This window comes from Populus nigra, chromosome 13, assembly GCF_951802175.1.
Source record: "Populus nigra chromosome 13, ddPopNigr1.1, whole genome shotgun sequence".
Lineage (NCBI taxonomy): Eukaryota > Viridiplantae > Streptophyta > Magnoliopsida > Malpighiales > Salicaceae > Populus > Populus nigra.
This window is the reverse complement of record NC_084864.1, coordinates 3,702,487-3,774,575: the sequence shown is the minus strand read 5'-3', so window position 1 is coordinate 3,774,575 and position 72,089 is coordinate 3,702,487. Positions and strand designations below refer to the sequence as shown.

Below are 72,089 nucleotides of genomic sequence, written 5' to 3'. Positions count from 1 at the left end.
AATTCAAATTCATTACCTAGTCATACTGCAAGTAATAGTGGATAAAGGGTTGAAAAACCTCGGTCAAGAATTGTCAATGATGAAGAAGGTGAGATCGAAGTAGATGACAAGAAAACACAGGTGGGGAAGGAAGATGAAGCACTGCCACAACTAACTGTCCAGATACTAGAAAAAGTCTCAGCCAAGACCTTTGGGCGCAAGTTGGGTCAGGGTGAGAAGTTTCAGAACGGGGTGACCCAAAAAGCTCCAGTAGTTTTTCAAAATGTAAACCAACTTTGTTTGCCTTGGCATGCTTTTGTCATTGCTTTTTGTTTGCCTTTATTTTCTCTAGTTGACAATCAAGGCTCACGATGTCAGCTAGATTTTGTGTTTGTCTTTAAGCCTATCTTTTCTTTAAATAAATGACAAGATCATGCACTTTTTAAACAAGGTAGAGTGATTACAAGGAATGTATCATAAAACGGTTAGATGAAATTTAAGAAAACAAACCAAAGTTAACCCTGAAGTACAACCCTGCCTTTGGATAGCATAATGAATTGATCAATCACCTGTAAGTTTCTTTCAAGATAAAAACAGAGTTTATCAATCCTAACAATGTGCATTTTGAAATGAGAAAAATTCATTATCCCTTCACTCTCTAAAGAGTATATCGTTGGTGGTCCCGTTTGAGCCGGAATGATTTTCTTCTTTATAAAAACCTGGAATAGGATCACACCCCACACTGGGGGCAATAAAAGATATTTCATGAAAAGTTTTCCGTGATTTTAAAACGGGATGAGAGCCCGTAGATTTGAAAAAGATAAGTTAAAGCATTTGACAAAAGCATGACAAAGAAGGCAATGACAAGTCATACATTTTGAAAAAGCTACTTGTAAAAAGTCAAAGACTTCTTCTCAAAGATATGATAGGTAAAAGGGGGCAGCACGAGAAATGAATCCAGCATACGACTTCAAAAGCAAGCTCATGTCAAGGGAGAGTGGTGGGACCTATGTTTCAAAACCAGGTAAGAATGCATGCATGACATCTAATCATAAATCATTGCATATATGTTTTTGAATTGTTACAGGAGGAATCTTTAATTTAACAAGATTGTGGGTGAAGAAAGGATCATTGAGTTGATGATAACAAAGAATCACGGTTTTGATTGTGGAACAACAATAAAGTGAGGAGAACCTATTAGGAAGTTTTTAAAAGAAAACCCTGCCATCAAGAATAACGACACCGATTTCAGCTTTGGTTAAAGGGAATCGCCAGATGGGATTCCAGGTTGACCGAGCTACAAATATAGTTTTTGGTTTTGCTTAAAAGAGGTCGCCAGAAGGGATCTCATATTTCAGTTTTGGGTTAAAGGAGGTCGCCAAAAGGGATCTCATATTTTGGATTTGATTAAAGGAGGTCGCCAGAAGGGATCTCATAATTCAGCTTTTATCAAACGAGGTCGCCAGAAGGGATCTCATATTTCAGCTTTGGTTAAAGGGAATTGCCAGATGGGATTCCAGGTTGACCAGGCTACAAGCATAGATTTTTTTTTTGTTCTGGTTAAAGAGGATCGTTAGATGGGATCTCAGGTTAGCCCAACCACACATAGGATTTTGGTCTGGTTAAAAGGATCGCCAGATGGGATCTCAGGTTAGCCCAACCACACACACAGGATATTGGTTCTGGTTAAAGGGGATCGCCAGATGGGATCTCAGGTTAGCCCAACCACATGCAGATTTTGGTTCTGGTTAAAAGGGATCGCCGGATGGGATCTCAGGTTAGCCCAACCACACACAGGATTTTGGTTCTAGTTAAAGGGGATCGCCAGATGGGATCTTAGGTTAGCCCAACCACACATACAGGATATTGGTTCTGGTTAAAGGGGATCGCCAGATGGGATCTTAGGTTAGCCCAACCACACACAGGATTTTGGTTCTAGTTAAAGGGGATCGCCAGATGGGATCTCAGGTTAGCCCAACCACACACAGAATAATGGTTCTGGTTAAAGGGGATCGTCAGATGGGATCTCAGGTTAGCCCAACCACACACAGGATTTTGGTTCTGGTTAAAGGGGATCGCTAGATGGGATCTCAGGTTAGCCCAACCACACACAAGATATTGGTTCTGGTTAAAGGGGATAGCCAGATGGGATCTCAGGTTAGCCCAACCACACACAGACTTTTTGGTTCTGGTTAAAGGGGATCGTCAGATGGGATCTCAGGTTAGCCCAACCACACACAAGATTTTGGTTCTGGTTAAAGGGAATCGCCAGATGGGATCTCAGGTTAGCCCAACCACACACAGAATAATGGTTCTGGTTAAAGGGGATCGCTAGATGGGATCTCAGGTTAGCCCAACCACACACAAGATATTGGTTCTAGTTAAAGGGGATCGCCAGATGGGATCTCAGGTTAGCCCAACCACACACAGACTTTTTGGTTCTGGTTAAAGGGGATCGCCAGATGGGATCTCAGGTTAGCCCAACCACACACAGGATAATGGTTCTGATTAAAGAGGATCGCTAGATGGGATCTCAGGTTAGCCCAACCACACACAGATTTTTTGGTTCTGGTTAAAGGGGATCGCCAGATGGGATCTCAGGTTAGCCCAACCACACACAGACTTTTTGGTTCTGGTTAAAGGGGATCGCCAGATGGGATCTCAGGTTAGCCCAACCACACACAAGATTTTGGTTCTGGTTAAAGGGGATCGCCAGATGGGATCTCAGGTTAGCCCAACCACACACAGAATAATGGTTCTGGTTAAAGGAGGTCGCCAGAAAGGATCTCAGGTTAGCCCAACCGCAACACAGATATCAGCTTTGACTAAAGAAAATCGTCAGATGGGATTTCAGGTTGGCCAAGCTACAAATATAAATTTTTTTTGTTAAAAGAGATTGCCAGAAGGGATCTCAAAATGAAATTCCAAGTTAATATAATCGAAGTTAGAAGTCAGAGGATCGCCAAATTGGGATCTCAAGATGACAAAGTTTTGATCGTTGTTTCGGGTCAAAGCGGAATTGCTGTAAATACAAAGTTTCAGGTCAATCAAGATCAGTAACGGTAATTCAGTTTTGTTTATCTTTATAAAACTTACTGTGCAAAATCCCTGCTCCGTAAGTATTATAAAGAGGGGGCATCTGTTGTAACCCATTTTTGGGTCCCCACAAATCAAATAAAAAGAAAATAAAATAAAATAAAAAAAAAGGAAACACTGTTCATCTCTCTCTCTCTCTCTCTCCACACACTGCCTAAAGCCCCACGCCCCTTAAAACATGGAACAGTGGCCGAACCTAAAGCCCCACGCCCCTTGTCTGGCCGACCAACTGCCGCGTGCCCTGCTCTCCATGCACAACAGCAGGCCGCTCCCCTGCTCCCCACGCCCAACAGCAGCCCGCGCCCCTCTAGCCTATAAATACTGCTCTCAACACCAGCAGCAAGAGGGGGGAGAGGTGTGATAGGAAGGACGAGAGGTAGAGTTTTGAACGAGAGAGAGGGATCTTTTGAAACTGAAAGGGGAGGGAAGTTTTGAAACAAAGAAAGCTACTGTGAGAGGGTAGGAAGAGAGGAAACGAGATAGGAAAAGAAGGGGAGAAAAACACAGAAGAAGGAACGAAAGCAAGGGAACCTTTGGAAAGTTGAACGAGAGAAGAGTGAACAGAGAGAAGAGAAGGAAAGGATTTCTGAGACAGAGGGAGGGAAATACAAACACACCAACACTGCCAGGGATTGTCGTTTTCTTGCTCACCTGCTTCTCTCTCCTGCCGCTGCACCATTGGAAGAAAAGGCGGCACCTGCTCCTCTGCACGGGGAAGAAGAAGGAGTAAACAGCTGTTGTCCTCAAGCTTCCCAGCCATTGTCATCTTCCTCCCACCCGTTGCTGCGCCATTTGAAGAAGGGCAACGACCTGCACCTCTACTCAGACGAAGATAGCAGCAACAAGACACTGCCAGACACCAAGGATAGCTCACCATCTTCATCCCAGCCATTCCCTACCACCTGCACCTCCATGAAGCTGCTGTAGAGAGGGAAGAATAGCGTTGACAGAGGGAACAAAGGAAACCAAGAGAAGGAGCAATGCCTCTGCAGAGGGGAAGAGAAAACAGCTGCTGTCCCCGACTTCCACAGCCACCGACCACCATCCAAGCCACCCCCGGTCGGCCACCACCAGCACCACCGCGAGCGTACGCCATTGCCATCGTCTTCAATCACCGTTTCTGCCACCAGGTTTGCTCCCCACGTCGCTGTGCATGCACCATTTCCTTTCATTTCACTGTTCAAGTGAAATATAATTCACTTGAACAGTGAAATGTTATTTCACTGTTCGTGAAATATAATTCACTAGTTACTATGCTGGTGCACAGTAACCAGTCCATGTTTGTTTTGGGCTGGAACCCCAGCCCAGCCCATGCTGCTGGGCTGAGTCCAGCCCTGTAAAAGTCAAGCCCCAATTTATTTGGGGCTGATTTCGGCCCAGTTTCCTTTTGGGCCGGGTCTGGCCCATTCGAACAAAAATTCTTCAAAAAAATTATTTCAAAAAATATGTGATTTTCTGTAATTTTATTACTGTATTTTGACCAATATCGGTTGTATTTTTATACTGTAAAGATACAAATCCGGTATTAAAATACCCGGTTTTTGTCAAGTTTTCGAAAAAAAATATTTTGTTTTCATGCATACGGCCTAGTCTCTCCAATATATATATATATATATATATAAATATTCTAACATCATATTTTCACACAACAAAGAAAATTTCAAAAACAATATATGTATTAGCATGCATTTTGGCTTTAATAACCAGTTTATTCAAGCCATGAGAACTAGGCCAATATTTTAAAAATTCCAAAAAAATTATTTTGTTTTCTTTTAATATCTGGGGTTACAATCTTATACGTAAGACGTATTCCGGATATTAAATTCTTTTGTTAACGTTTGAATTACCCGATAAGATAAGGATCTCCTTACCGAGAAGGACTTTTCTTGAACCATACCAACAACTAGGAAACACAACGAGACCTTGAATTTTATCAGACAAATAAACAATGCAGCTTACCTTAGGTAGGGCGTATTTGGGATGCTAATACCTTCCCTTTACGCAACCAGTCCCCTTACCCAATCTCTGAGACCAATTAGGGTTCCTAGTGACCAAAATACTAGGTGGCGACTCTCATTCCATTTTCCACCAACAAAAGACAATATTTTCTTGTCTCCCCATATTTGCCAGATAGATACCATACACACTTCCTAGATTTAAAGTGGAATATTCGCTGCGACGCCGCACCCATGCGACAATGCTCACTAAGAGTTTTTTTTATTGATTTAATTTTTATAATTTTTCTTAGAAGTTTTTTTATTTTGAAAATTTATCAACGTGCACAAAATAAGCAAAAAAGTCAAAAAAAAAAATGGCCAAATAGTGTCAAAATGCATTTATGAGAAATTCTTGTATTTTTAAAAAAGAAATTGATCGAAATGAAGGTTAAAATTAAGTTACAACACAAAGCTAAGATGGGAAGTGTGATTAACATAAAGTGTTCATTTGCAACCTTGCAGGTGAAAATAAAGACAATCTTTTGTTTACATGTCCTCTAACAAAAGGTTTTGTTCTTTTCTAGCCTTAACAGATAATTAGGTGCTTTGAATGATGGATTTTTCTAGGCTATAAAAATTCTAGGGAACTAGAAAATTGGCATCATTCTCTTAGAAATCAAAGAGTTTACAAGAACATTTCTAACCCTTTCTCTCTCTCCTCAATTTCTCACACCATCGCCGACGTTGAAATCGACTGGCCACCAACACTGTGGATGGTAGCATGACCACCACACCACAACCATTTCCAATCGATGTCAATCTCTTCATTTTCTAGTTATGGCAGCCCCTTATTCTTTTCTATTTTGGCCAAAACAACCCTAACCATCCACCACCATAACCTTTTGCTAATTAGCTCCACAAAAACACACCGAGCAATGGTTCTATCATTAATATAGATCTTCACAACAAAAGCAAGCAGTAACACTCATCGGTGAAGAGAGACAAAAGAGGAAAAAGATTGAAACTTGACATGACTTGATCTCTCGGCTTAAAGGGATGGTGAGCTTCACAACCAATATGGGAACAAATATGAGGTGAAGTCGCTTTTAATCCACCCCAAAACGTGCAGCCTCCATCACTTTAGCATGGATCCATACGCCTATAGGCTTATATCCGTAGTTATCAAACGCGATATGGGGATTGACTCAGTCAAGGGACCGGATCTCGAGTTTTATGGTCAATTCGAAAAAATTAAAAAAATTAAAAATTTCATATTTCATATAAAAATATTAAAAAAAAAATGAATGTGAATATATGTTATACATGTTGTAAATAATAAAATTTAAAAGAATATTTTAAAAAGTATTTTATCATATATTGAAAAGATATTATGTTATGCTTTTAAGTTGAAGTATTTAAATCAAAAAAGTTTTTTATCCCACATTGAAAAAACATAACTTTTTTGTTGTAAACATAGAGTATATTTATGTAAGGGTTTCAAATCACACATTGAAAAAAAATATTATATTATTTTTTTAAATTGAAGTATTTAAATTAAAACTTTTTTATTTTATATTTAAAAAACATAACTTTTTTACATTAAAAGTGAAAAAACTCTTCTGTTTACTTTATTTCTTATTATTATAAACTGTAAAATAAACTTTATGCATTTATAATTTTTTTGAATTAAAAAACTAAAATAATTATTTTAATGGATTGAAATAAAAACGTAGCCTAGCTTATTACTGTCTCTTCAGTCTTCACTCTCTGTCTCTTCAAGTCTCTTCAATCTTCACTCCCCCCCCCCCCCCCCGATCTCTCTCTCTATCTGGAAGGAAAAAAACTGGCTCTCTCCATCAGATCCCACCTTCACTGGCGATCATGTCCTCAGCTGCTCGATCACTTCCTCTCCTCACCTTCATTTCCCTCCTTCTCCTCTCTCCCGCTCTTCCCCTGAGTCAGTAGTAACTTGCAGAGCTCGTTATTTAAGTTTTATGTGTTTTGTTCCTGAGTTTAACTCATATCTGTTAGTTTTTACGGGATTTAAATGATAGGTTGATTGGTGTTCATGGATTGAGTTTTGATTTCACAAATGGCAGTTTATGCATTTCAAACGTCGGGTCTCGTCCGGGTTTGCCCGGGTCGCCCGGGTCATGGGTCGACCTGCCGGGTCGACCAAGACTTGCTGATTTTTTGCACTTACCGGTCTTTCTCCTAACCCGAACCAGTCCAGTCACTGGGTCGACAGGTTCCCGGATCTACCTACCGGGTCGGTTCGGGTTTAATAACTATGCTTATATCTCATATGCACATGCCAGCCACGCACCACCGTGAACGGAGACAGTTCAAATTAATCTCAACAACTTCTTTCTCCTATTCCCTCAATTTTCCAAGGATGACTTTGAACCCCAAATGATTATTTATTATTTTTGAATTATTTTTAATGAATCATTTATTTATTATGAATGATTGTGTTTTATCATTTAAAGTGTTGGATCATACAAGGAACCTTAAAGTTATAAAGTTATTAAAAAAAAAATTAACAATGCTTTTAATTTGTTATGTTATTGTGGTTTTTAATATGTTATGTTTGGAGTTTTAATATACAATTTTGTTGTATATTAAAGATTTTATTATCCATATATCAACCTATAATAAATTAATAATATCTAAATAGTGTGGGAGAATCACTGTTTCCCAACACCTAAATCATTGTAGATTACAACAGTAATCCACAATGTTTCTTTCCTTTTTTTTTCTAACTTTTTCCTCTTTTTTTTCTTTTTTTTCAAAATTATTTTTTTTTCAACTTTCCTATTTTTTCTTTTTTTTCATCCATTTTTTATTTTTTTTCCAAAATTATTTTTGTTGATTTTACTTTTTAAATAGACCTGGTTAAAATTTTCGCTTTGTAATTTTTTTCTTTAAAATACTGTGGATTGCTGCGATGTTTTTCCATATAGTTTTTCTATTTTATTTTTTTATTTTTCAAAATTATATTTATCGATTTTTTTTTAATATTGAGCTGATTGAGAATTTTGTTTTTGTAATTTTTTTCTTTAAAACATTGTTGATTGCTACAATATTTCTCCGCATGGTTTTTTTATGATTTTCTCCGAAATTATCTTTTTTTATTTTATTTTTTAATATTGAGCTGGTTACAAATTACAGTTACAATATGTGAGGAAAGCACTGTAACTTTCCTCAAAATTACAGTTGATTGCTACAGTATTTTTTCCCGCATAGTTTTTTTCTGTTTTCGTTATGTTTTTTTCTAAAATTATCTTTGTCAATTTTTAAAAAAAATATTAAGATGGTTAAGAATTGCAATTCACACAAAGCATTGTACAGTAATCCACAGTGCATTCCTCCTTCTTCTTTTTTTTGCTAACTTTTCCCTTTTGTTCATTTTTTTTTCAAAATTACTTTTTTTTCCAACTTTTCTATTTTTTCTTCTTTTTTGCATTTATTTTTTCTTTTTTTTCATTTATTTTTTCTTTTTTTTCCAAAATTATTTTTGTTAATTTTACTTTTTAAATATTGACCTGGTTAAAATTTTTGCTTTGTAATTTTTTTCTTTGAAATACTGTAGATTGTTGCGATGTTTTTCCACATAGTTTTTCTATTTTATTTCTTTATTTTTCAAAGTTATATTTGTCGATTTTTTTTTTTAATATTGAGCTGATTCAAAATTTAGTTTTGTAATTTTTTTTCTTTAAAACATTGTTAATTGCTACAGTGTTTCTCCGCATGGTTTTTTTTATGATTTTCTCCAAAATTATCTTTTTTATTTTATTTTTAAATATTGAGTTGATTAAAAATTACAGTTACAATATGTGAGGAAAGCACTGTAACTCTCCTCGAAAATTACTGTTGATTGCTACAGTGTTTTTTCCCACATTGTTTTTTCTGTTTTTGTTATGTTTTTCCCTAAAATTATCTTTGTCAATTTTATTTTTTAAATATTAAGCTGGTTAAGAATTGCAATTACAAGTAAATACAAGTTTTTCCTCATAAAACACTATGGATTGATATAGTTTTTCCTCACATGGTGTTTTTTCAATTTCTTTTGTGTTTTCTTTTTTTGTGATATTTTTTTTTTAAATTATCTTCGTCGATTTTATTTTTTTTAATATTGAGTTGGTTGGAATTTAACTTTGTAATAAAGGTTAATCATGTGGGGAAAGCATTGTAACTTTGCTCATAAAACATTGTGGATTGCTACAGTGTTTCTCCGCATAGTTTTTTTTGTTATAATTTTTTTCAAATTATGTTTTTTAATTTTATTTTTTTAATATTGATTTGTTTGTGAATTACAATTACAAGTCATTACAAATAAGGCTAAATCATGTGGGGAAGCACTATAGCTTTCATCACAAAACACTTTGAATTGCTACAGTGTTTCCAACATGATTTGTTTTTTCTTTTTTTGGTGTTTGTTTTGTAATTTATTTTTCTAAAATTGTCTCTGTCGATTTTTTTTTTAATATTGAACTGATTAAGAATTTAGCTTTGTAATTTTGTTCTTTAAAACACTGTGAATTGTTGCAGTGTTTTCCCATGTGATTTTTTTATGATTTTTTCCAAAATTATCTTTGTCGATTTGTTTTTGATTTATTTTATTTTATTGGGAAAAGCGTTATAGTTTTCCTCACAAAACATTGTTAATTGTTACAATATTTTTTCTCATTGATTTTTTTCCTTTCAAAATTATCTTTGTTGGTTTTTTTTTATATTAAGTTGGTAGAGTATTTAGCTTTGTGATTTTGTTTTTTTTTTATTAACTGAAAAGCTAAATCATGTGGCGAAAGCACTGTATCTTTCCTCACAAAACATTGTAGGTTGCTACAAATCATTTTGTTCAGTCTCTAAGTTTTTTATCACCAGCATAACTTTTTTTTTCGTCATGAAATATTTGCTCCATCATACCTTTAATTTATATTACTTATCTAGCGCTAATTTACAATTATAACATTATTAAGTGCATTTGTTTTAGAAGCCCGCGGCAGCGCGCGGGCATGTCATCTCGTCAATAACTAGATGTTGTTATGTTTGGATGTTGACCTAAAAGATAGTGAAATTTCTTGGTGCATAACTTTATTGCATGCAAATATTTTCAAATTGTTTTTTTTTTATCTTGAATGATGAACAACTTTATTTATGTTGATGTTGTTGTTTTCTTGAAAAATTTTTGTGTTTATTAAGAGTTTTATTAATCATGAATCAACTATAATAAATGATCTGTCATTGGGTATTATCATTGGATGTCAACCAAAAAGATAATAGAATTTCTTAATACGTGATTTTATTTTATTTTATTTTTGTGTGTATTTAAACCCTTATTTTATCATGTTTTTCCTTGTAATTTTGGTTGCATATTAATCGATTTTATTATCCAAATATAAATATATGATAAATGAACTATCATTATGCATTATCATTGCAATCTAGTTATGTATTAATTGAATTTATTCAAAAAAACAATCCAAGATAAATGAATTGTCACTCAATGTTACCTTAAGAAATAATCTAGCGGGTAATAAAAGTGATTATTACATTACTCTTTATTTTATAAAAAATGTGTGTTTTATGTGTGTAAAAGAATAATAATGGTTTTTCTTCTTTTAATTTGTGGGTACAAGCTTATAGGCTCGATGGTGTCCTATATAATATCCTTCTAAGATATTATTTTATTTATTTAATTAGTCATTTTTAAAAAGCAGAGTCATTTATGATAATAAAATTATTTTTAAATTTATAAGAATATAAACATTTGTAAAACCTTAGAATTATTTTACGTATTCATTTAGCAGTCAATATATCCAAAAATAAAAAATAATAAAAAAGCCAACAAACAATTAAATACCAATCAACAATTCTGTTTTTTTTTTTTTTTTTACTAGATAGCTTCCTGTGTGCTTTTAGCAGAAAATCGACCATTGGGATTGAGGTTCCAATAGACAGCATACTCTTGGAAAGAAACAGAATGGCTAACACCATAAATCATAATATGACCATATTTCACTATGATCCAAATAGTTTGTATGTTTTGGTAATTCGGTCCAGAGTTATTTTCAATTAAAAGTGTATTAAGATAATGATTTTTTTATTTTTGACACCAGCATATTAAAATCATTGAAAAACACCTAAAAACATCAATGCAATATTTTTTTATACAAAAAGCAATAAAAAAAATTCTTTGAAAAATAAAAACAATCATCTTATCAAACTCTATTCCCTAACTTAAGTATAGAAACACATTACACTATCAAGCCATTAACTTGAATCACCACAATAACAATTAAAAAAAAAAAAAAAAGAGCTCATTACTAAATAAAACGAATACCAATGAAGCACTTAGTCATTGTGACCTGTTTGTCAATAGGCCCAAATTCATAAACTTCAAAATTCGTCAGTCCAACTCCAGCTTATCGGGTCAGGCTTAGTTAAGAATTCTGGATCTTCAGGTGCTTGTGAAGCTCTCTCTACCTCTCCTGTTGTCAAGTAAGGTCTTCAAGAGGCCACAGAAAGGTTCTTGTCCAAAAGAAGTCTAAATTGACCCCTCACCTTTAAATGATTCTGTGTTTTTCACGTTCAAGACAAAGCCTTCACCATTTACAATGATTTTTTTTTTTGTTTGTTCATTAATATTTCGCTCACTCTGGTATATTCCACCAGCTAGGACTTCAAGCTAGTTCAGAAGTATATGAGATCTAATTGCTTTTTAGTTCCAATAAAATTTAGAGTTCATGATCGTTTTGAAACAATTTTTTGTAAGATAATTGATAGAAAAATGATAAATAAAAACAGACACACCAAATGAAATATTTTGTTGGTAAATTCCGGTGAATTTTCCCTGCTCTCAAAGTAGTCATCGGTAAACACTGATAAAAATATTCTTTCTGTAATTACAATGGAAAGGGAAAAAATAAAAAAAAAACCAAAAAATATGATGATATGTTATTTTTACAAACAGAATTATTAATAGATTTAAATTCACAAGTAAATCCATTTGTAATATTTAATTTATAGCCCAACGAGCGACCCTCTTCTCCCCCTCCCTCATTTCTTCTTCTTCCTATATTTTTCTCTAAGGGCTAAATTGAAGAAACCTACAACCAGAGGACCCAATTGGTTAAAATCCGGGATGAAACTGAAGAGATTTGAAAGTTCAATAGTTAATTATGGGCTAAATTGAAGAAATCAAAGATCAATGATCAAAATAAAAAAGACATTGAAATTATGGTTGAAATTGAAGTTCATCATGGGCAAAATTGCACAAAATTAAAAGTTTGAAGCCAATCAGAGGTGTAATTGAGAGAAATTACAAATCAAATAACTAAATTGAACTTTACGAAAACAACTTCACTTTAGTTACTATTCATCTTCTTCTTCATTTTTTTTCTAAAATACTACTCAGGAAACTACTTTTTAGGGATATTTAATGCTTCATCTCTCTACTAAATTTGATAAAACTTACACGAAATGATGGCTTGACATTTGAGTACACCATAGTATAGTCCTTTCTGACCGATTGACACTACAACGATCATGATATTGGCCTAAAAAAACCAACTTAGACAGCCTTTAATTATCAAAATTATATATATGGGTTGCGCGCGCGCACGCGCACAAGAAAAGGGACACTCATAACACAAAACTATGATGATTTTGACAAAATTTGCATGATTTCTGTGTGGGACATAAGGCCTCGACGAGAACTCGTAACACAAACAAAGGATTAAATAACTCGGTATTGTGTGATAATAATTTTTAAAAAATATATTTTTTATTTAAAAATATATTTAAATAATATTTTTTAAATAAAAATTATTTTTAATACTAAAACATTAAAATAATCTAAAAACACATAAAAAAATTAATTCAAAATAAAAAAAAAATTAATTTTTTTTAAAAATACTTTTAAAATGCAATGCTGTGGTTTTGTATTATGATCAGAGTCCTCAAAATTGGTCATCACAAAAATAAAACAAATACCTGGAAATAAAATTATGGTGATTTCACCAGCTTACTTCTTATGATTCAACTTGTGATACAACAGCATCATTGTAAACTTTTGGCACGTGAAAAAGGCATTTCACATTTGTCCGTGGGATGATGGCTCCTCAGTGGCAATAAAATTGATTGCAACTTTACGACGACGTTTTCCAAGTGATATGATCATATCTGTTCGAAAAAAACACGTTGGCGATTATCTTGTTCACATTTCAAAATAAAATATTGTCTGTTCATTCCCCTTTTTCGTGCTCTTTTTAAGTTAATTCTCAACAATTCGATAATGAAATAATTTTTAATGTATTTTAAATTTAATTTATTTTAACATATCAATTTAATGCTTTTTAGATTTAATGTGTTTTAAAAGAGAATTTCAAATACAGTTTACAAAACATAGTCTTAATTTATTTATTTATTTTTATTAATCTCAAAACTCACTTGATAGCAGCATATTATGATCTCCATCATGTGGGGTATTCTGCTAATTATTTTGTTCGAGATGTCCATTGCTTTGGACGGCATGGCCGACTCGCCCGAGCCTAAAAATTAAAATAATTAAATACATTGCCTTCGCGGAAAAGGAATTGCAAATTTATCTATTTATTAGTTGTAATAAATTGACTTTCATGTCACTTTTTTATTTTTGTATTTTAAAAATATTTAAAAAAAATAAATTTTTTTTACTTTAAATTAGTTTTTTTTTTTAATATTTTGATCTGATGATGTCAAAAATTATTTTTAAAAAATAAAAAAATATTATTTTAATATATTTTCAAATAAAATATACTTTTAAAAATAACTACAATCACACTTTCAAACACTCTCGATTAATCCTACAAGTAGCCGCTGCTTGCAATTATCACTGAGATTATAGAATTAAATCATGCATATATCTTCAGACAAGCTAATACCTATAGCAGAGAAAGAAAGAAAAAAGAAAAGAGGAAATTTATAATGTGAATTAATATCTTTGGAAGGAATTCTGCTTGTAGATTTTATGAAATCAATTTAATTGCTATTTTACTACTCCATATAAACTATGAGCATTCTATATATATATATATATATATGAAAAACAAATGTTGAGAGTGGGATTTGAACCCACGCCCTTTCGGACCAGAACCTTAATCTGGCGCCTTAGACCAACTCGGCCATCTCAACCATGGCTGTCTTGTCCGTAGAATTATGTATTATATAAACACTATAGTGTTTTGCTGAACGCTTGCAGACAAATCCTACTTATCATTGAAGTCTAAAGACGAGTTAAATCGCAGGTCCTAAATCTAATGGCAGGATTTAAAATGTCTTGCTTCTTTGCTTAAAGCCCAAAAACTACATACAAATCAAGCGTAGTATAATGTCTTGATTGAGTTTTAAGGATTAGGTATATTTCTCATATTCAATTTCCATCACTTTTAGACATAAACATAGATTTTAGTCCAAGATTTTCTCTACAATTATTATAGAAATTGCTTGGCGACTGACAATTATTATAGAAGGGGAATATCGGGTTTGCGTAAGTTAAATGCGTTCCATCTACGCAATTGGGACACAAGTTTTAAGATAGCACAAGCCGAAGAAAAAACATGAAATTATGCTAGTTGACTTCGAGCCCTTTTTTTATTTTTTAAAAATGTATTTTTTAAAAAAAGAAATTATAAATAATTATAAATGGTCCACGTCTCGTCAACTCAATTTAACAAGGACTGCGCCTGCTAGAACCACAGTATGCAGAGGATCTCCCTCTTCGACCATATTATTGCTAATTTTGAGTGTTCCGTCCGAACACCGAGTACAAGGAGTTGCTTGTACGATTCGCTCGCTAGTAGGAAAAGGTGTGAATCAACTAGCTGTACACCTTGCTGGAAGCTATGTGATGTGACTAAAGTATGTGTGGGGAATAAAGTGATCGTCGAAACAGGCCATGCAATATAGGCAGTGATCACAAAGTCGGCAACTTTATTTTGGGAGCCAAATGAATATGTTGAGATGGTAAAATCTACACTCTTAGCTAATGAGTAACTTTTGAGTTTTAAAGTGGTTGATTTTGTTAAAAAAGTAAACAAAAAGGAAAGGAAACCCGGTGTCTTTTGAAGTATGAACCATATCACGAGAAGAATAAGATTTAACTTATATAATTATTGGTGAAGTTTGTAACTTTTATGAACTAAAATTTCTTATTTCAGGTGAGGTATTCGATAAATCACATTATATCTCCATAATTTCTTATTATTTGACTTGATTTTGCGCTAATAAACCATGCATGCACCTGGTTATTCATGAATACTCTAAAGATTTGTGGGTATCTAATTAGAGAGCAGCCCCACTCCATACTCATATATGTTATTCCATCAAGTATTCATTGTAATTTGAAAATTATCTAGAAGGAATATGAAATTCATTAAGAATTTTTTAGTACACCCATTATTTAATTACAGTCTAGCATTATTCTCACATCATAGAAAAAAACTTGTCTTATAGGGCTACACAATCATATAGGTTATATTACCATCATTTTGATTTCTCAATTAGCATTAGTTTTATTCCCTTTAATTTCTCGAATATCATCTTTCTACCAAATGATTTAGTCAAAGGATCAACCAAATTCATTTTTAACTTCATATAATCATATGAAATAATTATATCTTTTAGCAACCACTTTATAACATCATATCTTAATTGAATATATTAATTTTTACCATTAAAAGATTTATTCTTAACAAAGGCTATTGCTGCTTATCAATCACAATGCATTGATATAGAAGGAGTTGGTTTTATTCCGAATTGAATTTTAGTTAGAAAAATCTTCAACCAATTTAAACTTTGCTTGGATGATTTTCAAGACAATGCATCACCACCAAGAATAAAGATATGTCACTGGTGAATTTAATCTCATCCAAATCTAAAATCTAGTTAGCATTGGTATAACCTTCTAATCCAGTGGGAAATTAACTATATAGAATACGTCCATGGTACCTCTCAAAATATTTCATTAGTCGAACCATTGTCACCCAATGCTTATGATTATGATTATATGTATATCCACTCAATCTATACGCAACGTATACTATGTCGGGTTGAGTGAAGTTTATTAAATACATCAGACTCCTAATAATTTGAGCATACTCAAGCTGAGCAACAACTTCACCTTTATTTTTCCTTAATTGAGTGTTATCATCATAAGAAGTACTTATAGGTTTCACATCAAAGTGACCAAATTTGTTGAGAATCTTCTCTATAAATTGTTATTGTGTTAACATTATACCATTGTTACTTCTTATAATTTTAATATCCAATATCATACCAACTTCACCCATGTCTTTCATATCAAATTTAGAGGTTAAGAAATGTTTAGTGTTATACACGACATTCATGCTAACACCCAAAACAAGCATATCATCTACATAGAAATTAATTATCATTTATTCATTATCAATAGATTTCGTATACACACATTAATCCACACTAACTGAAGAAAAACCATCATTTCTCATGCCATTGTTTAGGATCTCGATTTAAATCATATAAAGACTTTTTCAACTTGCAAGCTTTATTCTCTTGTTCATAAATTATACAACCTTCAAGTTGTAACATATATATATATATATATAAGCAATTTTAACATCCATTTTATGTATAAAAAGGTTATGAATATAAGCAAGTTAAAATAATAAAAACTTGAATTGATTAAATTCTATTTACAAGTGAAAATGTATCAAAATAATTCATTTTTTTACTGAAACCTTTGCAATCAATCTTGCTTTGTATTTTTCTATAGAACCATCAGGAAAATATTTTTTATTAAGTGCTAAAGAATTAACTAGCATAGCATTCATCATTTCTTTTAGAGTTCTACCATTTCTTTCAACTATCCCATTAGACTCGGATGAATAAGGTGGAGTGATTTCATGTATTATACCTTCTTTCTCACAATAGTCATTCATCATAACATACTCACAGTCTCTATCATATCTAACTCTTTTGATTTTTTTTTAGTTGATTTTCTACTTCTGTCTTATATAATAAGAACATGTTATAAGTTTCATCTTTACTTATAAGTAGATAAATTTTGGTATATCTTGAAAAATCATCTAAGAAAGTCATATAATATTTCATACTTCCTCTAATCATAATTTGTTTTAAATCTCCTAAGTCCTTACGTATTAAGCTAAGTAATTTAGCTTTTCTATTAATAGATGCATATATTTTTTTAGTAATTTTAGCTTCAACACATATTTTATATTTATTAATGGATGAAGAATTCAAGTAAAAAATTAAACCAAATGAATTCATTTCTTAAGATAAGATAAGCTAACATGTGCTTATCTAGTATGTCATAGATCAATAGAGTCAAGTAAGTAAGCAAAATAAGATACATTTTCATTCATTACATTAGCAATATTGAGTACAAAAAATCCATGATTACAATATCATTTCCCCACAAATACATAATTTCTAGTCATTATAATCTTATCAGATTCAAATGACACTTTGATCATAAATTTTCCCAACAAAGCCAGTATCTTACCCGAAGTCAATTACATAAGGATTTTGCCTTTATCAAAAACATTTATAGTTCTTGAGTCTCTATGGCAAAACAACCTCTTCTTCATTCTTAGAAGGTGTATGAGTGGAGAAGAATTTTTTATTTGCATATATGTGCCTAATAGCACCATATTCTACCATCTAGTTTTTATCATCAGTCATCATATTGACTTGAGAAATAACTATATCAATGTTGTTTTCTCTCTCAACCATATTGACCTTAGTTTTAGGAGGATTGTTGTCTCTTACTCTATTTCAGAATTGACATGAGAGGTAACCAAGTTTTCCACATTAAAAAACAATATCTTTTTTTATCTTAAAATTATTGGGTTTGTGTTTGAACATAATTATTACCACTAAACTTATAATTATTTTTAAATTTATTTTCATACCTTTTCTTATATGAACTCCCTTCTACTAAGTTTGCTTTAGTGGTTATCTCATTCTTTCTAGTAGCTTACAACTTCTTTCTATTTGTGTCTTCAATGATGATGTAGGTGATGAGATCGATCGAAGATATTTGTTGTTCAGTTGTTGTTTGTAGTTGCTTCATGAGTTGAGTAGTTTTTTATTAATATTTCAGTGGTGAGTCCTTCAAAAAGGTTGATATTCTAGCTTTCATGTCTTCTAGCATTCTATGATATTTGTTAATTTGAGTCTTGATGTATTTATTGTCCATAATTTCTTATTGGTAAAAATTTTCAACGACAAACTTCTGCTTTCTCACATCTTCAGCAGTATACTTTGTTATCATATTGCTTCATATCTCATTCGCTTCCTTATAGCTGTAAAACACATTAAATAACTCATTAGAAAGAGTGCTTAAAATGGAATGTCTACAAACTTTATTCTTATGTGTCCATGATTCAACATTGTCATTGGTTTTAGGATAGGTAAGAACCCAAGCAACTACATGCATGTTAAGGACATCAAAGATCCTCTCTTGCCACCTTATGAAGTTTTCTCCAGCAAAAACTTCAATCTTTAAAATATTAGGGAAAGGCTTAGCATATGACACAGGTGGAGCAATAAAAGAGGTCACGACATGAGCCATGAAAGTAGAGATTGTAGCATCATTATTCTCAACAACAGAAGCGTTATTGGCAACAGCATTACTAGCAATAGTGTTTTCGTCAATGATACTAAATATCATTAAGATTGTAAAAAAAAATCATGATAAATAGAAACAACAAATAAACCCGGGACATTTATAAACATTGTTCTTAAGGATATTTCCCTAGCAGAAGGTTATCCTCTAAGATTCAACAGGTTCCTCCTCTAAATGAGGGATGCAGAAACAATAAGCAAAAGAATGAAAGAAAGCGAAAAGCACAACAAGGTTTAAGAGGCTAAATATTTCTTTTCTTGATGTTGTTTGTTTCCAATAGTACAGGGTATATATAAGCAAGAAAAATAAATGAGAGAATTAAAAAGTTGTTAGAGAATTAATTCCAAGAGCTGTTAGAAAATTAATTTACTAGTTCAAAGATAGTGGTTTCAATTTAACGGCAAAAAAAAAACTATTATTGAAGATAAAAGGTCTAGAAAGTATAAGCATTGTCTTGCACACACGAATGGGAACCAGAGGTTTTCCGCTTGTTCAGCTCTACCTTATATGTATAAGCCTACCACCTATTTCTTGTTATTTTTAGTCTATATCAAAGTTCACTATATAAAAACTAGAAGAATGTTTTATTTTTCTAACATGGGATTGGAAGCCCACTTGTATATATATTATTTGTTCATAAAAAGAAAGTTATGTTTTTCCAATGTGGGATAAGAAATCTTTTTGGTTAAACACTTCAACTTAAAAAAATAAGATAGTATCATTCCAATGTGAGATAAAAAAAACCTTTTTTGAAATAATCTTTTAAGCTTCATTATTTATAATACAATTTAGAGGAATAATATAATTTCTTTAAGAATCTGAATACTAATCAATACAAAAATGTAAGTTATATAATGGTTATAAAAAATACTATATATTTAGTTTGAGTTAATAATTTTGACTACCACAAATAATGTTTATTTTAGATTTATGATAATCATTCCTTGAGGAATTCATTAGTGTTTATTTTTGTATTACAACTTGTTTTTTTAAAGTGTTTTTAAAATTATTTTTTCATCTAAAGAATACTAAATTGTTGTTTTTCATATGAGTTTTAATAGTGATGTCAAAAATTAAAAAAAATATTATTTTAATATTTCTTCTATTAAAAAAGCAATTTTAAAAATATCATCAATATAATTTCAAACAATAAAAGAAAATTAATATTGCAGTTGTATTTGGTGATGGGAATTGCTTATAGGCAACTGTAGCCTTTACAAGACCTTGCGGTCCTAATGGTACTGCCATTTAAATTTTTTAAAAGAAATATTAATTGTTTGTCTAAAACCACACATGTGTGTATTTATAAATTGAATTAAGTTATTATTTAACATTTGAAACAGTACAAATCAAAATCAATCCAGTAAAAAAATTTGTGACTATTTTTTTTTTAAAAAAAATATCGTAATAAAAAAAATATTTTAACCAAATATATTTATTAAAAAATACTGGAAGAAATTACAAAAATATATCATTAAGAAAAATATACTAGAACGTCTATGAAATTGCTAATAACTAGTTGAGGAAGATCAAAATATACAAGATTGAAAAATTTAACAGTGTAGTTTTTACTGATAAAGACCGTATTAGTAGAGAAAAATTCAATTGAGGAGAAAAATTTAAAATTGGATATTTAAGGACTCAATTGGAACTTTTCAAGGTTTAATTGAATTTATTGAGAGCTTAATTGCAAAAAAAAAAAATATTTTTGAAGTCAATTTAGGCTTTAATTAGAAGAAATTAAAGTATAAGGGTCGAATTGCAATTTTAAAGAGTTAATTTGATCAAATCAGGGCTTAATTGCATAAATATTGAAGTTTGATGGCCAATTAAGGACTTGGTTGAAGAAATTCAAAACCAAGGACCACGCTGAAAAAGACACCTAGATATAGGGGCTAAAATTGACCAAATCAGGGGCCAAATTGAAGAAATTAAAAATTTATTGGTCAATTAAGAGTCGGAATACATAAATTCAAAACCAATAACTAAAATGAAAATAGTGATCGACTTTGGGGCTGATAGTTGAGTTTAACAAGGGTGAAATTGCATGAAATTAAAAGTCTTAAGACAATTACGAGTACGATTAAAAGCAATTGGAATAACAAATATTCAATTGAATTTTGTCAAGTCCTAAATAAAGAACCAAAAGTAAGTCCTTTGTGGCCTACTTTTGTTGTTTTTTTTTATTTGTTTTGGTTTACATTTATAGTAACAATCATAGAAAAGATGTTTGAAATGTTTAACAAATGATGTTGCATTCACCTCTTTGTTGATGTTTTGTTTTATTGAATGATATTCTTTTGAAGTCTTTTTATGTTTTTGATATATAAAAATTTCTATTTAAGTTTTTTTGATATATAATGTTGTTTAAATTTTTATTTAGCATAAGATATGCATGTGAAAGCAAAGGTATTTATCCTAGGTTTGCTAGGCCTGTTCATGCACAAAATGGATTTAGAAAACTAATTTTGAATCCATTTGCATGAACACATAAGTTGTTTTAGGTTGTTAGTTTTTTGAATTTGGTACCTCATTCTTAATTTTTTATGTTTTTTGGATTTAAACATATTTATGTATGGTAATGTTCTTCGTGTTCTTGAAAAGAACATTGCCTTAGTTTCTTGATTTTGACCAATTTCGGTCAATATCTTTGCACAGAACCCTTTCTTGTGTATGATTAACCAATAATCTAGTATTTATTTGCATCAATAACATATTTGTAATGGTTTTTAATCTTAGGGTTTCAGTTTAGAACCAAAACTCATCTTAACAAAATCGTGATGTTTAAGAGATAATCGAAGTGAATGGATTCTAAATTATTGATCCTTTCATGTTTTCCAACATGTATATGCATTCATTTTGACCAAATCTGGTTTGTTGTTGTTGGGTTCGTTTTGGTTGTTCTTCGTGTTCTTCATTTTTTATGAGTTTAGTTTGTTTTGTTAAAGAATTTTTGAATTTTTTTTGTCTTTTGGGTATTTAATCTGTTTTCTTTTTTTGCTTTAGTTTTGTTTGTGGGTTATTTTTCAGGTCAAACCAGAATATTTTGTTCGGTTCGTGGTCAAACAAAAAATTTCAAGTTAACTCAGTAGGGTTAAAAGATTAAATAAATAAATAAGGTGGGTCAAATGGTTTAATACCCTGTTTGGCTTTCCATAATTTTTGTTAAAGGGTTTTTGGGTTTAAAGGTGTGTTTGGTAAACATTCTTTAAGCCTATTTTTTATAGTTTTATTACAAAGAAAATTAAGTTTTTGTCAATCAAACCTTATAAAGTTAATATATATATATATATATATATATATATATATTAACTTTATAAGGTTTGATTGACAAAAACTTAATTTTCTTTGTAATAAAACTATAAAAAATAGGCTTAAAGAATGTTTACCAAACACACCTTTAAATATATATTCTTGCATATGGATAAAAATCACAAAGTTATTTAAGCATTTAAAAAAAACAATCTAAAATAATTTGGCATGTCTTAAAAAAAATATGCATGGATTTTACAATAGGCTTGTAGAATTCCAAAGAATTTTGGCCTATATTTTAAAAATATTTTTTTTTCTTTTGTTTCTTTTAATATGCAGGATTATGAACGTATACGTAAAATATATTCTTGATATTAAATAAAAAATAATTTATTTTATTTTTTATATTGGCATTAGAATGATTAATTTTTTAATCTGATAAGATAAAGATCTCCTTATTTAGGAGAAGTTTTCTTAAACCTTAAACAAACTAATAGTTAGAAAATACAACATTTCCTTAGTTTATATCAGAAAAATAGACAATGTAATTGACCTCATGTAAGACGTATTAGGAGTGCTAATACTTTTTTTTTACGCAATTAGTGTCATTACCCAAACTCTGAGACCAGTTAAGTTTTCTAATGATCAAAATATTAAGTGGCGACTCCTTTTTTTTTCTACTGATAAAAGATAAGAATTTCTTATCTTTTCCACCTACGTCATTCCCTACGATTTTGATCTAGAAAGATCGATCTAGAAAGATGATTATCACGACACTACACATGTACGACAAGATACATAAAAATAAAACCAATAGGAAAGCAGAAAGTCAGAAACCATTTTCTCTTATGGAATTACAAGGAAACTATACACTAAAATGTTGTAGTTTAAGTTATTAAAAGAGATCTCAATATATAATTTATATAATTCTCTAACATATTCCTGCAAGTAAAAAAGATCTTTTGGACTTGGAACTTACATAAACTTACATTATCTTATGCTTAAGTTTTATCAAATAGAATAGGGGTAGTGAGATTAGAACTCGTAACTGTTTGATCAACAAAATTATGATATCATATTAAATAATCATATCAACTCAATAATTTAAAATATTAAATACTACTTCAAAATATAATTTTTTAATTAAATCTAAAGAAATAAAATTTTCATTAGGGATACCTGCACATCAAGGTTGCTATATAAATATTATTTTTCACGGTTTGCGATGAGAAAGCATGGTTCGGTTATTCTCTATAACCGCCATATTATTTCTATCCATTTCATGTTTCTTTTCTAGTTACAAATTAACCCTCGTCAAAGCTACCAAACAACATTTAGGTTCCCAACAATCTCATAGTGTCTGCCGATTCAAGGCAAGATGTGGCCAAAATTTAGAGTAATAAACTTATATCACAACTTGTGATGTTTGTCTGCTGCTTTTTGCTGCTTTACTTAGTTTCGAGTAATTTAAGGATTAATTAAATCTAAAGATAAACTGGCTGGAATCCTCTCTATGGCGCCATATTGAAGGATTTTGGAATAATCTTTTCAACAATTTGATTAAGTATTGGGATTTGCAAGAATATAAAAATCAATCAACTCAAGTTTGAATTACTAAAGTTCTTCGATAATGCAAATATTTTTTTTATTTTTTGCTTATTTTAACATGTAAAAATTGTTTATACGAGTCTCGTACAGCGATTATCATTAACATCATAAATTTCCTAGGGAACTTTCAGTACCAGATTTAGAGTTTCCATCATGACTTGCATGGTGTTCGTACGTAATTCAGAATCTTAATATCATTTATCTTCTCTTTTTTTTTTTCTTCTAAAACAAAAGGATAAGAAGGAAAAGCAACTAAATCTCTGAATGGATCTCAAAAGTTGACATCCTGCTCATATTATGATATCCCCTTTGGCGTAATTCACTATAGTTTGATAACAAAGACATACAAGTGTTAAAATCGCAAGCTAGCCAATGTAACAAATTAATATAGCCTAGTTTAATTTTGTCGAAACACAGAGACTTGGATTCATCCAAATATATACTACTTCATTTTTTTCTTCTTTTTTTTTTTATAATCTAATTATTCGAACCAGTTTACACACATCATAACTAATTTCTTGAATATACTGAACACCCTGCAACTTCATTCTTGAACACTCTTCGTGTATCACCTATTTCTATTCTATGATGGGTAATCATCAATACAAACAGGTGGGGCACGATTTGAAGAAATTAGAAGCTTATCAAATTCTACACTGCTTAAGGGGATATATTCCTTAATCATACCAAACCTTCACGAGAAAAAACAATGGTATTATATATGTGTCAAACAAGTTCTTTGATAAATTATTATATCTTCGTGATAATCTGTCGCTATCATAGCTGCATCCTTAGAGTTGTCATCTCACAGTTGGAAACCAAAACGTTTGGCACGAATCGAACTGGAAGCTAGCTAGCCATTAACAGTGACTAGTCGGCTGCATGCCGAACTAACTTTGATAAGCCATCACGTGGCTTGACTCTCCGAGTCTTTGACCAAAAAAGGAAAACACTGTTGTCTAATGTCACACAGGAACAAATTATTGGGCAAGTTTAGCCCGCAAGACATGCAGTATGTTCCATCTTCTAACAATTATTCATTAAGTCACATTAGATAGTTAAGTAAGCATGTATTTGATGATGAAGTGGAAATGTTTTTACAGAAGTGTATTTAATCTAAAAAAAATCAAATTTAATACCTATTTATTGTTAAACAAAACCCATGTAATTAAGTTTTGATACGAGAAGAACAACACAAGTGTTCTCCATGTTTTTTTAATATTCAAGATGGCTTTAAATGGCCTTACAAATCTAAGACTAATGTTGACAACTAGTTAATTATCTTCCGACTGTAATAAAACTCTAACATATGATTGATGATCTCGATATTGCAAAATTCTAACCATTTTATAACTCTTGCAAGCTCTAATTGTTATGAATCAAAAACTTATAACTAATGTTGAATTATGACACTCTCCCTCGATATCATTTGTCGCTTTTTTTTTTCTTCTCTTCACGATGTCCTATATCAATATTAATTTTCTCATCAAATGGCCCTTAAATCTTACAAAAAAAAAATATTTTGCAGGTGTTAGGTTTTCTACCACTAACCATCAACTTTGTAAACTCTAAAGAATTGAATATCAATTTAAACATGTGATTATCCATTATCCAAACACTTAAAAAACCTCAATCTTTAACCTTTTAAATTTTAAAACTTCATCATATTCCTTAATTTGTATAATTTTTAATTCTTCTGTATTACTAAAAGGGGCCTAGCTAGTAGGGCTATTTTCCAGTACATATCAAAAGAAATAGTGGAAAACTACTTGAAAACCATAAAGGATTAAATAGTCGTCAATATCCAAAGCAATAAGGAAGATGAGTAGGATTATTAATTTATTAAGAAAATAAAATGAGTCGGATTATTCCTTGATTTCTAGACTTTTTGGTGCGTGGTTATGATCATCATGATAATATGATTCCATAATAATCATCATACTTAGCTACCAATCCCTTTCTCCCTCGGGCCATGTAGCTTCTTATTTTCCAAGGCCAGATTCCTTCTTTAACGCATTCTGAATTTCTATGAATTGAGGCAAATCAATGACCAAGTTGGTGGCCTGTATTTTCTTCCATAGCTGGCTGAGCTCGACCTAACCTTAACCACACAATTTTGTTAGTGGCAATGCTCATTGTATGTTGTTAGTGGGACATAAATACATTTAAGATGTCATTCAATTTTTTATTTAATGTCTAGGAATAAGAGTAACTTGATTATATTAATTTCGGTATACTAAAGTTTCCCAAACATGTCCAAATTATCTATAAATAAAAAAACTTTTTCAAATTTTGAAAGTTAAATTCTTTTATCGAGGCTACCTTCTACATGCACATAATTTGTTGATTATATTACAAATCTTTTTGTTTTTGTTGAATAAAATCACAATTACTCATTTATTCTCTCTCGATAATTTTTTGATAATATTGTAATTTTTTCTTAACACAGATAAAAAAAAACTAATATAGTGTTTGATATTATAGTATAAAATATTTTTTATTTTGAAATATATTAAAATAATATTTTTATTTTATTTTTTTTTGTATTTTGACATCACAAGTTAAGCATATTTTTTAAAAAAAATATATCAAAACATAAACAACTATTTTGGCAAAACAATTTTCCACGGCATGACCCCAATTCGTTAAATGCACGTCACAGAAAAACATGTGCATGATCTTCAGTGCCTAAATTTCGTAGCCATGAAAGGCTTTGCAATAAATATCTTATGCCTTCGATACAATAACCACAAGAAATAGTTTGGTCACCAACTCTTCAACCATCTAGCAAAATTTTTCAGGTTATGATCAGAGGAGTCTAGCTGCTCATTGTTTTTTTTTTTTCGTGTAATAATTATTTTTTAAAGTGTTATTTTTATTTAAAAATATATCAATATAATAATTTTTATTTTTTAAATTTTATTTTTAATATTAATTTAAAAACAAAAAAAAAATTGAGTTTTTTTTAAAAGTAAAGCTACGCCGCTTAAACAAACATATCTTAAGTCCATGTTTGTATTTGGAGTTGGACCATTTAAAAAAAAAACAAATTGAAATTTTTTAGAGTTAAATTAATTTTTTATATTTTTAAATTATTTTGATGTGCTGATATGAAAAATAAATTTTAAAAAATAAAAATATATATATTATTTTAATATATTTCTAAATAAAAAATATTTTAACAAATAATTTCTATCACAATTCCAAACACACTCAAAGTCACATCAACAACCATTAACTTTGACTAATTTTGAAAGTAAAGTAGAAGTTATGTTTCAAAGTGTTTTTTCTCGGAAATGTATTAATGTTTTAAAAATTTAAATTAATTTTTTTAATTTTTTTTAATTTTTTTATGTGGTAATGTAAAAAATAAATTTTAAAAAATATATATTATTTTAATATATTTTTAAATAAAAATAATATTTATGATACTCTCACGCTCATTGAAAATCTGGCCACACATCCAAAGATTATAAACCCTCGTTCACTCATAAATAAAGAAGGCCCTACCACTCGAATTGATTTCTGCATTCCTGACGTGTTCTTAAATTTATCTTTAATTCCAATATACGGCTTGTTGATTGAGTGAACAGTAAAAGATTTAAATTGGAATTTTCTTCTACAATTTCATAATGATTTTAAGGAATTTTAATTTTAGTCCTAAGAGTTTTAATAATTTTATATTTAAAGTATATTGTCTTTTACCAATAAATAAATATTATATTTATCACAGCTATGATAAAGATAATATATATTTATTTTTAAAATTTAAAATAATTTTTAAGAAAAATTAATAAATTGTTCCTGCCACATCTTTTCAAAGAAGTCGTACGGCAAGACCCAAATCTATAAAGTCACAAATGAAATATGAAATTTTAAAGTTGTAGATAATAATTGTGATTTTTTAAATTGTGTTATTTTTTAAAATAATTTAGTTCAGATTATATTAATAATTTATTGACTAATTGTCAAATTATCTTGAAACTTTTATCGACAAAAAATTAGTTTCTGATTAGAATTTTTTTCTGCACTGTCACCCTTCCATCATATTCAATTTAATTAAGTTTTTAGTTTTTTCTTTTGAATTTTAATCCACATATTATGTTAAGGGTGTACGTACTGCCATATTTATTATTAATAAAAATTTAATTTATCTTTAATATTTATATAATATTATATTAATAAATCTAATATTTAATTTAGGAATTTAAAGTAAAGGCAAAGTTCATGGGATAAAAATATTTTGTAAAGAAAATGATAAAATTGTTATAATTATGATATTCGTATTGCATCAAAGCATTGTTTCTAAAATGTTCATGATTAATACTTTCTTAAATACTAGACATTCACTAGAGTCGTAGAGACTAATATATATTATGTTCTTTTCTTTATGAAATGAAGCAGTTGTTCTCATAAGCTGAGTTATAAAGAATGTCCAGAACTAATATGTAGGTGTTTGTCATAAGATATGTACACTAAATTGACCTGCATGAGAATGTCGTATAGAGATATCACATGTGTCTTTGGGAATGCTCACGTGATAGTTGTATAAGTAATCATTAGACTTGAGATTACTAAGTTATCTTATATAGGGAGTGTTATGTTTTGATCTTTTACATGTTATCCTGGTAAAGGTAACAAATGAATAGCCATTAGATATAATATAAATTATATGAAGGTTTTTGAGTGATCAAGAGAGCATTCATCACCCTAGTTGAATTAGAAAAAATATTCCACATGTTCTCAAATAATATTAATTGTTAAATCCTTACACAATGTGGAATGAGATTTGAAAAAAAAAATTAAATCTTATTTAAATGATCAATGACTATAATATTGCAAATAAATATGATTTAACATGACAAACACACTTCATATTAAAATATCTAAATCAAAACATTATTGATGAAGTGATAATAATTACACTAAGAAACCGATCACTGAAATGTTAAGTCAAACCACTTATGACTTTTCTAATATTTGGGGGATCATGGCATGTTATTAGACGGGTGCACTTGATATTTAAATATAAATTAATCAATTATTGAATTGATAATAAATTTATTTTTTTGATTTACTTAATTCTATTTATTTAGAATTATAATTTATATATGGACTAACATATTCGGAACATAATGAGTCGTATATATTAAAAACTATTAGTTAGAAATTAAACTGAGATAATTTATTAAGTATGATTTGATTGAAAATAATTTTAGAAATTAAATACTAGAATGTATTTAATTCAGAGATTATAATTCTAGTCCTACAATAATCAATCAGAGACTTTATTGATTAAATATTTAAAATCATTCTTAAATAATATATATATATATATATATAATATTTAAATGCAAATATATACTTTGACATTTAAAGGGTTTTTAGAATTTCTATAAATATAAAGTTATGTCCTTTATTTTTTTAATAGTTTATTTGTTAAAAAAAACTATGTAAGTCACAAAATAAAAAATTAGCATTCTCAATATAACAATCTCTTTTTTTTTTTTTTTTTTTACGTAAGAATCTAGGAGTTTCAAGAACTAACGGTAAATTGGAGAAGAATATGTGGAAGGACAATATTAAATAACTTGTTTCTACCTTTTCCAGTGATCACATTAAAAAATCATAAAGAATAAAGGATCATCTGCTTTATCTGCTTGCATTAGAAGCATGCAATGAATAATGGAGGCAGAGAGGTAGCCAAGCAGTCTGGGTCTGTCGGTCCTACGTATTCACAAATCAGCTGACCATTTTTAACTCTGAAATTGACACAACTTTTTCTACCTTTTCCAGTGATTCCATCTTCTTTTCATTTTCTACTATTTGTTCACACTTGGAATTTGGAACATTAAGAAATGATAGAGTTTGGATTTTTGTTCGATTTTTTTTTATTTCTTTTCTTAATTTTAAACTTGAGATAAATAAGAAGGGTTTTGAGGTTTTTTTTAAATTTTATTTTTTAAAAAATTTTATATTTAGATTATTTTAATAGTTAGTTAGATTGTATTTAAATCAAATAAGTTGATACGGTGATATCAAAATAATTTTTACATAATTTATTTTTAAATCCGAACTAAATAATAAGTTAGGTTACAAGTATTTTTATGTTAATTTCATTTGTTTTTTTTAATTTTATCCTTATATTTTTTTAATTGATAAGGTGGGATGCTTTTGGACTGACCATGTCGATTGAATCACACCAAGACAATTCTCACACAATTTAATTTTAAACTCGAGTTAGATAAAAAGTTGATTCGGGAGTTTTCAAGACTAACCCATAAATTAGATTTAATAAAAATCTCAAATAATTTTTTATGAGCCGAATAGTTTAATTTTTTTTCTAAATCAGTGATATTCTAACTATTAAAAAACGTTTGGCATGGCACATCTTAGAAATCTTCTAAAATGTGAATTTTCATCCTACATTACCTCCGTGGCAAACGCATTTTTCAAAATTAATTTGCAAGAGTTCAAGCAACATGATCATTTTTTATTTTTTTTATTTTATGATAGTAAAAAGAATGTCTTTTAGTGTTGAAATGCAAGGAAGCAATTGCCGAACAAGGCGTAAAGTAGAAGTCACGTGTGACTGTAGAAGGAGTCGGCACCGGCACTCAATTTTGGCATACTCGGGCGTTGCAATATTGCTTTTCCCGAAAAGCAGAAAGGCAGCCTTTGGAGTCTTCCAATAACTATTGGGACGGCCGTAACCTTTGCCTTCCATCTTACCTCCACACCACGAACCAATCCCCGCCCAAACCAAACTCCAAGCCTCCTGTTTCTTTTTTTTTTTTCTTTTTTTTAATATATATAAAAAAGAAGCTTTGCTACCTTTCCTTTCCACAAAATTATTGCATAGCCATGGAAGGTCGAGTGAGATGTCATAATACATTGAGAATCCCTCGTTGAAGTTCATGTATTGCATAATTGAGCCATAATCTGACGTGTAAAACTCTTTTTTATTTTTATTTTTTTACATAATTATTTTATCAGATTATTTTCTTAGTTGTTAAAACTTTCTAGATAGATTTTATTTGTCATTATACTTTCAATAAAAAATCATTTTTTAATAAGAATTCAGGTCTATAGCTAGTAAAAATAGAGTTTAATTTTTTTTCAAAACAAGTCAAAAAAGATTATTATTATTGAATTAATAATTTATTTAAAAACTTTTAAGCTATGTATGTTTTAATTTTTAAATTTTCCAAGTGTTTTTGTGTTTCTACAAAGTTAAAAATTATGCTAGTCAATACTTGTCTAATTTTGTTTTTTTATCAAAGCCACTTATTTTGATTTCAATTATATCATTTTAGTGTTTTTCTAGATATAAAAGGTTATTTCAGGTATATAATGATAATTCAAATCATAAATTGGGATTTTTTTGGGTAAAAATTAAATTGAAAAGTATTTGACTTAACCTTTTAACAACATATCAAGTTTTGTATTTTTTGGTGAGTGATGGATTTATTCCCTAACTCTATATTTTTAAAGTAGTGATTTAATCTATAAATTTAAGGTGATGAATTATTCATATTTGTATCTTTTCAGTTTTATATCTTACAATGATGAGTAATAATATTCATTTATACGAGTGACATGATACTTTGCAATATCCATACCTTTTTATTTATATAATACCTTTGTTAGAGTAATTTATTTGGATCTCAATTATATTATTTTAATGTATATTTGAAGGGTTTTTCAAATACACAAAGATGATTCAAATTATGTATTAGTAACTTGATAATTATGGTTATCATAATACCATTATTAATTATTGATTCAATGGATAGGTATAAATAAGCTCACTTCATAATTGGTTTGTTTTCCTAGCTAGCATTGGTTATCAAACTCTTGATAATGTGATTGCTACTTCAAACCTAACTAAATAATGCAGAAAAATTGGGGAAAAAAAACATTTAAATTTACTCAAAAACATTTTGATGCTTGTCTTCATATGATTCCCTCGAAAGCAAAAACGTTTGTCCTTTCCTTGTTCTTCTGGAGGAAAAATGAAGAACACAGCATAAACATGGCTTTATTATTAAAGGGGCAATTACCCTCTCCTCGTGGGGGTCCTCCACGGGCCATATAGCCTACCAAGACAAAGCGTCCTGGACTGAGCCCAGAGGGTCCCAGTGAATATAAATATCAGTATTTTAGCATAATTTTAAGATAAATAAAATCCTTAAAAAGCACCGAAACACAACCATCGAACGGCAATAAACAAGCCTGTAGCAGTGTCCTGATTCTTGATGTCATCAATCCTCAGAAACTGTGGGCCCTTTCTGCATTTATGAAGCGGTATCAGATCTTATAGGATAACCTTGCACTGTAGGGGTGCCCTGTAGGGTCATGGATGCAATGGATCAGGACTTTCAGAGGTTTCTGATGAGGGTGGTTACAAGCGATTGATTGTTTTGAAAAAAAATTAATTTTTTTCAATTAATATATATTTTTTAATACTTTTAAATTATTTTAATATACTAATATTTAAAAAATAATTATTTAGATATTTTCAATTACCCCTGAATCAATGGTGACCTATTCAAATATGTGCTTTGCTTTTGCTGAAAAAAATAATAAATTAATGTTCAAAAGAAAGAAATTCAAATGCATGGATTTCAAATATTTTTTATTCTAATAAATATATTAAAATTGACATGATAAAATTATAAAAACAATCAATTTAATAATATGAATTGATGATTTCTAGCTTCACAGCATGTTCATAGTCTTAGATTTGGAAATTCCGAGCTTAAATTTCTAGCATGACACACCTTGGAAAACTTAGAATATCATAGCAAATTCTCTCTCGTGAATGTATGAATAGATTGCATTGTTTGGCAACGAGAATTATTTTATTCTGTCACCAGGCTATCAACGTTGACATCAGTCTATTTTCCGAATAGGACTACAATTGACACGGCTAAGGGAATATTGTTCCGTGACCTACCATTATTCCCCCCCCCCTTTTTTTGTTATTAATATAAATATTTAGAGCAATTTGCGTGTATTTTTAATTAATTTTATAGACTCTAAAAACAATCAGCTTTTAGTAGTATGAGAAAACTCAAAATTATTAGAAAATATACTCGATAAGCTATATATTATAGTTTTATTTTTTCTTTTCTTGCATTGATTGTTTCAGAAGTAGGGTGATTTTTGTTTTTGAATATATTTTAGTTGAGAAATATCAAATTAATCCTTTTTAATGGCTCTGGTTTCTTGCTGGATTATCTGATTTAAATCATCCAGGGAGACTTATAAAACACACAAGTGTCTTGGGATTTGTACAAAAGAAAATCAATTTACGTGAGAAATCATCAGTACTCGTGAGTATCCAGCAAGAAAGAAAAAAACCCTTGACAAGTCCCAGCTTCATCTTCCTCCCTCTTTCCAAGTTCCAACCCACGAGATGAAAATCTCCGCAGACCCAAAAATCATCACTGTAGGCTGCAGCCCATTTACCACGTCACCGTAGAAGAACCTTACAGCCTAGCATACACTTAAACCTCAATCACGCCCTCCCACGTGTCCTTCTCACCAGCTGCCTCCCTTACTCTCCCCCCTCCCCTCGTATAAATGGCCCACTAGCCCTTCTCCCATTACAATCCATCCCTCTGAGAAAAAGGAAGCCTTCACTCTCTACTCTCTGGTATTTACCCTCACCGATGGCTTTTAATTACTACTTCACCACTCTGGCTTTTCTCCTCTGTTTTCTTGCCCCTTCATTCGCGGCTCTGGTTCAAGAACAGCCTTTGGTGCTGAAATACCATAACGGCATCCTCTTGAAAGGAAACATCACCGTTAATCTAATCTGGTATGGCCAGTTTACACCAATCCAGCGGTCCATAATCGTTGACTTCATCAACTCCTTGAACTCTAAAGGGGCCCCACTTCCTTCCACCTCGTCATGGTGGAAAACAACTGAGAAGTATCGTGGTGGCTCCTCCTCGCTCAGCGTAGGCCATCAAATCCTTCATGAAGAATACACGCTCGGCAAAATCTTGAAGTCCCAACATTTGATAGCTCTGGCTTCGAAAACCCATTTCACCGTTAGCTCTATCAACGTAGTTTTGACGGCAAAAGATGTTGTCGTTGATGGGTTTTGCATGAGCAAGTGTGGCACTCACGGGTCAACAAAGTCCGGCTCGGGTCGGGGCACGTACATTTGGGTCGGTAATTCTGACCTCCAATGTCCAGGTCAGTGTGCCTGGCCATTCCACCAGCCAATTTATGGCCCACAAACACCACCGCTGATAGCACCCAACGGAGACGTTGGTGTTGACGGTATGGTCATCAACTTGGCCACTTTGTTGGCTAACACCGTTACCAACCCCTTCAACAGTGGGTATTTTCAGGGCCCACCCACCGCTCCTTTGGAGGCTGTTTCGGCCTGTACCGGGCAGTTCGGGTCCGGGTCGTACCCGGGCTATCCTGGCCGGGTCCTGGTTGATAAGGTCACGGGTGCTAGCTTCAATGCTTATGGCGTGAACGGAAGGAAGTATATGTTGCCTGCTATGTGGGATCCACAATCAAGTGCATGCAAGACACTTGTGTGATGGGTCCCATCAAGGTAATCACACGTGGCGAAGGCAAGGCAAGGCAAAACCTATGTAGTTGTTGGAAAAATGTAAGAGATAGGGTTTTTTTTTTCTTTATTGTACACTTGATGGGGCCATGGGCTGTTTGTCGTTTCGGGTGACATGTAAATTCTCCTTATGAAAGAATATGGAAAATGCAGATGAGAAAATAATATAATAAAAAGAAGTTAAATAATGTATAAAGTGGGATTGGCTTTGGATTGAAGGATTCCCATGGAGGCTTTAATTTGTTTTTTCCAACTTTTAGGAAAGGATGAAAGGGGGGTTGCATGCCATGATGCTGGGGGCTCGGAGACCATCATGGCAGCTTTAGAGGAATGATGAGAGGTTCATCTCTTTGCCACCGCCATGAACATGTGGTGGTTTGATCACCGATGATCTCATGGGGGCCATCTGCACGGATTCCGACAAGAGGATAAGATCAAGCACTGTGTGTAAATATAATACAAAAGACGTAAAAGTGAAGTCAATGGCGTTCTCGGAATTTGAACACCTGTGCCAAGGAGAGAGGAGAGGTTGATGTTTAAGCCTTTTTGCTCTGGGATTATTCCTGTCTTTTAGTATGAAATGGTTCATTCGAGGACTGTCTGCCGTGTTTCTTTGTATGTCTCTGATTGTGGTCATCGGAGACTTGAAAGAACTTCCAAATGTCACGGCAATGACGTGAGCTCACGATGAAAGAATTTCCAAATCTCTACAATTAAGAGACCGGAAACCAAATTTTCAAGTTTTGTTTTCGTGTTATAATCTATTTTTTAAAGTGCTCTGTTTTTTTAAATTACTGTTTGCTTGAAAAGCTAAAAAATTAATTAATTTAGGTATTTTTAGATAATTTTAATTTATTAATTTTAATTATTATTTATTTTAGAAAAGTATCATTCTAATGCATGCATTTTTTAAAATATTTTTTCATTATAATACTAAACATAAGAGATCGAGGAGGGATTTGGTGGATTTTAATTTTGATAGCTTAATGTTCGGCCCCCTTAATTAGTATTTTTTTTTTTTTGGCAGAGATGGAGGTGTTGTTTGTTTTTAGGTAATTTTTTAAAATAAATTTTTCTTCAATTTTTTTAAAAAAGAATATTGTGAAAAACTGCAGTACAAACGTTGTGTTGATGTAACTTCGAAGCAGAACTTGTTAGCCTTTCGTCTGATAATTCAACCAACCAACCAAATTAATTAATCCATTTTATGCCTTCGTTAATTTTGGTATGTACGAGAGGCTTGTAAAAAGCATTTGTCTGTTTCTCAAGCATGCAAGAAAGATATTCTTTGCATGAACAACAAATCTTTGCCCTATCAGTAGAATGATAAGGTACTCTATACAGTGCATAGTTCTGGTACAAATGATAGTAGTACATCATTTGTCCTATTACTATTACTATTATTATTATAAAGTGTTTTTTATTTATAAATATATTAAATTATCATTATTATTATTATTATTTGTAGCGCAAAAACAAACTATATCTACGAAAATACAGTAATAAGTTTGCATGCAAGAACTCAGAAACATTTTCCACCAATAAATTAAAATCATACCTTGTCTTCTACTAACATCATTCACAGGGTTTAAACTGCGGTGCAAAAAACAGTAAACAAAATCATACCACCATCACTTGAGATCTCGAACAGAAAAATCTCACAGAAAAATGGAGGCTTCATTTAAAGAAAAGACAGAAGCAGCGAACGGACCTAACAAAACCTACAATATTGCAACCAGAGGAAGCTTTCAAGATAGAATATTTATAGGCAGTACACCCAAAACGCAAGCAAGAATAATGTAATTGTCTACCATGATCAAAACAAAGCTCCATTTTCACATTACACCATTTCAACCCATGCAGGGAAACGTCTTCTGTTCATCCCACCCAAACATTAAAATATGTGAGAAGAAAAGAGCACAAATTTTGTCGGATGTATCTATCTGCTGGCAATGCTGTCTCAAGCAAGATCATACTTTAGCCATAGGGGCTGTAACGCATTGGCATTCTATATCTCATTACCTTCCTGCAGTGCAAAGGAAATATGCTAAATGAACAACATTGATCCTCAAATATCAAATGAGAAAAAAGCATGCGAGGATGGTAGTAAGAGCCTAATCACTAAAAACTTTGAATGCAATTTTTTGATAGCATACCCATATCCATAAGGAGAGAAGAGATAAGGAGGCATAATTGCAGCCCTGGGTGGAAACCCCATGTACGGGCTGGGTCGACGAGCGCGAAACTGCTTCATCCCAGGTACATTGGTCCGCTTAGCAGTTACCTGCAAAAGCAAAGCCAAAACAATAAGAAGGAAGAAATCAATTTGAGGTTGAGAAATACTTTAAAAAGAAAACAAAATAGAACCTACATCAAGGTTAAGCAACTGAAGCTATCAATTGTATAGGGAGAAAAACACAGAATTTCTTTACCTTCAACTGGCGGCCATGTAATTCAGATTCATTTAAAAGGAGAGCATCCTGCACAGCCTCTGGCTCAACAAATTCGACATATGCATAACCCTTTGGTTGGCCATACTTGTCAGAACGGATAGTGACCCTATTTACTGTCCCACATGCCTGAAAATGCTGCTGCACTTCTTCAGGGGTGCACGCATAGTCCACCTGCAACCGTGTTCAGTTAGCAAGACAGAGGAAGCTGTGTTGCTTCTTGGAGTTAATCATAATGATCTTCAAGACAACTCTAAGTTTGCACCAACACCTAACAAATCCCTTACCCATTATTGTATGCCAATAGTACAAATTGAATCCCAAAAGGCACCTATCCCATCAATATGTAGGTGCGGCTTTAACAATTTCATTTGCTTTATTTTTACAGCAAACCAAACAACAAAAGTAAGGCAGGTAGAAGATTGATTCTGTCCCCAGGTCGAGAAATCATTTATGCAACAAATGCAACACAAGCCACCAGCCAAATAATCCACACTACATGCATTTGACACTAAAAACAATTCTTTGAAGGTAAATCAGATAATAAGGAAAAGAGGCCTCACATTACCAACAAACACTGATCGAGAATCTACTTCCTCTTTATTTCCTTGAGATGCAGTAGCAGAAGCACTAGGATCTAATTGCACATAGAAACAGTAAGAGGAAGAAGGAGAAAGACATGCAGAAACAATTATCAATTATTGCAGTTATTATTCCCACTCACCTTCCTTCAACCAATAAAAGGAGGCGTAATAAAATATCTTAAGCAATGGAATTTGGAACGGTATCAGACAGTTCACCTCTCTTATGAACTTAAGAGACAGGTCTTTGGAATATTATCAATAGAGAAAATAGACAATGGTAAATAAATAGAGCCATTCAATAAAAAGAAAGTGTTCGATCCAGATCACCAATGTGGAATACCCTTGTTAAGTTTTAAGTGGAGCAGCTAAAGAATCACTGCAAAAAAACGTGACATAATACTCTGAAAATATTTCTAGCCCTTATAAAAGTCTATAAAACATTCTCATATCAAGAAGGGAAGTTTTCCAAAATCATAAATTTGTTGCATTTCTAACTTTCAAGTTTCAACCACCTAACATCTTAACTAGCATATATGTATTCTCCAGATATCTACGTACATGCAGCCAAACTTATCGACATAGGCAATACATTTCTAACCCTTCTCATTACAACATTAAGTAACCAACATATCTTACAAAACATCCACCAATCAAAGGCCATCTACCGAGCATAAACGACCTCACCCTAAAACCACAAAGACACAAATGTGTGACTTCTAAGCTCACACTAACAAGTCTATCCAAACCACAATACCTCATTATTCTCCAATCTCCAAAAAAACCCCATCTATCACAACACTAATTAAAAGAAAAAAATCCCAACAGAAAAATTGCAGGGAAAAAAAATCATAAACCCTTTTTGATAATGAAAGACAAAAATAGAAGAATAAATCATAAACCCATTAAAAAATAACAAAAACCCATTTGACTATAATTGCAAACACCCAAAATACACAAAAATATATGCATAAATATATATAGTTACAACCTTGAACAGAACCCATTTCCTTCTCAACCTTAGCCTGCATCTCACGAAGAGCAGCAGCTTCATCTTCCATCTCCTTTAATCTCTTCTTCATATCATCAAGTTCCTACGGATTTCAATCATAACCCAACATTAGATATTTCATTTTCTTCTAAATCAGAAACCAATTAAGAGTTTTTGTGCTTAGTATCAGTAAAAATTAAAAACCGATCCAAAAAATAAAAAAGCAAGAAAAATAAGGTAAGAAAAATACTGGTACTGCTTCAGCGGTCTCCACAGCGGCCATGTCCACATCGTCACCGTCCATTCTGTCCCTCTCTCTCTCTCTGTCTGTGAGAAATGAGAGCGACACTCAATTCTTGATGCCGAAATTTTATTACTATAAATCTCTCCACTGTTGCTTCGTTCACCGCTGAAAAGGAAATTTAACAACATGACATGCTAGGTTAAGTTAATTATATTTTAGTCCCTCTAGTTTGTCAAAACTAATAAATCAGTTTATTTAGTTACAAAATAATTAAATAACCCGTTGACAATTGTTAGCAATTCGCATTCAAGGGTTTTTTTTTCCTTTTCTTTTCAAAATGCATGTGCATATGAAGGGTGTGATGTGTTCTTAGATATGTGATCATTTGTACATTCAATTTACAATGCTCTATTTATATATAAATTTTGAATAATAGAAAAGGAGATTTATCATATGAAATTTGTTATTTATGTAAAAAAAATTATAATTTTATGGAGAAATATGGTATAAAACTCATCTTTGAAGAATTGGAATAAAAACTCTAAAACATAGCTTCTTGAAAAAAAATTGCTAACATGTGCACTTCCATGAGGCCTTGTTTTCAACTTTGTAAAACCAGGCATTCTTCGTGCTTGTTTGGTGTTGATTATTAGCTTCGTTTCTTAATGTTTGATAAGTAATGTATCAATATTTTTTTTGTTTGTTTATATTTGAAACCTGATTTTAAAAAAAATAAATAAAGATATGATAAAAACATAGTATTTTTGGACTCAACTAAATGTTGAGCCTATAAATATATGGATCTGGTGAGCTATCAGACCCATCATCTCTGAACTCTATCAAGTGCTGAGCCCAGACATGTATGAATTTGGCAAGTTTTTAGACATATCATTTCTAGATTCAGCCAAACAATGAGCCTATACATGTATAGGTCTGATGAGTTGTTAGACCTATCATTTCTGAGCTTAGCTAAGCGTTGAGTCCATACTCTTTTTAGCTTCGAAGAATCTTAAGTTTTATGATTACTATGATAAGTTAGAGATATTTTATTTATATTTTAGCTCATCCTCTCCATAAAAAAGACAGATGAACTATAAATACACGAGAAATTCTTTAAACGAGAGATTCAGAATCTGGATTCTCCACTGCATATTTATTTTTAATCTCTCTAAAACATCATTGTATTTTTCTCTAGAAAAGATACTTACTGAAACATTAAGGATTCTTCAAATTCACCAACAAGGACTTTTTGCAGGTATTAGACATCAATCACTAGTCATCTTAGTTATGAAAAATAGAATAGATTGTCAGAACTAAAAAATTTACCGATTATTCAATACATAAACCTTACCTGCTAATTGTACTTGTTGGGACAATATCAATAACTACAACGTTAATGTATGAGGTTTTTTTCATAGATTTTATATCAAAAAAAGCTCAAAATCTTAATAGCTACGCCACAATTCAACTTTAAAGGTTTGAGAAAGAGCTCACATATGATCTTCACATAAGCTAAGCCAAACTAATTCTTAAACTACCAGTCTAAGAGAAAACTCCCCAAACCTGGACAAAAATGCTAGCAGGTAGATTGAAGAAGGTAGATTTTCGTTTCAAATTTGATAATATATTGGTTTCTTAATTTATTTTAAAAAGTTTATATCATAACTTATAACGTGGCTTGATGGTTTGTGTTGTATCTCTTAATTTATAATATTTAAGTGAAATTATAAATGACTAGAGAATTGCAAGAGCTCATGTATTATAATAGCTCAATTTTTCTTCAAGAACATATCGAGAAATTAAAAATCATAAGGGGAAACCAAGCCCGTACATCGTTGTTGATGGTAAACCCTTTGTAGATTTTGTTACAAAAACATTCTTCGCTTGAGAGTCACAACTGCTGTCAAAGAAGATGCACCGGAAATGATTGATATGATGACAATATTAAAAAAACTATTTTACATGTCTTTATTTCTTAAAAGATGAGAAGTCAAAATAAAATGATTCAACATCCTTCTTTTTTTTTTTTTTTAGAAACATGATTTCAATCACTTAGCCGTATAATGACAAAGAAATTTTTTATTAAAAAGTAAAATTGAAATTATATTTTTTTAAATTATATTTTTTAAAAAAATTATTTTTTTATGTTTTCAAATTATCTTAATGTGCTGATATCAAAAATAATTTTTTAAAAATAAAAAAATTTATTTTAATACATTTCTAAGCGAAAAATACTTTAAATTACAACTTTTACCACAATACCAAACATGCTCAAGTCTATAGAACTTCTTGACATTTTTTTCTTAAAAAATAAAAATTCTAAAAATATATTTCCCATATAATTTCATAATTTTTATTTATTTAATTATTTGTAAAGTTTATATTAAAAAATGAAAAAGGGAAAGAAAGATGATAAAAATAAAAATACCAAAGAGTGAAATAAGAAGTAGAAAGAAAAAGAAATAGGACCATAATAAGCGAAGACTAGAGAATATAATGCAAAATTATGCAAATAAGGAAAAGAAAAATAAATATAGATTCAAGCAAAATTGAAAAATTATAGAAAGAGATCCTTTTTTAAGAAGAAAATAATTCTCATTTATATTTTATTTAGTTTTTTAAAATTTATTTTTTTCACATTTAGAAAGAGATAAATTCATTGAATCATGAAATTTAAAGTGAAAATTTAACATCAAACATTAGCTTTAATTGGATTGAGGCTCATGATATTGAGGAAGCACATTTAAAAGTCAATTAAATGAGAAAACTTACTTAAGGAGGTCTAATTAATTTGTGTATGCATTTTAGGAAAAAGAAAGTGAGGTTTTCTATTGTAAAAATAAGGAAATTTCCTTACCAGAGTCTTAATAAATTAGACATAATTTTCTCTATATATATACAAATTAAGCAATCTTAATGTCTAAAGAAAGCTAAGAGGGAAGTCTAAAGCTTTAAGTTAATGAATTTTTAAAATAAGTTAATATGATCAAGAAAATAGGGTTAGAAGTTGGAGGTCAGAATCCATCAATTTTGATAATAAAATCATGAAATAAATAAAAGCAAATTTTGTAAAATAAAAGAGAGGAGATTAAGAAAGAGACCATGACTAGAACCGATAAAAAGGGGTTAGTTTACAATTGAAAAGGAAAAGAACTAAGAAGGAGAGAATCAAAAGAAACAAGATGTTGTAGTGGAGTGCTTTTTCAAGTGATTCTAAGCTAAATAGTTTTACTCTTATCCTTAATTTTACTTTGATGTTTTCTAATAAGAACATGATTTATTTCATATTCATAATGAACTAAGTTTTATTTTCCTAAGGCTTTGATGTGGTGTAGTTTTGATTATAGAATTTAAATTCCAAGCTATTTTATTTTTATTTTTTTTCTTCGTGTTGAATGTTTATCCTTGATCTTATTGCTTACAAATTTTAGCCTATTATTATTAAATTTATTGAATCATAATGATACCAAGAGATAATTTATGATTAGAAGTTTTTAGAATTAAAAATAATCAATTGAGTGAAAGATAAAGATATTTTATCATGATTAGTGTGATTTTATATTAAGAAAAATCTAAAGAAATTAATGAGTCTTCAAGTAATTAATTTATATAAATATATGTTAAATTATAAGTGGAGATATTTTTAATTTTATTCGAGAGAAAATATTGAATAATTAAGGGATATTTTCTTTTCATCAACATGAAAATTTGAAATTTTATATCAAGGAATAATAAATTATGTGGAATTAGCTACGTGAAATTAAAATCTCTAGATTTATTTTTATTATCTATACAACTTTAAGCTCTATTCTCTACTTTTTTAATTTAGTTTCGTCAAATACTTTATTTAATTTAAGTAGTAAATTCTATAGAAATCTTTGTTTTACATCTAAATAGTAAATAATTGAATAAATTTTAATATTCAATAACATAATTAGTCCTTGTGAGTTTGACACCTTTTTCTTCAAAAACTTTATTATTTGTTGTGATTTTGTTCTTTTACAAATAATTATCACACCACACGACAATCTCTCCCTCTACCACAATCTCTTTTCTCTCTGTCTATCTAGATCAATCTCCCTCCATGAAAAGATGTGAAGTATGCTAAAAGAAAGTAACTAAGAAACTTCTTGATGAAGTCATTAGAACTTCATGTTATAACTCATTTTCACCTTGATATATTTTCAAAAATATAAAAATTCTAAAAAAATGTCTTTTCCATGCAATTTCATAAATTTTAGAAGTTTTGTTTATTTCATTGTGCGTAAAGTTTTATAAAAAAAAATAAAAAAGGGAAGAAAGATGATAAAAAGCAAAGATAAGAGAGTGAAATAAGGAGAAAAAAAAAGGGGGACCAAAATGATGATAAATCAAATGTTATAATGAAAAACCATTCAAATGAGAAAAATAAAAATAAATAGAGATTCAAGCAAAATTATAAAAATTATGGAAAAAAGTGAAAGTCGTAAAAACACTTAAGAAGGGGTTGAATTAGGTGCTTAATTGAAATTTTAATTACTTAAAAATTTAATCATTTAACACTTCAAAAAGCCAAAACAAAAATTTAATATAAAAAAGCACAAAGTAAATGAGATTGAGATTAAGAAAGACACACTAAATTTATAACGGATCATATAACTGTATACTCCAATCCTTAAATCATCATTCAAGTATTTACTAACAACACACGATTTTCTTTACGAGTGAAATCTTATCAAAACATTAATTTTTTTATGGGTTCAAAATGAGAAAACATTTCATTTTAATTTTTTTTTGAAGGATCAAGATTGAAACCTTTCAATAGGTCACAATCAAATTCTTTTCAAGTGATTCAAGTGCCCCTTATACTTTCATAATGTATTATATCTCATAAAGATTTATCACACTTGACAATAAAAAAAAAATTACAATGAATTGAACTCAAGTCTTTATGAAAATGTAATTTAGCTTGAAGTGAACAAGTAGAATTTATAGGTAAAATTCAAGCACTTAGTCGTTACTCTTAAAAAATAAATAGGAGTTCAACATTCTAAATTTCTAAGGTGGGTTATTTATAAGGGTGATCATTTTTTGTTTGGTTTTTATCCAAAAAAAAGTAACCAAACCAAATTTAAAAAAAAAAACCGAAACCAAACCGAAACCGGTTCAAACCGACCGGTTTCAGTTCGGTTTGGTTCGGTTTTTTAGAACAAAAACTGGTTTGGCTCGGTTTTTTCCTGTTTGGCTCGGTGTTTTTGGTTTTTTTTCCGATTTGGCTTGGTTTTTTCTGGTTTTTTTTTTGTTTAGGTTTGGTTCGGTTTTTTCAGTTTCAGGCTTATAAAACCGAAACCGAACCGAACCAATCAGTTTTTTCAAAATTTTAATTGGTTTAATCGGTTTTTTTTCACATTTCGGTTTTTTCGGTTATTTTTTTCTTGGTTTTCTCGGTTTTTCAGTTTTTTTACTCACCCCTAGTTATTTATTAAAAAAACAGCCAGGAGACAATTTTTAGAGAAAAATTGTTATTTATGATAAAAGTTTTGAGTGCAAAATAAGTTAAACAAAATTTAAGATAAGTTAACTCTTGAGTATAAAAAAAAGTTAGGTAGGACTCATCCAAAGTATTACTCAACCATTTAGTTGGAAATAAACAATAAACTTTTAGTATGATTAAAATACAAAAAGTTATTTGATCAAGTTTTATTCTTTCCATTGGAAAAGAATAATAATGCCGAAATATTTTTATATATATGGAATGGAAATAAAAATTCTATTGGATAAAAAATATTTTTATAATATCAATTTAGGCTATATAAAGACTTGATTAACTAAAATTAAGTTTAAACATCTTGAGTACAGTTTGCATTTAAAAAACCTATTTTGCTCTAATTTGACATAGTAGAAAAACCTGTACAATATTAAAGCTTGACATGCACATTAAATTCACTAAATTGTTGTTATCATCAAAATTATTAGAACCATAAATGCCAGAGACTTTAGGTGATACAAACCTCATGAGTATAAAGAAATCTATAATCAAATTAAAATTATTAGAACCATAGGTACTCTATACAGACTTCAAATATGTTTTTTTTTCTCTTATCTAGATGAATTACTAGGCGTATCATATATGAGTGGAAAGTTTGACATGACTTCAAACCGAAATATATTGTGAAAATTAATTTCAAATAAATTAAATGCTTTTTTAAAAAAAGATTAAAAATGATATTTTTTTTAAATAATATTGAAATAACAATATATTGAATCAACACAAACTTTATGGTTTAAACTGTCAAACTTGTGATCTAGGTGAGTTTAATAACTTTAATTTTCTATATTATTTTTTACTTACTTAATTATATAATAATAAAAATAAAAAATAAGAAAAATACATTAAAGGATGAATTGGAAAAAGAAAAAATTGAAGGATCAAAAAAGGACAAAGTTTAGTAAAAATAAAAAGGATGAAATTAAAAAAAATATAAAAAATAAAATTTACCCAAAAAAAAAAAACAAAAGAATGAATGAAAGCTGGATTCAGAAAGATTTTATTCTTTCTTCTTAATCACTAAGACATGTATACTCTTGTTTTACTTGTGCGCACATTTTATTCTTAAACAAATCCATTTGTTTTTGGAAAAAAATAAAAGATGTAAAGCTCGAACCCGTCACCTTGTTAAACACTCGAGTTACAACATGAATATATAATAAAACATTTAAAATAATATATAAACTTAGGCATCAACCGGAAACGCGGTGTAAATTGTGTTCTATAAAAATTTAATTATTTTTATTAAAAATTAATTTTTTTAAATGTTTTTGATCGTTTTGATGTCCTAATCTTAGAAATAATTTTTAAAAAATAAAAAAACATCATTTTAATACATTTCGGCATGAAAAACAACCACAATCACACTCCTAAACATCATCTTAGTTTGCTATTCATATAAATACTTAAATTCTTTTAGATTTTTTAACTTTAATAATAAGTTTCATTATACAACCAAACATAATTTTAAAAATTAAAACAATACCTGTATTTGTTATTATAATGTATAGTTATTTTTAAAAATATTTTTTAATTTAAAATATATTAAAATAATAATATTTTAATTTATTTTTAATTTTAAACATTAAAAAATAAAAAATATCTAAAAATCATAAATTTAATAATGAAGAATAATTTAAAAATAAAAATTATGACAAACATGCACAAAATAAGTAACTGAAATTAGTTTAAATAATGGAATTGAAACGAATATCAATCTATTATAGGTTTTTAATTAAAAGCGATAAAAAAACACAAATCGGATTAATTTAAGTTTTTGAGATTAGGTTTGGTTTTTATAAATTTTAAATCGGTGCAACCCGAAAATCGAAGTTTATAGAACCCTAATTCGTAAAATAAAACTATAAAAGCACATCCACGTGCTTGTTTGATGCGAAACCGAAAAGCTGATTGCTAATCCCTATATAAGAGGACTCTGGGAGGAAAAACATTCGGATCCGTCGTCGGATAAACGCTAACAATGGCTCAGTGTATGAGAACCACCTTAAACCCACCCAAAACCCTCCTCCGCAACCCCACTAAATCCTTACCAGTTTCCAGTCCCTTGTTTCATCTACCAAAATCAAAGAAACACTCAAGAATCTCCATGTCACAACAAAATCAACAAGAATTGTCCCTGGATTCTCTAATCAGCAGCACCCGCAAAGAAGAGGTCCTTGGTGCCATCAAGGGCTCTTTGTCTAATTGTCTCTGGGAGACCAATCTTCTTAAGACTGTCCCTGGTCTCAAATCCAAAGTTAGGGGCAAGGTAATCGTAATTTGATTCTCTTTTTTCTCTTTACTTTCTATTACAATAATACCAATAATGTTGTGGGTGACCAATAATCGTAAGATTGACAAAGTTGATTAAGCAGTTTGGTTTCTGTTGTAGGTTAGAGATATATATGATGGCGGGCATTATCTTGTTTTGGTCACAACGGATAGGCAGAGCGCATTTGATAAAATTCTCGCTTCTATTCCCTTCAAAGGACAGGTCTGTTCACTAGAACCCGTGTTTGATTAAACTCGAATATAGTAAATATGTAAATTTTGTTGGAAACTTTTTAAAATTCTTAGTATCTTACTTTCAGGTTTTAAATGAGACCAGTCTGTGGTGGTTTGATAGAACTCGGCATATAACCCAGAATGCTATTGTATCAGCTCCCGATAAAAATGTCACAATTGCGAAGAAATGTTCTGTTTTTCCTGTTGAGTTTGTTGGTAAGTATGAGTTTTTGGGTGTTTGAGGTTGAATATGGTGATTAACAATTTAATTGATTTTAATTATGTTGCCAATTTGTAGTTAGAGGTTATGTGACTGGAAGTACTGATACGTCACTATGGACGGTTTATAAAAATGGTGTCCGGAATTACTGCGGCAATGCCCTCCCAGACGGTGAATTTCCATTTCATCGGTTGTCTCCTCTTTATATATTTATACATATGCAATAACTATCAAATGTTGTAACTGATCCATTACTATTTTACAGGCTTGGTAAAAAGCCAAAAGCTACCTTCAAATATACTCACTCCAACTACCAAAGCTGATGATCATGATGTTCCTATAACCCCTGAGGAGGTTCGATCTTGTATGCCAATTTGGACTTCGGAAAGAATAATGCTAGTGACACTAAACTTTTGTTACTAAATTCTCTTACTAGCTGTGGAATTTTCATCAAGGAAAGTTCTTGTCACAATAACTCATTGCCATCCGAGTTTCTGTCACGTAGCTGATTTATGGGATTTTATTGTTTTGGCCTTATTTCAGCTTCTTTGCTTAGTGGTCCATCTCGTTCACTTGCCTTTACTTGCAGATAGTTAAAAGTGGACTGATGACTGAAGCTGATTATTGTGAAGCCAGTAGTAAAGCGTTGAGCCTGTTTGAATATGGGCAGGTGAGTTTGTTTTTTCAACTTATTTTTTTTTCCTTGTGTGGTCTTGTTTAGTGAAGCCTAATGGCTCAGACTGTCTTGAGGCTTCATGAATCAACAATTAGAAATTATGGAACCGTGATGATCCATACAAAACCTTTCTAGTAGCTCCATTTAGTATCTTTACTAATACAATTTACTGGATACACAGTTTATTTTTATTTGCAATATCAGGAATTCTGTTGATCCCATGGGTCACTCTCTATGACTACTGAATGACTTTACCATAGTGGCATGCTAACTATCGTATTGATAAGACTACAAGTTTGTGAGGCTAGCAGATCAGTTTTAGCTGTTATGTAACTTCAACTGATTCTGAATTCAAATATGACTGTCAGTGTTTCCTCTGAAATCCTATTTGCAAGGAGGCATTTATTCTTATTTTGCTCATGCTGCCTATTACCTGATGGGCTTTATAATTGCCATTTAACTAGCTCAATGATTTCTTTGGAATTGCAGCGTGTGGCTTTAGAGCATGGCTTGATATTAGTAGACACAAAATATGAATTTGGAAAGGGCTCTGATGGCTCAGTTCTATTGATTGATGAGGTATGGAACTATATGCACTATAATATTCATGGTTCTCCCACATTCTTTGTGATAGCTCACGCACATGCAGTAAGTCATGCACCCTGCACCTAAAAAATTGTTGTGTTGTCTCGTCTTGAAATTTTAGGTTCATACACCTGACTCAAGCAGATATTGGATTGCCCATTCTTATGAGGAGCGGATTCAGAAAGGCCTCGAACCTGAAAATGTGGATAAGGTGTGTTATTGGGTTTTAAATGTTTGCTTGTTCTATCTCCACATATTTGTGTGTCCATTTCTGAATAAATGTCTAGGTATGCACCATTTATCTTCTCAACTGTGTTTGGAGCATTGTTATGGACTTTTTTTCTTTACTTTCTGGAAGCATGATTATACCTGACTTTATAAAGATTTGACGTTTCTTAGGAGTTCTTGAGGTTATGGTTCAAGGATCACTGCAATCCTTATGAAGACAAGGCAAGTCAACTTAAAAAGTGCAATTACATTTGCATCAATTGCACCTGTTCTCAAATGCTAAATGTCTTTTGTCAATGCAATATTTAGGTCCTCCCTGATGCTCCTGAAGATCTTGTTTGTGAGCTAGCTTGGCGGTAAGTATTTTATGTTATTGGACCTTTATTCAGGTCACTATGCACAGGGAATTTAAAGAGCAAGATAGTTACTGCTAAAGGGGGTTCCGAAAACCTCAGAAATCCAATGGTCTATTTCCAAAAATTCTTCTTCCAATTGTCATATATTGTGAGTTGATGAAAATGTCAGGAGTATTCTTGCCTATAACCAGACAAAATATGTTCTACTCCACCTTAACTAGTAAGTCTTTTATGTTATTGGACCTCTATTCAGGTCACTATGCACAGGGAATTTAAAGAGCAAGATAGTTACTGCTAAAGGGGGTTCCGAAAACCTCAGAAATCCAATGGTTTATTTCCAAAAATTCTTCTTCCAAATGTCATATATTGTGAGTTGATGAAAATGTATGTTCTAACCACCTTAACTAGGATTGTTTCCTGACTACCAATCTAATCTGAAACTCCCCTGTTCTCTTTCATTTAATGGCGAGAGCGGATTACACTCCCATTTAGGTCAAAGCATTTGTCACAGTAAGATTTATTGAGTGCAATGGGTTGATACTGACTGGAATTTCCCCATTCCAGTTCATTTCTTCATTCCCAGGATGAAAATTGACTTATTGCATTCTTTATGAATGGATTTCTTCATTCCCAGGATAAAAATTGACTTATATTTTACTGTGTAGTTGAAGTAACCACTTATATTGTACTGGGTAGTTGTTTCCTGGAACATAATGTCCAGTTTATCAGGATTTCTTCATTCTTTGTGATCACTGTAGTGATTAATCCAAGGAAAGAAGCTTTTTAGCTGGTCACACCTTATATCTGGCTGGTTATAATTGCTTGTTAGTCATTGTAACTAGTTCATATTTGAAGTAACCACTTATATTGCACTGTGTAGTTGTTTCAGCTGTGTGGGCATATTTAGTTCTGATCATTATGTCAAGCTGCCTTCTGACTGCAGGGTGCTAATTCCCTATATATTTCAATTCTTTATGAATGGATTGCTTTGCTGCTTGGTCTGAATATATAATAAAAGTATATGATTTGGCTTGAAATTATATTTCCTTTTATAAAGTATGTCAGTGCCAAGCTGTGTGCAAAATGAGAAACCAGAATTGAAGTCTGAATATTCTGGCTAAACATCTTCTTGCCAGCCTTGATTTTTCATTTATTGCATCCTTTTGGAAAGCAGAGACTAATATATTACATGGCTATAATACAAGAAGTAGAGTCCGTACACACCAAGCATATGTAATTTGTTTATGCTGTCTTGCTGTGGAATTTCTATTTCAAGGTTGTCCTGACAAAGTTGGTTTCTAAGTTTTATTTTATTTGTAATTTCTGACAATACTTGCAAAACTCACTCCCAACAATTTTCATGCTTCTTTTGCCATCATGTTTCATGTTAGTTGGCTGACCCTTCCCTTTGGTGATAGGTATATTTTCTTGTATGAGACAATAACAAAATCAAAATTTGAGTTGCCATTGACAGAGGTGAAACTCCTTTTCAGCAGACATTTTTATGCCAGCAAGCAATGTAACTTGTTTTTCTTTCATGCTTGTGATGAAATTGACAGAATTTTGCCTCCTCCCTGCAGGAGCCAATACATGATCGGATCTCAAGAAATGTTGAACTAGCATTATCATCCTTACGGTGAACTTGAAAAATTGGAGGTCGCTTCTCTCTCTGCTCGAAATCATACCAAAGAGTTGATCCAAGCTCTCTTCTTTTTGACATTTTTCACTGGCATTTGATCATGTCTCTCTTCTTTTAACATTTTTCACTGGCATTTGATCTTGTGTGGAAGTAGACAGATCTGCAATGGAGCTTTTCCTTTTGGGTCAATGTGGTTTTGGTGGGGCAGGCATCAGAAAGTGAACCTTGTGATTCCAGGAAATCCTGATAAACTGGACATTATGTCCCTAACAGGAGAAAATCTTAATTAGAAGATTGTTCATTAGAAATCCTGCAGTATACGCTGGCATTGTGCATCATTCAGAATCTTAATTTTGGTGAAGCAATTGGTTCTCATGCTGGTTGACATCTGGAATGGTTGTTTTTAACTGATTAAGTGAATTTATGCCTTCGTGCTAATCCGAAGACTGTTATGTTGCAATATGTTTTACGCAGCTTAATTATTTTTAAGCTTCCTCCACTGTCCAGCTGAAACATGCTGAACGAAAGGAGGGATGCTAGGACGCTTTCATCACAGATTGCCATTATAGGCACAAACGAGAGACATTATTAAGCAGCATTGAGAACTTTCTTGGAATCTCACTCCACATATTAGGTTATATGCATATAATTTAGCATTACAAGCCTGATAATTTCTTCAAAGGAAAACCAAAATTTAGGGTCACTCATTAAACGTATATGCATATAGTGCTATATCAAAGCAATAATCAATTCACATTATAGTAAAAACTTAGAGATAGTGTTTTTACTGTTCACTCAAACCTATTGTTACTGTAGATTTTAATAATATATATATTTTAAAATTATGAATTTTATCCTTAAATTTTTATTTTGTACTATTGAGTGTTTTTTTAACCCAAATTAGTATTCAATAGCAAATTTTTTTTTGGGAGGGAGGGAGAGGTGAATTGAAAGACAAGATTAAAGTGAAAAAAACAGGTAAAATAGATCATGACCTTGAGATTTATTTGAAAAGTTCATTTTAATCTTCCATAATTTTTAGCTATAAGTAACCGGTCCCTTTAATTTTAAAAAATTCAATTTTAGTATCAAATTTTATTTTACTTTTTTTTAGTTAATTTTTGGTGGAGAAGAGAAGAGCTTGCTGGATTATGATTTTGGTTATCAAAACGGTTGATTTTTATGTTAAATAGTTCTACATGATAAAGAGAGTTCACATTAGGTTTTTTTTTTTTTAAAAATATAAAAAACAAATTTGAGTTTAGAAAATTTTTTTATTTCAAGTTGATTTTAAGTTTTGAGATGTTTTTGGAAGGCAATGGAGTCCATGGGATACTTGGAGAATCATTAAGGGAGGTTTAATATAGTTTATGGAAGAAAAAGAATTAATTAAATAATTAGTTTGATTATCAAACTAGGAATAAGTTATAATTAGCTCCTACCATATTTTATCATCTTATGAAAGAGGGATTCTTACACGCACATGTACTTAATGTTTTGCTACCTACCTATGTAGTTGAGATATCAAATTATACAATCAGAAAATTAACAAATACAAATAGAAATACTGATTGAATGTTAATTAGGTCCTACCAAATTGTATCATCTTATGAAAGAGATTTTTACATGTATACGTACTTATTGTTTTGCTGTCCACTTATGTAGTTGAGACATCAAATTATCCTACCACAAAATTAATAAATACAAATAAAAATACCGACGGAATATTAATTAGGTCCTACCAAATTGTATCATCTTATGAAAGAGATTTTTACATGCATACGTACTTACTGTTTCGTTACCCACCTATGTAGTTGAGACATCAAATTACACTATCAGAAAATTGACAAATATAAATAGAAATACTGATGGAATGTTTATGTCGGTAAATTGTAATAAATTTTACCAACAAAATATTCACTCACTATATCCATCGGTAAACACCAAAAAAAATATTTCCTCAGTATATACCGAGAGAATTATAGTGGGAAAAAAAATAATTAAAACAAAGCTAAAAAGTACGATGATATGTCATTCATACCGACATAATTACCGGCGATATTAGTATTACTAGTAATTTCATCTGTAAACTTGTTGGTAAACTATTCACTTCTCTATAACACTGTTTATTATGTTAATTACAAAAGGTATCATCAATGGATTAATTCTATCAGTATTTTCAATAGAGCTTTAAAACTATTCACTTTTCAATTGCACTGTTAATTATTGTTCTTCACAGATAAAATCACTGATGAATTGAAAAATCATCGGTGATATTGGGAGGGGGGTTTTAAAAAATTTCTGATTAAATTAAAAATTTAAATTAAATATTACAGATAAAATCACTAACAAATTGAAAAGTTGACCGTGATATTTGGAGGGTTCCTGAAAATTTTCAATTAAATTAAAAATTTAAATTAAATATTATAGATGGAATCACCAACAGAATGATTAAAAATATTAATATTTAATTATCTGCCGGTAAAATAGTCAGTAAAATGCCCCAATAAAAAGACTAGAATTTCTTATTTCATAATAGACGCGCCTCTTCTTCTTCTTCGTCTTCCTTCCTTCCCCTTAAATAAAAAACACCAACGTCCTTTTCTTTCTTTCTCTTCACTCCTCAACTACTTCTCTTCTTTTATTTTCTTCTCCACGTGTAGGTATGCCTTCTCATCTCTTCTTCGTTTCTTTTCTCAGTTTTTTTTTTAATTAGCATACTTTATAAACTTGTTTTTTCTTTTCTCTTCTTAACTTCACTTGCAATTACATTAAGGTAAGATTTTTTTTATTTCTTCTTTTTTTGTGTTTTTTTTTGCATTATATATATATTTAAATTTTCTTGTTCTTAATAATTGTATGAATGTTGTTGTAGGATTTTTTTTTTCATATGAGATCAATTTTGTTGGATTTATTTTTTAATTTTGTTGTTCAATTTAAATTAAATTATTTTATTTATTGCTGGATTATGGGTTATGAAATAGGTTTTCTAGGTTAGGTAAAAATTGTTTTTAGTTGATTTATTTATTTGTTGTTGTTGTTTTTTTGTGTTATTTATTTGTTGTAAATTTATTTGAGTTGATTTTCTTTTCTTTTTTCCAAGCAACTAAGTTCTTGAGTGTTATGAAGTGTTGATTTATATTAATTTAATTATTTTGTACTTCTATTAAATAGATTTTTTAAAATATCTTTAAATAATGTATTACCAACGGATTAAATCCGACGTCAGTATATTCTAGTGAGTTGAAAAGAATTATTGCAAATACCATTATTTAATTATCGATCGATTTGCGTATGATACTTCTATTGGTTATATGGCAAAATGCCTAAGGAAAATACCAATGGATTGAAGTAGATAAATTTTTTTGGCGTGCTTTTATTGTTTGTAAATCTATCGGTAATTTAATTTATTATCGATGAACTCATCGATAGACCAGAAATTACCAATAGAGTATTTTCATCCATGAGCCCATCAGTAAATGTATTACTAATAGAATAAAAATATAAATATCAGTGGAAAATTCTTTCAGTAGTTTTAAGAATTTTGGCAGTGTTAAGCCTTCGTTACTATGCAACATACAACAAATCCAATAATTCAGAGCTCAAAAGCAAGGGGGAACAAATTTGGTACACAAATTATTTGAAAATAAAGTTGATACATTATTGATTTTTCATTTGGATAACAATAATACATCCAAATTAAATATACGTCAATGTGTTTGTTCAAGCTTTTGCTTTTGTGTCTGCTGTGAGTTACTATCCTTCACTTCACAGTATAAAACGCAAGAACAAAACTATAAAAATCATAATTTTACTACTGTGTTTTTCTCGTATTTTAGTGATAGACTCCATCACTAATAGAAAAATTAGAAGCGTAGGCAAACACAAGAAGAGTTTTGTCAAACTTCTCATTGATTTTCTTAGCCACCAAACAATGTGAAACTTGCATGTATCGTGGTATTCATGCTGGCTAGCTACATCAGTACACTGTCCGAGTTCGGCATCAATATTGGACATTCATGCTTTAAGACAGCAAATTTTGACACAACAAAATCCTGGGGCCTTAATCTTGACTCATTGATGTTAGAGACTGTTCTTTAATTTTGTACGAGATTTCGTATTATTAATCTATGCATGCTTAGACATGTCACTTCACGTTCAAAAGTATTAATTTTGTTCAGATTTTTTCGAGTGCTCAATTGTTCTTGTTCATTTCTAATTAGCAATCAAATGACCTTGTTTGTTTTTGAAAATAATAGTAATATAATGATATTAGAAAATTATATCAAACCTTCTACTTATTTTTAATTCATTTTATTTTCATATTTTAAAAAATTACATTTTACATTTTACATTCTATAATTTATAATTTATAAGTTGTATTACACATTACATCTACACCAAAATAAAGTCATTAAAAAAGTAAAAAATATTTATAAAATCATTATTATGTTCCATTCAAATTTTGATGATTAAAGAAATTTATATTAAATATTATAATTTTACCATTAAATTAAAAAATAAATTTATGTTATTAAGGGAATAACTAGTGATATTCTATTAATTACTCATTCAACCTATTTTTTTTTTTAAAATAGATACAATAAGGAAAGAGAAATTATAAATAGAGATATTTTTATGATTTTTAATGGGTCATAAGTTTCATAATTTTTTTTCTTTTTGTATCTGTTATTTTTCAAAATGAATCTAAAAAAATAACTAATAAAATATTACTAATTACTTTCTAAACACCATAAGATTTTTCTTTAAAAAAACACCAAAAAAAAAACCCAGCCACCACCCTGTTAACCTAATATCTAAATCTTAATCCGAACCCTCAATTCCTAATTTCATCGAATCAAACACAATTTATTGTTTGCCATCTCGCCAGCTCTCCCACAGGACACCATGGCTAAACCTTGTGTAAATCTGGGCACTGTCAGTGAAAGGCTTAGTTTCACCAAGCCAAGTTGGCTGTTTGTTGGGAAAAGGAGGCACTATAATTTTAGAAATGCGCAAGGCAACCAGCACCAGCATCCCAGAATCTGGCCTTTAATATCGCAGAGAAAGGTTTCCCCATTTCTAGCTGTTTATAATCGATCTACCTCAAAAGTTGTTGAGGCTACTGAGAGGGCTAAAAAAGAGGGAGATTTTCCCATATATGGCTTCCATGATCCTGAATCTTTTGTGAAGTCAATCCAAAAGATGAATCTGTTGAATTACGCTTGCTTTAAGAGTTTCAGGTGGTGAGGAGAGGTGCACGTAATGGACCTTCTTTAATGCATGAAAGGCTTTCACGTAAATTGAAGACATTGTCCTTATAGTAGCAGCTCAAGTGGCTCCTGTGTGACTTACATTGGCAAAGCTAGGTCCGGTAATATGGTGATATGCAGTTGACTGTCGAAGCTTATGATGTACTAAAATCAGTTGGAAAGCAGCAGCTTGACTTGCCAAAAAACATTTTATGGCATTTCTGTTGATGAAATTATAAAATTAGAGTATTATATTTTGAATTTTGAGTTGCTAAAAAATATAAAATGTACAAAGGTAAAGTAAAAGATTAATTAAATTATAAAAGAATCAATGTAATTATTGCTAATAAAAAGCATCTTATTACCGAACATACATTTATATAACTTCAACCTCTATTTTAGCTTGGTACAAGGACTTGCAGCCTTGCAGGCTTGCAAGGGAGAGTGATTATGTGACAACGATACCCTAATAATATGCCAAATTTCACCCAATAATTCAGATAACATAGCAGCTTGTAAGTTTCTGATATCATCTTTCTTAAAGTGTATTTTAAATAATAAAAACTGTAAAGCATAAGAGCAAGGTGGAATAATAAGTTGGAGCATAATCAACTAACATAATGCACAGCAAATACCAAACGTACATACCCAGATACCCTCATGATTGCTGCCTTGTATTACAGAGGCCAATGACACTATATTTCGTTCCATTGATAATTTTCCCCTTGCAATGGTTTAGCTTTGGGGTTTTTCCATGATCTGAAAGGTTTGCTTGGGATTCACGTACGACATAAGACCTGGAATAATAGGCTTAATAGTTTCAGTAGTCTTGATAATGGCCAAGAACAGAAGTCTATAAAAGACAACCATCCCTAGCAAGATTGCTAGGTCAACCCATTTAGAGTAAGCCATTTCCATTTGCCAGAATTCCCTCAAGATTTCTTCGCCCTTTATCAGGCCATTACCTTGATAATTGGTGAATTTTAGCCCTTCAAACTCGTTCTTGAACATACCTTGGTAGGTATATCTATGGAAAGCAACATAGTATAATGGATACTTCCAAAATGGCTTAGGAAGATCATCTGGCAACCTAAAGAACCCACCACCTAAAGCCATAAGCCCTTGAATTCCAGCCCCTGTTATGATTCCCATTAGGTAATTAGGTACAATACTTGCCACTGCCATCATCATACTCTCAACCATTAACAGGCAAGCAAATAAGGTGGAAGCAAAGTATAGAAAGTGTTCATATCCTTTGTGAAGGCCGGAAGGGTAGTAAGCTATAGCTCCAGGAATTAGTGAGATCAGTAGCAAAAATGGTATAGCAGAGAACGTGTTGCCGATAGCGAAAGAAGTGGCACCATAGTGCCCATTTAATCTTTCACGTTCAAATACCTGATTTCGTAAGAAAAGAAGTCAGTAAATTAATTTGTAGATGCAAGAAAACCCATTACATTAATCGCAAGACATATTTACTAGAGGTGGGAAGATCGACCTTCATTTCTTCCACAAAAGAAGGAAATCCACCGATGGCCATGAATGTTAGGAACGTAGATACGAACATAAGAAGTGACCCTCTTGCCTGATACAAAACAGATTAGAAGATTTAGGTTGTATTGGATGGTTAGATAAGGGCCTAACTCACTCTATTATGCAATATATTTTACATTTACCTGAATGGAACCATAACTAGAGCCAAGATCATGATAAATGGAGGAAAGGCCATAACCCAATCCAACATAGATAGCTAGGCGTAACCAGTAGTATCCCAGATCACGAAACATGTTCACGAAAGATCTTTTTGTTAGAACAAGAGACTGAGTTAGAAATCCAGCATGGTCTCTCCTGCTCTCCAATGCTTCAAAATGCTGAAAGCCACAAAGTTTAAGTACTCCTTTCGACCTGCCTTAGACATGTCTAGTAAACGTATCTGTGTCAAGTGCTGGCTTACCTCTTTACATATTTCTGCTACCTTTACTTGAACTTGTTGCCAGTAATCGGAGGACTTGTAGGAATTTACAAGGATGTTAATCACTTCCTCTGTGGGGATTGCATCATCTAAGCCTTGTTCAAGATCCTAGTTTCAATAAAAGAAGTTAGAACTACCGATGAAATACTACTACAGTAAAGGCCTTTTGAGTGGACTTACCTTCTCAAAGTCCTTGTTTATGGTGTTTAGGAAGTGATCGGATGGGTTTTGGAGCGGCGGGCAAGGGAAACTATTTAACTCGAAAAACTACATGTAATCGAACCAAAGAAAGAGTTATTAGTTGTCTCATAATTAGCTGCTCCAGCTGTGCAATTAAACTATTAAAAAATAATTTATCCTTACCTCATTTGCTGCAGAAGCAGGGCCAAAATATACAGTTTCGCCTGAAGACAAAAGGCAAAGATTGCTAAAAAGTTGAAATACTTCACTGCTAGGCTGATGAATGGATGCAATGACAGTTCTTCTAACGCCATCTTTGTGATCTAACCTTGCAATTCCTCTCATGACATAATATGATGCTGCGCTATCAAGCCCACTTGTCGGTTCGTCAAGGAAAAGAAGTTTTGGGTGCGTTAGGATCTCTATGCAAATACTGACTCTCCTCTTTTGACCACCACTAAGGCCTTTAACTCCCCACCCTCCTATTCTTGTATTCATAGTATCTTGCAATCCCATCTCTCTTATTGTCATCTCCGCTCTTTCCATCTTTTCTACCTTTGACATTGAGTCTGGCAACTGAAGCTGAGCTGAGTAGTACACAGCCTCTCTAACCGTTAAAGTTGTAACCAAAGTATCATCTTGTGTCACATAGGCCTAGTTAACATTGAAATCATAAAAAATCAACGAAGAGTCAAATATTGCTATATATACCTCATGTGATTGATTCTGTCAGAGGATCTAGTGCTAATTATCAAGAAAACATGCATATCTAATTACATTTCTTCTGTTAATCATCTACTCACCGATGTTCCATAAGCCAATGCTTGCTTATGACCATTGATAAGAATCTCTCCTACTTGCCTTGCGTTGGAACCTAGTCTCCCTGCAAAACGAATTGGTTTAAGGAATTTTAACGGGCATATTTATGCCCGGGAACGTGCACGAGCCTAATTTATCACGATGAACTCACATACATAATATATATATATATATATTTTTTAAAATGAGCATGGATTTGTTACCAGCTAAGGCATCAAGAAGTGTAGACTTGCCGCAACCTGAAGGACCCATTATAGCTAGGAGCTCTCCTGGTTGAGCATAACCAGTTAGACCTTGAAGGATTGGCTTGCTTCCATGTTTTCCATTAGGGACTGTAACCCACAAATCGTCCCAAGTCAAGAAAACACCAGGAGTACTTTTAGCGGAGTTATTAACAGCATTTTTACTAATGGTTTCCACTTCCAATGCGGTTTGGAGTTCAGAACTTTTCATGGCTGCTGTTGGACCACTTTCATTCGGTTGAGTCGAAGGTTGAAGAAAAGAAGCCATGAAGGGTGGTTCCTATGTATTTATGTCTCTTTGAGCTTGTGTATTTGTGTGTGCAGGAGCTCAAAGAAGGAGAGAGTTCAGGTTGAGGTTGCTGAGCAAGGCTTAAGGGTAGCATTGATTTATAAGGGGGTTTTGAGTTGCTATTCATTAGAAAATTGGGGGAAAAAAAAAAAAAATTCGAAACCAGAGACATAGAACACTGTCGTTTATCAAGGTATCATGGAATTATCTTCAAGAGGATTGGCTAAAAAATCGAAGGTTTAACAAAAAGAAATTCTTGTTGTTTTAAGAATATATCACAAAAGTTTTCTTATATATATATATATAGTCTTCGTTCTCTTGATAATCTTAAGAATACATTTAAAAAACTTAATAGTTTTTTTTTTTTTTAAATATTAGCTTTAAAATTTAAATATAAAAAAAATCAAAGAAATGAACTTACCTCATGAACCACAACACTAATACATTAGGAAGGTAAGGATTGCCTTCGTGAAAAAGGACATAAACGTTGTTTTATTTCGTCCCACAATAATTGTCAAATATAAAAGTTGCAGGCGTATCTCCACGAAAGATGGGATACGGGGCTAGACAGCGAAGCTACGAGGGAGAAAGAAGACGGCTCGAGAAATATTTTTTTGTGCTTATAATAGAAAATTATATTAAAATAAAATTTTTTATTTTTAAAAAATTATTTTTAATATCAATACATTAAAATATTTCAAAACATTAAACAATATTAATTTCAAAAAAAAAAAAAAAAAAAATTTAATTTTTTTTCAAAACATTTTTAAAATACAAAAATAAACATAATATAATATTAGATCATTTATATCAAATGTTACCATAATTGTTTCTACTATTGTTTATAAATGGTTAAAAAAGAGTTGATCTGTATGCAAAACCACAGAGATGATACAAAGTCACTTCAATTCCTTCTCATAACACATCCATGTAAAATACACTATTAGAAATTCGTTTAATACCAACGACATTATCGATAAAAAAATTCTATCAGTAATTTACGGTCATAATTACTGACGGCATATTTTCCGTCTGTAATTTAGACGGTATATACCAACAGAATATTTCGGTCAGTATATACCGACGAAATTACAGATAGAATATTCAAAATTAAAAAAAAAGATGGTTTGTTGACGTGGAAGTTTTTGTGGAAGATTTTACCGACGGAATCATCGAGGGATTTAAACCAGAAGCTCCGTATAGTGACGTGACCGATTCACCATCAGAATTGCAGACAGAATCACCGACAGAAGTAGTCCGTCGGTGATTCCATCAGCAAAAGTTAATATATGAACACTCTGCCGACCCTCTCCTCCTCTATTTCTCTTTTTTCTTCCCCATCCCAATTCTCCTCTCCCAAAATGCAAACAACCAGCCCCCTAAAAAAAATCTCCCTCTTCTCAGCACAAGTCATATTTTTTTTAAGTTTTGTGATCACAACATTCGTGTTCTGATTTACCGATGGATTTTATCAGTTTTTGTAAGTAATTTTATCTTTTTAAATTTTAACATTTAAATGTCAATTTTATTATTTTTTTAGTATATGTACATGTTTTATTGTTATTTCTCAAACAAACTTGTAGTATATGAATGTATAATTTTATACTTGTTATGATTTGTTTTAGATTTTGTAAAATTGGATTTGTTTGTAAATTATTGAAACTTTATTAAATTACTGAATTACATGTTTTATTGTTATTTTTATTGTTTTGGAAAATTTTGTACTTTATTGAATTCCTATTTTACAAGCTTGGCCGTATAAAAATTCAAAAGAACTTGATGTGATAAAAAAAAAGAAAAAGAAAAAGAAAACCACATTGCTAAATAAGGTCATGTCCCCACACCATCCTATACCATGTTATATCTTAAACAGCAGGAGGCTGCTCTTTTATCTCAAAGCCACAATCACCTGTTTTTATCTCAAATATCAACAAATCTAAGGACAGTGAAAAAGGAAGAGACCAAAATCAAGAATATTCCTATTTATTAATGTTAAAATTAAAAATACTTTCAGTATTCACTAACGTTAGAGTTAAGAATATTGAACACTAGAATTAAAAATTATTTTGAACCTTAATATTCACTGACGTTAAAGTCAGGAATACCATATCTTTTCTTGACGTAATATTTACTAATTCCAGAGTTGGAAGTATTTGTAATTGAATATTCACTGGTACCAGAATAAAAAATAGTATAGGTAGATCATCAATAACTTAATACAACAACTCCTTAACAATTTAAGACAAAACTAGCGATACAGTCTACCTCAGATAAGACACATAAGGGGTGATAATATTTTTTTTTACGTAATCAGTCTTGTACCATAAAATCTTTGTGGATCAGTTAAGATTTTTATTAACCACAATACTAGGTGATGACTGCTTGAACCAAACCTTTTTCCACTCTAAGAACAATATGCCATATATTTGTTTCTTTTCTTAAAATTTAAAGATTGTCGCGATGTTAGGTGCAATAAGAATAAACGACTTTAACTACTATCCTCCATTAACCCATGTATGTTGTCATTTTTTCTTTGAAAAATCATTTCTACTATGCATTTTAATATTCTTTTCATTTGATTTAAACTTTGTTATTTCTTTGTGTAATATTAGTTGAGCTCATAATCAAATCTTGTTCCTTTTAATTTTGCCCAAACTTCAATTGCATATCAAGTTTTTCTTTCTTATCTTTTAACCTAAACTATCTTTTTATTAATTTTACTGTATAAGAAAGTCCCACTAGTTCTAGATCTTATAATTATTGTGCAACTTCACTTCATTTTATCCTAGAGTAACATATTCTTAATCCTCCAAATAATGAAAATGTCATCAATTGCCAAAATCACAAGAATGCCACTAGCCGTTAAAATTACAAAAATATAATCAAAACATGTTTTTAACAAGAAATCATCACCATCTACGGCCACAATAAACCCAAAATTTCAACCAAACTTCTCACCCAAATTTCCACAAATACACATCAAGAATTCAAGCAAAAACACATTCTTTTTTATTCCACTAAACGCACATCCGAAATTCAAAATAGGTGTTTAATGACTCTAAGCCTCATAGCATGAGCTCACAAACTTATAATGAAACTAAATCCTAGCCATTAAGGCAGTAAAAATCTATAATTATTATATAAATATTATTATTTAAAAAACATGTAAACTGGTTCTAATATTCATGTTAAACTAAAAACGGGGGTAAATGATGGTATATCCTAGCTATTTGTGCCTGGCCAGTTTTTGTAAATTCAATTCATACATAATTAATGGGAGACCGAGCCCTCCATTAGAGTTGCCTATGATTGTCATGTTTAGTAAAACAAACATTAATTTCCAGGTTGGGCACCGAAAGATAGTAATCCAATTAAATTCAATTGCGATGGACATTTCCCTTCCTAAATTTCACTGTTCTCTCGTGACTCTCTTGGCTTGAATGATCGGTCCTCCTATAGATTTATGACATTTGATGTATTTTCTTTTTACGTCTTTTCATCTTGTCCCCTAGAACCTGTGGCTCTCCATGCTTCGAGACTGTGAGCACAGGCGTAGATATCTTGCAATTAATTGACCAAAAGAGCTCACGTCCAAAAGAAAACGTTGTCTAGAATATATGAAGACATAAAGTTGCTAAAATAATCTTGCAAAAAAGTATTTATGAATTGATGCGGTAAGGTGCTAAGGGATGTATCGTGTTTTGTGACGCCGATTATATTATTATTATTATTATTTTTTATTAATATAGGTATCGGACCAGTTTATATGCATCTCGATTAATTTTACAGATTCTGAAATTAACGATCATATAAGCTTCTAGTGATCATCATATTAACAATTATAAGACTCAAACCTGAAATGATAAAAAAATAAACCATTTAACCTTAAATTTTTACTATTAAACCATCTTGGTTAATTTTGCACTTGCCTCTCTTGGCCATCAGGGAAGTTTGAACGTAGACAACCATTTCTGCCACTTCCTAATGCCGTCTTCAATTTTCACATTATCACTATTATTTTCCATCAATTTGCTTTGAGTTAATGTAAAAAGTTATCATGTAGCCTTAGAAAATAATATGAAAACCATCTATATAATTTCTTCTAATAATTTGAATTTTTTAATTAAAATAATTTTTTTAATATGATATCAATATTTTAATAAATAAATAATTAAGAGTTTGAATTTTATTATTTTTATTTTCTTTAATCAAATAAAAAAATTAAATATAAAATAGTGGGTAGAATTTTATTATTTAAAAGAAATATTTTTTTTAGTTTAACATGGTTATCCGGGCCAGCTTTCGCGTACCTCGACTAGTTCCACGGGCCCTAAAGTTAACGACAAAGTAAACCTCCAGTGGTCATCATATGAGCAACCACAGAACTCGAACCTGAGACAATAAAAAAAGCAAACCTCTTAATCTTAAACTCTTATTACTAGACCACCACCTAAATGATTTATTTAAAAAGAAAAATTGAGGAGCCGAGACGTAACTTTGGATAGACGGACGGAATTCTTGAATGTCAAGGCCTCTTAATTTGAAGATAATTAATGTGCATCGATAGCCCACATATTTCGATTTGAAGGTGAAACATAATTTATAACAATATAAAAATCTTCCACATCAATATACTAATTAATCCGTTTGAGGGAATTTGGCCTTCAAATTGACTTCTAAAATATTAAATGGCTGATTTTGGTAATCTCTGTATCCTTGTTTTTTTTTAACACGATAATAAATGTTCTTAGATCAACTTAAATATAGATTATTTTTTTTTCAAACGATTTTAAGAATATATCATTCATATTTATCTAATATATTAAAAAAATTAAGTATATTAAATGATGGTTTCAAATGATTTTAAGAATATATCATTTATATTTATCGAGATAATCTTCAAAACTCGTAATTCAAGTTAGAGACCAGGTTATTCTATAGAAAGCAAATCCACAAAAATCATGACGAAAAATTCTCAATTATCTAAAATTAACAAATAAAATAAATAGTAATAAAAAAATGAAGACCAAATCTAGCATATAAATAAAATAAAATAAAATAAAACAATAAGGGATGAAATCAAAAAATAAAATAAATCAATAAAAGGATAAAAAACAAAAATAAATAGCAATTAAAAGAATAAGAACTAAATTTGATATAAGAATAAAAAAAAATAATTTAATAAGGAACAAAATTAAAAATCAAAATAAATCTATAAAAAAAAACAGCAATCAAAAAAATAAGAGTCAAATATAATAGATGGAAAAAAAATGAAGAAGGATGGAATCGAAAAAAAAATTCTAATTTTATAAATTATTTAAAATAAAGTAAATAATAATTAAAAAAATAAAAATTAAATTCAAAGAAAAATAAAATTGAAGAGATATTTAAAAAAAATAGAATGCTTAGTGGTGGGAGAATCAAAAAGAAAAGAAATAAAAACAAGAAAAAAAAAACAAGTCGATGCCCCGAGCTAATTGCTGAGCTTATCATTTGACATTTTCTTTCGGAGACATTGAGATACCTGACGTCCTTTCATATTTTCCTTTTGAATATGTGGCTCTCCATCCTTTGCGGGAATGCGTGGGCATCTCTAATTCACGAATTAAATATTTTAAAATTTTTTTTTATAAAAAAATATATTTAAAAACTTTATTTTTTTTAAAAAATTAATTTTGACATCAATATGTTAAAACCATATAAAATATAAAAAAATTAATTTTTAATAAAAAATAAAATAAAAATTAATTTTTTTAAAAATATAAATTGCCTAATATTTCCAACCAAAACAACACTGCGAGTATGTTTGACAGTGTGATAGCGGTTGCTTTTCAAATAACTTTTTATGCCAAAATGCATACAAATAATTTTTTTTATTTTTAAAAAATTATTTTTGACATCAGCACATTAAAACGATCTAAAATATACAAATTATATTAATTTTTTTTAAAAAAATTAAATTTTTTAAGAACATGGTTTGCATCGCATTTCCAAATAGTTTCTGCATCCAGAAATACAAATGAATTTTTATGAATTGCGTGTACAAAGGAATCTTTACTATAATGTCATGATATGAAAATAATGCATTAATACTAAGGAATCTTTACTATAATGTAAATAATGCATTAAATGCTATCCTCGTTGATATGAATTATTTGTGGGTAATACATGCACCGGTTGCGGAGGGAATGATGGGATGGTTGAGAAGATTCTGACTATTATTTTTTTATTTTTTTAACATCAGTACATCAAAATGATTTAAAATTATATTAAAAAAATTAGTTTAAAGTAAATAAAAAAATAAAATTTTTTTAATTTTAAAATTTTTTAAATTATCAGAAGAAGCTCAAGTTGATCTCGCACATTTCAGCCTTTTGTTAATGTCCTCTTCAATATTCATATTTTGGTCATTTTAATTTTTATGTTTAAACTGTTGATGGCTTGATTATTAAAGATTTGAAACCATGTCCAAAAAAATATTTATCTTTTAGTAACATTTTTCTTAAAAAACCATAATGAAATAATATACTATATATATGATAGATATACATTATAATTATAAATGATATTAATTTAGAGATCTCATCTTCATTTGAAAGAGGAATATAATGGTTATATGGGTGAGGAGGTTATCTGCCATTGCCACTGTGTTTTGATGTTTTTTAAAAATATATTTGATTTGAAAATATATTAAATTAATATTTTTTAATGTTTTTTAAATGAGATATTAATATAAAAAGTTATAAAAAAATTATTTTAATTTATTTCCAAATAAAAATATCTTCCATTACAATTTTAAAAATATAATTTGGTGTAAAAAAATACACTAATCTCCCCCTTTTGCCACCACCAGCAACTCTAAAGACTGCACACACTTTTCGAACCCCTTAGAAGATGTTAAAGCCGGCCTCTAGAAAGATAATATTGTGCATGATGTTAGCATTTAACCTCCATAATAATGTCTATTTAATTTGGATTATTAACGTAGAAATATTAATATTTTAGTGAAATAACATTCAACAAAAGTTTTTGATGGAATGACATATAAAAAAGTTATAATTAAGAAATATAACATTAAATAAATATAACATTTTATAATTATGATCTATTTACAAAATATAAAATTAAAAAGAAAGGTTAGAGTTTAATTTCATAATATATCGTGATTTTAAATTGTACAGGATAATGTATCATGATTTAAAATCGTGATAGGTTAAAATTATGCTATTTTACTAATTATGTTTTGAACTGTATTATTTCTTTAATGTTTTTAATTTATTATACTAATTAAAAAAATCAATCAAACACTCCGAATGATTATCCATAAAGCTAGGCATATAGGAAATGAACAATTCCTAATGCACAATATATAAATAGTGAATTTTTATCTATTAATAAATTTTTTATATTTCTCTTTTTTTATTAATTTTATATTGAAATATTTTTAATTTTAATTTTTTTTCATGATATGTTTTAGTTTATTTTTTATAAAATTATCATAGATTCAAACAATCATATGTCCTGATATTTTGGTTGTGCTTGATTTTAAAAGTTTCTATTTTTATTATCATATAACTAAGTAAAACATAATTTTAAAAAAATAAAATTATTAAACCTAATAGAGTCCATGATTTGGGTTACAGATTTGACAAATTACATCGTAAAGCCTATATTGATTAAATATATCGTTGTTTTAATATTAAAAAACAACATTTTATCTTGATTTTTTTTAAAAATCAAACTATATTTTTTAATAATCATGTAAGTTGAAACTTGATCTAATAAAAGGTTTTAAAGTTTAATAATAATATGCGGCCTAAATATTTTTCTTACATTCAATTTTGCTTATCACGAGACCGTACGTAAACTAGTCTTCTCTACACAAGGAGGAAGGCTAAGAAGGCTGTGCATGCAGAAATAGGCCTAACAAGCATTCCATGCCATCTTTTACTTGTATTCTAGGTTTCATGTCTTAAACTTTAATATGGGCTGTCAACGACAATCATCTAGCCTCTGCATTCGGGCCTTTGGAATTTAATACTTAACCTTTAAAAGAGGTTTAGAATTCACCCACTTGTTTGATTTTCCTTTTCCTTCAAGCCCCACAGACATATATTATGTATTATTTAATCATTTCCAATTCAATCGTTGATTAAAATTTACTGTATCACAAATTTATACATGATTTCTACACATCAATAAACTTTCTTGACATTATCGCTGACCTAAACTCAATCTAAGCCCTCTTGTTTCTCGGGTTACTTTTCCTGTTTCATAGTTTTTATTTAGTTCCTTCATTGACAATTAATCCGTGAGTGTCCGGGTCAGTTTATGCGCACCACGACTAATTTTCGGATCCACTGAACACCCTGCAAGCCTAATAGACAGATAAAATATTGTGAGGGTGACAGATATACACATAAAGATTTGAACCTAGGATGTAGAGGTAGAGAATTCCCTGTCAGGATTGCTAGGCCACGAACTGGATGCTAGTTTGGGGACATACCTCTTTCTTGCCTTGCAAGAAAGATCAATCCTTTCATTTTGGTTCTAGCTAGAGCATGCGTTATTATCTTTGTTTCGTGTTTCTGTAAATGATTTTGGATATAGTAATCAAATCACACAAGATGACCTTAGACATTGGTAACAAGATATCCCTTAATTAATAAAACAACATCAGATTGTCAAGACTGAGACCCACAAATACATAGATTTGGTGAGCCTGTGCATAAACAAGCTGGTGGTGAATGCAGAAGGATAAACACTCGAACTTATTATATTAGTAATATATAGAACAGAGAATAGATATTGTAATCATGCCTTTGCCCGGGTCATGTGAGCATTAATATCTTTGGTGAAATCGACTGCATTGTCCAGAAATGCTGTTGGAGCTGGAATATTTTCATTCAGCTTCTCAAATATCAGTGTCCAGTGCACTACGCTGCCATGACCTTTTGGAGTAGCTTGAACGATGACTTTGAAACTCTTATAAGCCTCGATTAAATCTCCTTCAATCACTTTGAAGGTGGTCGATAGTTTTGTGTTATCTATGTCTTCTATCACCTCCTTGGCGACCTTAGGGGCTCCATCTAGTCACAATTCACAATTAAACATGCAAATGAGCTATGAATATTAATATAATGTGTAATCTTCTTAAAAATATATATCTAAAAAAAGTGGGATGCCCTAGCAATTAAGAGCTGAAACTTCTAGTGCATGCATGGTGTTCTTTGGTTCAAATTCTGGAAGGAATAGGATTGAGATTAAAGAATTAGAGGGCTATTCTCTATGTATAGTTTAAGACGCAGTGAACCTCCAACTAAATGAATAAAGAGAAGACAGAAAATAGAGAAGACAGAAAATAGTGTTGATAGCAAACCATATTTTAGTTTTTAAAATAGAAAAACCGGCCGCCTGGTTAAATTAAATGAATCGGTTAATTAGTTAAAAAATAATCCAGTAGTTAAGTTGGCATAATACATTTATTGTTTAGATTAATATTTCTTTTGAATAGTTTAATTTTAGGACTTGAGACTTATCAGCAAGCTTGTAATCAGAAGTATAATTAAAATATATATAAAGAGAAATAAATAAGAGAAAACACTTCTTCCTCTCAAATCTTCTTTTTATTCTTTAGTTTTTCTCATTGTTTTGATGTCCTTAAACACCTACCACACCTATTTTCTTTCAAAAAATAGTGCATGCAATCTCTCAAGTAAGTATAACAAAATTAGTAAGCTTCAGAGGTGTAGCTCAACTGGTTAATCTTTAGGTTTACTCATTAAAGGTCACCAGTTTGAGTCCCACAAATCTTAGAGCCACTGAAGACTTACATGGTCGTTAACTTATGGTCCATGAGATTAGTCGAAATGCACACAAGTGATTCGAACACTCACGTTAATAATAATAATAACAAATAACAAAATTAGATGACCATTTTTTGATTAATGCTGCAAACTTACCGATACAAAAATTCCAAAAGATAGTACAGCCAGGTTTCCCCCATTCTCCTTCAAGGAGATGAACAGCTTGTAACTTAGCAGGACTCATGCAAGATACTTGGGGTAGAGTACTGCTACTGAAAATATCATGAAACTTTTCAGCACGAACGTTAGTTTCTACATCAACCTCCATCCTATTACAGAGAGTTAGTTTCTACATCAACCTCCATCCTATTACAGAGAGACATTTTCAGCTTCAAATTAATGGGGAAAATTTTAAAGCAGCTATCAAATTAGAGAAGAGATGTATTGGGTGAAGGTTGAGAAAATACTTGAGCCTCATGCCTTTATATAGAAGAGCTATGAGTTTGCACGAGTCCTTCTTACTGTTATTATTATTATTATTATTATTATTATTTGGAGGAAGGGGATTTAGACTTAATTTGTTCAATTAATCTTTCCCTCTCTCCTTTTCCTTATGAGATTCCATTCCTTTTCAATATAGAAACTTTTCATGTCTTTTCCGAGCACTTGACATTGTTATACACACTTTTTATCCACAGAATAACTTTTTCAGTCTAAAGCTTCAACAAAAAGAAGAAGAAGAAGTCATTTTGTATCTATGGAAAAGATCTGGGAAGTAGCTTAACAAATATGGATGTGCAAATAATGTTTTGGAATGTGGATATTCTACCTTAAATTTAATTGTTGAAAAAAAATGATTTTTATGAATGCATGTTAAAAATATATTAATTAGCTTGTATTTCAAAAGGCAAGAGAAATGATGCTTGTTTTAGATTGAAGATTGCATATATTATTGAGAATAATAAAAATAATTTTTAAGATATTAAATTAACTAATCTTAATATTTTTTATACCTTACAATTAAATAATTAAAATATATAGTTAATAAATTTAAATATCTAAAATTAACAAATCTTAATTATTTTATTCTAATTATATTAGTTCTCATCTTGTATGGATTCTAATTAAATTATTTAGTAATTTTATTTATCAAAAGAAAATTGTAATGTTTCAATTATTGTGTTCTTTCATTACTATAAAATCTACGAATACAAATTTTTTTTCCGTCATTATTTTAGGGTGATATTTACCGACCTGATTTTTTCCATCGATAACTTCTTCGGTATTTACTGACAAAAATATTTTACAGGTATATATCGAGGGAATCCCAGTCGAAATAGAAGGAATTTAAAAAAACCAAACAGTATGATGACGTATAAGTTTTTATGGATGATTTTACTAACATAATTATAGTTGGATTCAAACAGGTATGTCCATATAGTGATGTATCACTTATACTAATAGAACTGCCGACAGATTGACAGACAAAAACATTCCGTCGGTAATTCTATCAGTAATAGTTAATATATAACCTAACCCCTCCCTTCCCATCTTTCTCCTTCTTCCCCTCCCCTCTGCAACTAAACAAAAAACCCCCTTTTGCAACTAAACAAACAACCCTCCCTCCCCTCACATCCCTCCCTATCTCAAAATAACTCATCATTCTTCAACTTTTCTAGTCACAACATCTATATTCTAATTAAAATTTTGTTGTGGATTTTTTTATTTTAAGTAAGTAAATCTATATCATTTGTTTTTTTAATTTGAACATAATTTTAAAATGTCAATTTTTTTATTGCATATTTTTCTAGTATATGTATTTTGTTTGTGTTTTTACTTGTTGTATGGATTTATGATTTTGTACATATTATGGTTTGTTTTAGATTTTATAAAATTATATTTATTTGTAAATTGTTGAAATTTATGTTGAATTACCGACCTAGGTGTGTTGTGATGAAATATATAACTGCTTGTTTAACGGGTTCGTTTTATATTTTGTCAATTTTATTGCTAAGTTATAATTTTTGTAAATTAATGTGTACAAATTTGTATGTATGTACATAATTGATAATGAATTAAGAAAAGTATGAAAGTATGTTGTATAATCTTGAGCTAAACCAATATTTTTGCAAATTTATTTACTTAACATAGTTAATTAATACATGTTCTCATCATTATTTGATATAGGTTCGATAGAATTAGTCATGGATGATCGTTTATGGATGTATCGAGATTCACCCCAATGACTGCGGATAATGGATTATTATAATGGGGTTTGGGGTTTTTTTAATTACGCAACATCTATTTCGAGATATATTAGTGAAGGCAGTATTAGGTTTCCATGCAAGAGGTGTAAAAATAAACAGTTTCTCGATCCAGATATTGTAACGATGCATCTTCTATACAAAGGATTCATGGAAGAATACTTGTGTTGGTATGCACACGAAGAACCATTTGTTCCTCACGAGAGTATGGTAGAAAGGATGGTTGGGTCAACTTCTAGTGCTAGTAAGATGCATAGAGTTGTAAATGACAATAGTAATCCTTACAAGACTATAGTTATGGATGCAGAATGAATCAGGGTCATGCCAGTTAATGTCCAATCGTAGATAAAGAACCTAATGTAGACGCGACTAAATTTTTTGATCTTTTGAAAGATTCTGACAAATTATTATGGGATGGCTGCACAAATCACAGAAAATAATAAGCCGTTGCACAAGTGTTTACCATCAAGTTAGATTATGGGTTGAGTGAGGTCAGTTATGATAGAATTATCAAATGGGCAAGAAACATTTTATTTGAAGGGAGTAGGTTGAAAGAGAACTTCTATGCTGCTAAGTCCATGATGAAACCCCTCGGTCTAGAATACCAGAAAATCAACATGTGTCTAAACTTCTGCATGCTGTACTACCTTGAAAATGCTGAGCTGACCAAGTACATAACATGTGGGCATTCCCGTTATAAACCTAGAACTGATAGGGGAAAGACTATTGTAATACATAAAAAACTTAGATACTTCCCAAGTACACCTAAACTGCAGAGGTTATTCATGTCACTAAAGACTGTTGAGCATATGACATGACACTAATCACATGATGTAGTGGATGGAGTGATGGTGTATCCTTCCGATAGTGAAGTATGGAAACACTTTAACAATGTGTATCCTCATTTTTCAGCTGAATTAAGGAACATACGTCTTAGGTTATGTATAAATAAATTCAATCCATTTAGGTCATTTACTGCTCCTTATTCTTGTTACCCGGTTATACCCACGACTTCTAACTTGCCACTGGGGATGTGTATGATGTCAGAGTTCATGTTTTTATCTACGGTCATACCTCATCCTAATAGTCCGGGCTAGAATATAGATGTTTGTCTTTGATCATTGATTG

At 30.8% G+C, this 72,089-nt stretch overlaps 5 protein-coding genes and 1 non-coding gene across 8 annotated transcripts; 2 read left to right on the top strand and 4 right to left on the bottom strand.

Moving 5' to 3' along the window:
• Positions 1 to 14,108: 14,108 nt before the first annotated feature.
• On the bottom strand, positions 14,109 to 14,189 carry TRNAL-AAG (transfer RNA leucine (anticodon AAG)). The gene has a single exon. It is a non-coding gene; the product is annotated as a tRNA-Leu (tRNA).
• An 18,654-nt stretch (positions 14,190 to 32,843) lies between these two features.
• On the top strand, positions 32,844 to 34,356 carry LOC133671386 (protein EXORDIUM-like 2). Its single transcript, XM_062092146.1, has one exon. It carries the CDS (start codon positions 33,219 to 33,221, stop codon positions 34,107 to 34,109), a length of 891 nt encoding a protein of 296 aa, XP_061948130.1. The 5' UTR covers positions 32,844 to 33,218; the 3' UTR covers positions 34,110 to 34,356.
• A 1,440-nt stretch (positions 34,357 to 35,796) lies between these two features.
• On the bottom strand, positions 35,797 to 38,568 carry LOC133670421 (polyadenylate-binding protein 2-like). The gene is made up of 6 exons (XM_062090909.1): positions 38,411 to 38,568; positions 38,161 to 38,263; positions 37,152 to 37,225; positions 36,571 to 36,762; positions 36,295 to 36,422; positions 35,797 to 36,164 (listed from the first exon to the last, which is right to left on the bottom strand). The coding sequence occupies exons 1-6, from the start codon at positions 38,462 to 38,464 to the stop codon at positions 36,116 to 36,118; spliced, it is 600 nt and encodes a 199-aa protein (XP_061946893.1). The 5' UTR covers positions 38,465 to 38,568; the 3' UTR covers positions 35,797 to 36,115.
• A 7,239-nt stretch (positions 38,569 to 45,807) lies between these two features.
• On the top strand, positions 45,808 to 50,600 carry LOC133670359 (phosphoribosylaminoimidazole-succinocarboxamide synthase, chloroplastic). Of its 3 annotated transcripts, none has more exons than XM_062090845.1 (13): positions 45,808 to 46,200; positions 46,324 to 46,425; positions 46,523 to 46,652; positions 46,735 to 46,827; positions 46,922 to 47,010; positions 47,246 to 47,326; positions 47,822 to 47,911; positions 48,039 to 48,128; positions 48,317 to 48,367; positions 48,455 to 48,501; positions 49,920 to 49,977; positions 50,082 to 50,157; positions 50,299 to 50,600. In XM_062090845.1, the coding sequence occupies exons 1-12, from the start codon at positions 45,913 to 45,915 to the stop codon at positions 50,139 to 50,141; spliced, it is 1,179 nt and encodes a 392-aa protein (XP_061946829.1). In that variant the 5' UTR covers positions 45,808 to 45,912; the 3' UTR covers positions 50,142 to 50,157; positions 50,299 to 50,600. The 3 variants fall into 3 exon arrangements, with proteins under 3 accessions (XP_061946829.1, XP_061946827.1, XP_061946826.1); XM_062090843.1 differs by having other exon boundaries at positions 50,295 to 50,600; XM_062090842.1 differs by having other exon boundaries at positions 50,082 to 50,600.
• A 5,366-nt stretch (positions 50,601 to 55,966) lies between these two features.
• Positions 55,967 to 58,975, bottom strand: LOC133670970 (ABC transporter G family member 1-like). Its single transcript, XM_062091574.1, has 8 exons — positions 58,564 to 58,975; positions 58,345 to 58,424; positions 57,725 to 58,195; positions 57,542 to 57,628; positions 57,344 to 57,469; positions 57,066 to 57,260; positions 56,888 to 56,974; positions 55,967 to 56,787 (listed from the first exon to the last, which is right to left on the bottom strand). Exons 1-8 carry the CDS (start codon positions 58,868 to 58,870, stop codon positions 56,128 to 56,130), a joined length of 2,013 nt encoding a protein of 670 aa, XP_061947558.1. The 5' UTR covers positions 58,871 to 58,975; the 3' UTR covers positions 55,967 to 56,127.
• Positions 58,976 to 67,524: 8,549 nt separating this feature from the next.
• On the bottom strand, positions 67,525 to 69,139 carry LOC133671110 (MLP-like protein 34). The gene is made up of 2 exons (XM_062091755.1): positions 68,854 to 69,139; positions 67,525 to 67,980 (listed from the first exon to the last, which is right to left on the bottom strand). The coding sequence occupies exons 1-2, from the start codon at positions 69,023 to 69,025 to the stop codon at positions 67,706 to 67,708; spliced, it is 447 nt and encodes a 148-aa protein (XP_061947739.1). The 5' UTR covers positions 69,026 to 69,139; the 3' UTR covers positions 67,525 to 67,705.
• Positions 69,140 to 72,089: the final 2,950 nt, after the last annotated feature.

What these genes read in the sequence shown, in the direction of transcription:
- LOC133671386 (XM_062092146.1), top strand. Translation starts at nt 33,219, where the DNA reads ATGGCTTTTAATTACTACTTCACCACTCTGGCTTTTCTCCTCTGTTTT.
- LOC133670421 (XM_062090909.1), bottom strand. Translation starts at nt 38,464, where the DNA reads ATGGACGGTGACGATGTGGACATGGCCGCTGTGGAGACCGCTGAAGCA. An exon ending in GGAAATGGGTTCTGTTCAAG is followed by an intron (nt 37,226 to 38,160) that starts GTTGTAACTATA and finishes ATGTGCAATTAG; the next exon opens with ATCCTAGTGCTTCTGCTACT. An exon ending in GATCAGTGTTTGTTGGTAAT is followed by an intron (nt 36,763 to 37,151) that starts GTGAGGCCTCTT and finishes ACACGGTTGCAG; the next exon opens with GTGGACTATGCGTGCACCCC.
- LOC133670359 (XM_062090845.1), top strand. Translation starts at nt 45,913, where the DNA reads ATGGCTCAGTGTATGAGAACCACCTTAAACCCACCCAAAACCCTCCTC. An exon ending in TTCCTATAACCCCTGAGGAG is followed by an intron (nt 47,011 to 47,245) that starts GTTCGATCTTGT and finishes CTTTACTTGCAG; the next exon opens with ATAGTTAAAAGTGGACTGAT. An exon ending in AACCTGAAAATGTGGATAAG is followed by an intron (nt 48,129 to 48,316) that starts GTGTGTTATTGG and finishes GACGTTTCTTAG; the next exon opens with GAGTTCTTGAGGTTATGGTT.
- LOC133670970 (XM_062091574.1), bottom strand. Translation starts at nt 58,870, where the DNA reads ATGGCTTCTTTTCTTCAACCTTCGACTCAACCGAATGAAAGTGGTCCA. An exon ending in TAAACAAGGACTTTGAGAAG is followed by an intron (nt 57,470 to 57,541) that starts GTAAGTCCACTC and finishes TATTGAAACTAG; the next exon opens with GATCTTGAACAAGGCTTAGA. An exon ending in CTAGTTATGGTTCCATTCAG is followed by an intron (nt 56,975 to 57,065) that starts GTAAATGTAAAA and finishes GTTTTGTATCAG; the next exon opens with GCAAGAGGGTCACTTCTTAT.
- LOC133671110 (XM_062091755.1), bottom strand. Translation starts at nt 69,025, where the DNA reads ATGGAGGTTGATGTAGAAACTAACGTTCGTGCTGAAAAGTTTCATGAT. An exon ending in CTTTTGGAATTTTTGTATCG is followed by an intron (nt 67,981 to 68,853) that starts GTAAGTTTGCAG and finishes AATTGTGACTAG; the next exon opens with ATGGAGCCCCTAAGGTCGCC.